The following is a 72,089-nucleotide window of genomic DNA, read 5'->3' as shown; positions in this document are numbered from 1 at the left end:
TTACCTCCATGCCCCCTCTTCCTCGTCCCAGTCCTTTCTTCTCTGAAGTAAGTTAGTCCACACCCTAGTCCTTTTCCACACATTCTCCTAATTACCCCTCCCCCTCTTCACTGAGGAGTATAAAGCAGGCCAATGCTGCAAACACCCCTGTTCCGTTGGATGAATGGCAGCCTTTTCCTGATTGGGGCCTACTGGGCTATGTCTTTGTTAGTGCGTTTCATGGATGGCTCCCCCTTCACTGCCATGCTCAGGGGGTGGTGGAAATTAGCAGCCATGACATACCCGGGTAAGATCGTGCACCGGGGACTTGGGATGGAGGACCAGTTGTTCGGGTATGTTAAGGAGGCCCTGACACCTCTAGCTGGGTGATCCGGTCTAGTGGCATCGCAGAACGACGCAGAGGGAGGATGCAGGGGTGGAACCTCTTCCCTTAGCACATTGAGGCTGATTCTTCTGACACTGTGGGTGTTTACAGATGCCTCCCAGTCGGTGTAAAGTTTCTTAAGCGAGGTAAGGAGTGGGGGGTGATTTTACCGGTGCTTTCATTAAGTGATTACTGATTTAGAAGATTGCCTCTGTGAAGGCATCAGGAAGTAGACACAGACAACAGAGTAAAGTTTGGGCTATAAACTTTTATAAAAATCACAATGAGGTGTGGATAAGGCCTACCTTGCCCTATGCTAAGGTGGAATTTCACTACCTAAATAAAACTAAGGATACTCTGTGTCAGGAAGTCCAAAGTAAATGTCTGTCTGTGTCCAAAACCTATACTTGCCCTCGCATCTATTTGTTCAAACTGTGTAGGGATGTCAGCTTCAAATTAATACGTGTTAAAACAAAAGTTCAGAGCTTCTTCCAGCTCTTGGTGGAAAAAGGGGCTCGCCCTTCCCCAGGATTCCAAATAGTTTAATATTAATCAAAAGGGGATCCCTGCCCCAAGCGTTCAAGTCTCACTGTTTTCACAACAACCCAATTCCTGGTGGATTCTTCCCAGCTTTCAGGCTCTTGGCTCTTTCATCAAAATCCTATAAAGATCAACTCTTACAGGCTTTTCTGTATATACAAACAACAACTTATACATGTTTCCAGTGGCTTCTCCTGAGTAGGGTGTATTTGGTCCAGGTGCAGTTGTCGGACCACACAGTTCACACATTAAAGGTCATGCAACCGACACACCTGATTGGCTTCTTTTCCACAGTTTCACCACCACTACTTCAGTTCAACCATGGTATCAGACTTAAATGCTAGCAGTCTGTTCCAACACCTGTCTTGCCACTATTCACTTGTTGAAGCATTGTAACCTTTTCATAGTTTTCTACAACTTGCACAATTCCTCTTTTCTTTATGGCTTTAGCCAATGCTTGCTTTTCCCCAACTTCAACAGTTCACAGTTCATTACATTCATTTACAAATGCTTGCTTTCTTCAGTTCATCTGATTCACAGATACCTTGTATCAGGGAAAGTTTTCCTTTGCTTTACATGCATGTGGCATTCACTCATTATTACTTTCCTTTGGTTCTGTATTCAAAATGCTTTTCATTCATATTCAAAACAAAGTAATGGCAAATTCCCAGTTCACTCTCCTGCTGGGAATGTGCCCACTGCTCAAGGGTTTCACTTTCAACTTTTTTGGCTGTTCCGCTGCCTTTTCAATTACTTTACAGTTCAGTATTCTTAAACTGCTCTTTTCATAAAGTTCATCCACCTTCACAACATCGTATGCATCCAGCATCTGCGTTTTCACATTTCCTCCACTTCAGCTGGTTCAATCATGAGTGTTCTGACCTTCCTTCAGCACCCGGCTCGCACCGCAGTGTCCCTGAGTCACTCAGCCTCACTTGACTGATTGGGTACGGTGTCTTCATGTGCCCTTTTCTGCTCTGGTTGGTTCTTTGTGGCTCCTGCTCCCGGCTCGGCAGGCCCCTCTTCTCAGGTCTCCGACACCTCAGGCTGTTGGAGAGGGAGTGCTCTTGACTCCTGGAGGTCGGCAGCTTGCCCCTGCCACCAGAGACCTTAGGTCAATGCCAGCCACAGTCTGCTTCTACTGCAAAGACTCTGCAGCTCCATGGCACCTCGGACACGCACCTCTCTGCTTCTTTCTCTGGCCTCTCCGTCTCGAAGCATTCCACCATAGTTCCCATTCTCTCTAATAGCCTCACATGAGCGGGCCATTTATACCGCCTCTTTGGCTTCAGGTGCAGGTCATTCATGTTGATTGCATAAGGGTCTTGGTACTCAGTATCCCTTCTCCTCGTCCCAGCACTAGAGTTGTGTTTGTGTGTGTTCGAACTAATAAAGAATGAAGGTCTGTTCCTGTGTGGTCTCTTCCTCGTCTTAGTACTATAATGGTGCATATTGGGAGATAGTTTTATAGCACAAAAGGGAAGGGATTGGAAATACCCTATAAAAGCCTGTTGGATACATCTTATTCCTTATGAAAGGTAAATGGGGGATACTGTGTCTCACCCAAGGGTGCATTACCCCCACTCGCTATGTCTCCTCCTCCTAGGTGATCCTCCCTCGCATATCCACCCCTAGGGTCAGGACACAAAAGTGATGGCCTTTCCCTGGCCACATGGGGGAGGATATTTGGGGAAAGAAGTGAGGACTCCCTCAGATTCCTCACAGCTCCCATAAGAAAACAAAAAGAAAGTCCAGGGACGCCTCGTCATCTAGTGACTCCTCCTCTCCTCATAGAAGGAAACAGTGCCAAATGGCAACATTGAAAACACTAAACAGGGAGAGGCTGCAGGAGAAGTAGAGGGGCCCTCCAAAGAAGGTGCTGTGCAAAAAGCCCACCAGACCCCTGAAATCTTCATCCAGTTGGATTCTGGATTCTGTATTCTGATTCTGCTTCTGGGTCTCTGCCCTCTGGGGAAGAATAAAAGGACCCACAGCGAAAGTACCTTGACCAGGATGCTGTGGGTAAAGTTTTTGAGTACGTTTTCTGCAGAATGCACTTCACTGAGGAGGACTCTACATCCTAAGTCCAAGGTCTATGGTATGCCAATTTAAGAAAACATTAGGGACAACGTGTACGGGAATGGAAAGACGCGTGCCGACAGTGTCTTACGTCTTGGTCTGCCAACTGCAACCAGACGAGCACCGACACTTGAATCTGTAGCATCTCCATGAGTGGAGACCTTGCCTATGTGGGAAAACTGGGACTATGCACGGATATCCCTCTATTTGGGTAACCAGACGGTACCCACACAGATCTTGCAGGCCTCAGACCACTTCCCAGTTTGATCTCCCAGATGGACTCCCACCGCTGGGGGATCGTCACGCCTGTGGCGTACTTGAATCATTGAACCCACATGCTTAAGCATTAAGGCACGGACAGCCATCTTGAGACCAGACATCAATTCCCTGTCCTGATGAAGGCCTACTAACTTGTAGCCCACAGAATAGGCTCTAGACCGAATCGCAGTTGTGTTGACTTTTAAACTGCACAGTACCCATTATAGAGAGTGGGCATTGACTGTTTTAGTGTAAAAACCTGTATGAATTGTCTTTCCCTCACTAACTTCTCGGGGTAGATTCATTATTTTATCAGAAACTCTTTTATGTACTATGTGTCACTTTCACTATTATGTACAGTGTATGTTAAAAGTTGTGTCGGTACCTACCAATCTGTGGACCTCATTGAATTGTCTAAATTACGTAATGTTTTGTCATTGTAAAAATCCTCATTAAATTACTGCTTACTTGGTTTTTTTTTAACGGGAAGGGAAGGAGCCAGATCGCATTTCTGTACCCAGATTCATCTGGAAATTGTATTTTTTAAGAGGAGAATGGCGACTTTGCAGGTAGCCTTGAAGACTCACTCATTGTTGTCCAGTTTGACTAGACGCATGTAGATGGCACTGAGGGAAGTTACAAATCACAAACCAATGGACAAAAAAGTGGCCTTGGCTGCGAGGGGGGGGTTATGCAGCAGCCTGTCTGGCCTTCTTTTTTTAATTTTATTTTTTTATTGAATTTAGTTGAATTTAATCAACTTTTTTCAATTTTTCAACAACAGATTTATCAAAAGTTTACATATAAAATGCAATGATATAAAACATAAGACCATAAAAGAAAGCATTTTTCTTCAATTTCACATATCCATGAGATCGCCCTTGAATTATCATCACATGTAACAGTAAAAAAAAGGAAACTGAAGAGCTACACTAACCAAGTCAATTAAAAAATGAAGAGCTTTTCTAAACACAGAGAATTGAAAAAGAAATATAAAAACGAAGATTTCACATATTCACATATCAGAATTGATGTTTGGCATTTGTATCGGAGACATTTTATACATGGGAAGAGGAATGTTAGTTAAACATCACACACAATTGTGAAACCCTATAGATCATATCATATAGCAAAACAACAATGCTGCCAATACTGATGCTAATAGATGCATTTGGATATCACAATTATCAATCAGATAAAGAAGCAATGAGTGAGTATAACAATCACAGGTCTAAGGAGCATTCATCATTAGGAAACAATCTATTTTAGCAAATTTAAGGCTCGCAAGAAGTTAATTGTTGCCAGCCTTATACTCATGCAGTTGTTGGTGGAAATGGCAAGCCATCTATATTCATACCTCAACTGGCTAAAGTAGGGCAGATGTTTACTAAAGTGACTTTGTCTTACGTGCATGAGTTCAGGACAGTCTACAATGACATGCTCCAAAGTTTCAACAGTGGTTGCATTTTTACAAAAACGACACCCTGAGAAATCCTGCAGAATTTCTTTCCTATGGGCTTGAATTTCACGGGTAGGACATAAGTTAAGACGTATGCGCAACAATGCATTCCTGATGGTAGGAGAAGGAGATTTACGTAAGTAGAAGGCCATATCTCTATAACGTTTTGCCGAAAAAACAGATGGATCAAAGTCTTTATACTTCAAACATAAGTCTCTAGTGTCAATCCAATCCATCATATAGAGTTTTTTCTTGGCTCTAACTGGATCGGTAACAAGGGTTTCAATGGAAATGTTTGCATGTAATAATATGGTAAAGATGTTTTTAGACCATGTTTTCGGAAACTGATGGGGGGATGACATCAGATAGTTCGCAACTGTAGCTAAGGTTGAGTTATCAAGAACAGATAATAAACATTTTCTGAACAAGCTACATAAGCACCAATTATACATTGCCAGGAGCGAAGTCAAACCTACTTCATATCGAATGATCGGGCCAGGAGTGCATTGTGGGAGGCTTAGGATTGCACGCCAAAATTTAGCTTCTAAAGCATTCAATAGCGCTGTTTCAATCACACTGTATGTTTCCAAACCATATAAAATGGTAGGAATGACATTCTGTATCCAGAAGATCAAGGCAGGTTCAATGGAAAATTTCCCAAATTTGTGCATAATGAGTCGGGTCTGATGTATTGCTGCGTGAATTTTAACTTCGATTTTCATTAACTGGGATTGAGCGGTCGCAGGACCGTCGAATAAGATACCCAGATATGTATAATTTGGAACCACCTCGAGACTTATATGCTCTATTTTCCAGATCATTCGCTTACTACGCTTGCCTTTCGGAGTGTAGACAACGATTTGGGTTTTCTTGTCATTTACCACCAGTTCATTAACTCGAAAATATTGATATAGTGCTGTTAGGAGATTTTGAAGGCCAATGGGAGTTTTCGAAATCAGTACTAAATCATCTGCATACCATAGCGCTTTCACCTCGATGCCGTTCAATTTTGGTGCGTCTGCACACAACTCATCAAGTACACTTCTGACATAGTTAATAAAAAAATTGAACAGCGCCGAGGCGAGTATGCACCCTTGCTTGAGACCCTGATGAGTCAAGACAGCGATGATAGAAGCCCCTCAAAATTCAGTCTTACCCTTATAGAGGTATTCGAGTGAAGTGCAAAAATGATGTCACTTAGGGTTGATGGGCACCCAGCCTTTAACAATTTATCCATCAGCCGAGGTCTAGAGACTGAATCAAAGGCCGAATGTAGGTCAACGATTGCGAAGTACATGGGCTGTTTGATGGACTGTGCTTGATGTTTAATGGCGTGAAGTGTGGTTAAGTTTACCGCAGACCTAAGACCTGCAACGAAGCCTGTCTGGGCAGGATCACGCTGCTTTGCGTTGGCGGTCCATTGAAGGCCTGTCTGGCCTTCAGAGCATCCACCTATGCATCTTACACTGCACAGACATTACTGGATGACTTTCAAGTACTTAAGTTAAGGATTGAGGAGAGTCAGGTATGCCCGACCATGTAGGATACTATGCACCACCAAGTTCAGCTTATTTCAGACCCGGCTAATGATGGTGTCCAGAAGCATCCATTGCCATGGATACAGCAGTGACAGATAAAAAGCACATTAATGTGAAGGACTGACAGACGGACAACTCACAACAAAATATGGTCCTTGGACTTTCTTTTCAGGGGGCCAACGTGTTTGGGGGTGAATTGGAGAAAATGGAGCACAGAGTACACAAACAGTATAATAACTTTGACACCCTTAGAAAAAATCAGATGTCTCACAGATCAAAACATAATCCCTCTATGCCAGGGCAGTCCAGCTTCCCTTGGTCTACGGGTCGAAGCTGTGCAGGCTTCAGAAACAGGAAGCATGTCCCTGCTCAAAAGGTCAGGACAAATTCTCACTCCCGACTGGAAGGGCCCCCCTTGGGGGGAAGGTTGAATCTCTTCAAAGATACCTGGCCCTCCTTCATCAACGATCTCTGGGATTTGGGCATCATACAGGAAAGGTATTGCATAAAATGTTCTTCAAGGCCCCAGACACCAGCATAGCCGGGGTGGCATACCCCCAGCATTCACAAAAGAAAATGTGCTTATAGAAGGGAATTATTATCTTCTACAGAAGCAAGCAATAATCCCAGTCCAGTTGGCTTCTAGAGGGAGCTGATGCTACTATACGGTATTTCTGGTGCTGAAATGGTTAGGGGGTTCGGATTGGTTCTGAAACTGAAGGAAGCCATCTTTTTTCAGAACAAAACGTTCAAGATGGAGACCCTACAAAAGATTTTTTTCCTAATCTCAGCAGGGCACTGGCTAGTATACTTGGAACTCAGTGATGCATACCTCTATATTCCAATCCTTTTAAACCGTTACCAGTTCTTGTGATTGCCAGTCACAGCCTAGGTCTTCATTTTCAATTTGTAGTGCTCCCATTATGGCTTCGATCAGCATCCAGAGTGTTCACCAGTGGGTCATCGGGATACTACGATAGGAAGGTCTGCAGGTTTATTCATATTTTCTTTATTTATTGTTACAGGGGTCCTCGGCTCAGGAGGTGGGAGCGGAACTTGCCAGAGCCTCCTCGGTACTAACGAGGCCTGGATTCCTAATTCATCATCAGAAAATCTTATCTCAGTCCAACTCAGGATCTGATCTTCATAGGGGCCCATTTTCAAACAAAGTTGGGACCGGTAAAATATCCAAAAGACAGAGCGACCAGGATTGTGCAGGAAATTTTAGATCTGTATCAGCTGAAGGTAGCCTCCGCTAGTTGTGCGCTAAAGGTGCAGCGAGTCATGGTAGCAACAGTCTTTGTAACTCAATGGACACTGATGTATCTATGCCCGCTCCTGTGGCACTTGCACGCCCATTGAAACCCAATATCCGAGGATTTTGGGAAACTGTTTCCTGTATCTCCCACGATGTTGCAAGACCTGCACCGGAATATTAATCAAGGCAACTTCTCAAAGGTGTCCGCCTTGATCCTCCGCTACACACTGTGATCACCACCAACTGCAGTGAATTGGAAGTGGTATGGTGGGCCCTAGTAGGCTTCTCCAGAAACATTGCAGACCAGAATTTTTGGATACTTTGGACAGCACAACTTCGGTGTTTTACCTGAACCACCAGGGGGGATGGGTTCGGCCTCCTTTGCCAAGATTGCACACAGGTTGAGTTCCTGTGTGGAGAGGAACTTCTTACCCTTGGAAGCAGCTCACATGGGGGGATCCACAACACCCTGGCAGACTTCATTAGCAGGAACTTTCCATCATTTCAGGAGATATCGATCAGTTCTGAGGCCTTCAACCTGATGGTTTACTGGTTTTTCCTGGATGCATGTCTATTGCTTGATTATTTTTGCTCATATTTGTTTTGCTCAAATGTCTTACCATAGAAAGTGGTGGCGACCCCAAGCACTGCCTCCACTGCCCTTGCCCATCCTCAACCCCATTCCCACTAATATTGGCTAACCCCAACTCACTATGTACGTTTTTTGGGGAAACTTAGAGAATAATAATTCGAGCTAAAACAATTCAACCTGTTGTTCCCCGAGCAATAGACCCAACACTGTCTGTCCTACCAGTGATTGAAATGTTTGCATCCCGCCTCAATCACATGCTCCCAAATATTTGCTCTATGAGGGTGGAGAGAGCACGGGTGGTGGATTCTTTGTCAATCCCCTGCGCTGCAGAGCTACTATAGATGTTACTCCTGATCCAACCGTTTGCACAGGGTCTTAAGGAGGATCAGGCCTTGGTTTCCCCTGTTAATTCAGCTATCAGAGGCCGTGCATTGTTTCTCCCAGAAGCCCTCCCTCGAATTTAACAGCAGATGAAACGACTCATAGCAGTTATGATTGGGCAGTTTGGTACTTGAAAGGGGAGGAGTTAAGGCTTCAGGGGTTGTCGTCCCCGATGTCCTTATTAGTCCAATGGTGTAAAAAGCCTTCTATCCCTCAGGCTTACAATCGGCACTGTGGGGCCTTTTCAGACTAGTGTGATAGGAATGATTAGCTTCCCTTGGAGAGTGGTGTCACTGTCGTTGCCAGGTTTCTGCAGGATGGGTTTCATCTATGCCTCACTGTCTCCACTCTAAGGGCTCAATGGGCTGCAATCCAGAGGCTCGGGGGTCCTTGGACAGTTACACCTCAATCAGAACTAGTAATCTCCAGGTGTCTGTGAAATTTCTCCAGATCTAGGCTGAGAGAGGCATCTCTGTCACCTCCTTGGAACTTACCACTGGCATTGTGCGGTTTGCATGCTCCTCTGTTTCAGCCTTTAGAGTCAGCGGAGGTCAAATATCTCACCATGAAAACTGTTTTCCACAAAAGCTATTGTGTCGGCCTGTAGAATGGGGGAGTTGAGGGCTCTGCTATGTTCTCCTGCTTTTACTCTGTCTCCCCAGAAGTGGTCATTCTGCACTGTGACCCCATTTTCTGTCTGAAAGTTGTGTCAATTTTCCATCTTTGCCAGGAAATCGTGATTCCAGTCCAACCAAATGTTGTGCCGCTAGAGTAAGGGCGCAGACACGCAGTTGGTGTCTTTGGATGTCAATGAGGTGCTTTTGATATGTTTGAACCACTTCTGTCAGATGATCTGACAGTTTATTTGTCACCTTTGGGTGGCCTACAAGGGTTGTAAGGCGTATTCTCTTATCATTATGATTATCTTGGCCTACAATGTGGGGCAGATGTCGCTGCTTGGTGGGGTGGTGGGCCGTTCAACTAGCCACTTGGGCATCTTGTAATCCTTTTGTGCATCATTATCGTTTGACTGTCTCAGGAGGAGCTGATCAGGGGTTTGCATCGGCGGTCATGTGGTCTTTCATTCCTTGATCTTGTTGGTATCAGTTTAATTTCTTATTTAAAGGTCACTGGGTTTGCAGAACCCCTGGCTCTGCTGCCTTTTTTTTCTGGGTGGATTGATCTTGAGGAATCTTCAGAAAAGTAAGGACTGTGACGAGTAAGAAGAATGTGGGGGTAATTGTGTGATTACTTACAGTGATTATCATTGCATCTAGTTCTTTTCTTCTACCTTATAGAACGGACGTTCCACCTGTTAAGCCCCGGAGGGAGCAAGGTCAGGAGTGTTTGGGCGTGTTGGCGTGTTCTATACTCCTCAGGAAGGGGAGGGGTAAGTAGGAGCATTAAAGTTAAAGCATGGGTGGGAAAGGACAGGGTGTGGAGTACTTGAAAGGAGTAAGGGCTGGGAGGAGGAAGAGAAAGACTAGGTGTAATGAAGATTACAGGTAAGTAAACAGATCATTCCTGCCGTTAACGGCCTGCCAGACCCATTTAGTCTTTGGGCCTCATTACACGGATGGCGGTGAACCATGGCGCTATTAGCGCCATGGTTCATGCCGGTAAAATACCGGCACCGCCTTGGTGGAAAGGGGAATTACCGCCCTATTCCAAGGTTGGTGGGGCGGTAATTCCCCCTTCCACCATTGCCCTTCCCCATTCCCATTTTTGCCCCATAGGGCTCTATGGGAATGGGGAAGGCGCTAATTACGGTACCGCAAATTGCGGTACCGTAATTAGCTTCCTGGTCCCTTTGCGGGTTGGTTTTTACCGCCTGCAAAAAGCAGGCGTTAAATTCCCCAACCCACAAAGGGACCTCGTAGTAAGGCGGTAAGGATGTACCGGTACCGGTAAAATACCGGTACCGGTAAACCCTTACCGCCATCCGTGTAATGAGGCCCTTTCTCTTTTCCTGAAGAAAATGACGTGCTGTCCTGCCCAGCCTGCCCACTGCTGTAAAAACAAAGAAACCAGGATAACCTGCCTGCATATCCCCTGAAGCTAAGCACCAGCGGCCTTCCCATGTTTCCATTTACTGAAGAAGAAAAGGATTTCCAGGCATTTCTGGTAAATTTCCCAAAAAGAGCCGCCGAAGTCCCTATAATATGAAAATGCAACAGATTTACAATTTCTGCATCTTATTTCTTTGAGAGTTTAGAATATTAAAGTGTGCCACAAAGATTCATGAAGGTTGGTTAGCTGTTTGTATTACTTTATAACATGAAATGCATGTTTTTGGTTTTCAAGACGCATTGTCAATTTGAATAAAGTTACTTCTGATTTAAACTTGAGATTTCTCTTTTGTTTTGTCGTTGGTAAAATGTGATAACTGTAGCCCATAGTGACATATAAGAGTACTGAATAAAATGGTGGCTCGATAGTGACCTACTGTTCCTGTTACCTTTTGGCCAACTTGCCTCCTCCTCGCACACGTTATATATTCCGAAGAATTCAGAACGCGCAGTGTTTGTTCCTTCGCTTTTAGGTTCCCTCACCTCTGTTACACTTCTCCTGCCAGCTGCTTTGACTATCTTAGCTTCCAGTGATCCTGCAGCGGCGATTAAATGCAAGGACAGCCTTCTGTCAATACCCGCGCCCAGATGCCGGAGCACAGCTGCCAGGTGCCTGGATGGGCGGCACAACTTGACAAGCAACATTACAGCCACCTTGCTAGCCACAAAGGTAAAATAGACCTCCTACTGCAGCTTTACTTCACCTCTGCCTTCATTCTCTCCCACCCGCTCCCACTCCATTTGCTGTCAAACCTCCTAAATTCGTTCACTTTATGGAAATAAAATATGTGTCCCTCAATAGATATTGGCCCTCATTACGACCCTGGCGGAAATTGAAAAACGATGGCGGAAATGCAATACCGCCATCGAATAGCGCTCGGTGCGATTATGACCCGTCACCGTAAAGTACGATGCCATTAGCGACACCGTAGTGAACGCCAACGCTAACTGCACCAAGTACGCGCACGCGCGCCATGCCAAACCGTAATTACCACCATGGCGCAACGGTACGCGAATTCTGACCCTAGCGGACATGTACCTAACGCCATCAAGCATGGCGGAAAGTACCATTCCGCCATGGTGAGAAGTACGGCATCGCGAACCAACCGTAAACGGCCCTACTGAGTGCCTGTACACCACTCCCTGGCCACATTGCACAACTCCTCGTAGGTGCAATGAAGTCACACAATGCAACCAGTGAAATGTACAAGTCACCCATGCATGCCAACGAACAAATGAATCTAGGGGCTCCAAGTGCCTTGTGAGTGGCCATCCATATTTGCCATGGCACCATTGCCGCACTGATGCAGCACAGGCATGTGAAGGGTCAAGTCCAGCAACATGAACAGAAAAATGAGACAAACAAAAACAGGCCCCCCCATCGACTGACACCAGTGTAAGGCAACATTCAAAGCAGTATCCTGAGTGAGACTGCACCAGCCCTGTACTCCTGCCAGTAAACAAACCAACCATCAGCATAAGCATGTACCACACAAGTTGGCAGAGTGACTGAGCAGCCAGGCTCATCTCAAGAGGGGCCAATGGGAGCTGCAGGGCACAGATGGCACGAATACAGAAGCTATTCCAATGGACATGACCTCAGTCTCCCTCCAAGAAACGCACGCAAACACAGGCACCTGTGACCAGCCATATTCTGATAATCACATCATTCCACCAATCCACCTGGCTGACCGGCATCTGTTACACAAAAGCTAATCCCCCGCCCCTGAGCATGACATCATTAAAACAGTCATAATGGCAGCCCCTATCCCTGACCTCACTGGGCTTCGTAGGAAAATGCGCCCAGTACAGTACCACGCAACTATACTCAGAAGCCGGAACCCAATGCAGATCTTCTCACAATACATCGCTCCACAAATAGGAATATGCTACATTACTTGCAAAGAAGAACGCTACACGGTTAATATCAGAATAGAAATTTAATGCACAACAAAATCACCAAGCCCATACAGCTATTAGGTCATGAACTCCAAAATATATGTCATTATTGTGGGCTGCATCCGCAATAAATGACCACCTTCTTCTTGTGTTACGCCCTGTTCCTTCATGGTACACAGGGGCTACATTCACGTTCAAAAAGGCAACATGGAAGCGCCTAGAACCGCAGGGCCATCCCATTAGGTAGGCACTACTCCAGCTGAAAGGTCGATATGTTGCTCCTAGCCACTAGTACTGCGTAAGGGCATGTGGCCCATTGGCGATCGTCCCATAAGATCGTAATGGTGCTCCACTGATTAACACGAAGCAGCAGGTGTCGGGAGTAAAAGCCATCTGCAGGAGTGGCATACAGATGGCAGCGGCAAAAGGGGAGGAGATACCTGTCACCCAAATGAAATGAAAAAGAATAGTATGGGCATCAGAACTTCATTTGTATTACTCACTTCAATGATCACACTAAATCTACAGCCATATGCATGCTAGCCCACTCCAAAGGATTATTCCCACCCAAAAACCACTTGCGAATCATAACTATATAAATCGAGGTGAAAACACTATTACAAACGAGTGTTTGTGTGCATGCGTCTGTTAAAACAGAATCCATTTGATGGGATTAGTAATGTGCATAGACACAAGTGTTTGAAGGCGCGTCGAGACAGGGAGGGTTCAACAAGGGCAGATAGACGATGGTCCCACTATGGCAGCTCTGCATCACATAGCGCAGGGGAGGTGGATAGATTCCAAAAAGCCATGTACATGGCAAACTCTCTATTAAATCATCTGTCCATGCATCCATACATCATTCCCTCATCCCGGTATGAAAACGCCTGATTTTATACTCACATAACATGTGAAATTTCCATTGAGTCTGTGCGTTATGCAGTCTGCAAAATCCACTGTGCTCCAGCCCGTAATTCCAGTGTTGTGAAGTAACATGTATTTGGGAACGTCCGGCCTCATCGTCCACTACGCTATTGCGCATCCCATACTATTCGTATCAATCATTGCATTCTCGCCATGGCCCCTGTCCCAAGGACATTGAACAATAGAACGTTATATTTGCAGTCAGACCTGTGGGCATCTCCTCGCCGCTAGCTGAAAACCGAAAGCGCCGTCCTTCGAATTCCTCATTTGCAACATCACGTCGAAAAGGCATCTGTGACCGCTTGAAATCACAAATTCATCCATGTAGTGCGGCAGTGTGTGAAAATGGCAACTGGCTTCACTCACAAATGGGACGCCCCGCCCGTCGGTGATCCTCGGTACAGTGCTGCATGAGGGTCCACCGTTAATCGAGTACTACATTCCACTGACCCTTCACAAGTTTGTTCGCGACTGCAAAGATAGTATGTGAAACAATGGGACCATAGCAGAATGAACATATGAACCAATATTTCACTGCCATCGGGAACAAATACATGATTGTAATAGCAAGATGCCATCCGTCGAATTGCAGCGTTGTGTGCGGGACATGCTCGCCCAAAGGGGATTGCAGCTTGCACAGGTGGAATGAATCACCACAGGTGGAGGCTATACAGCCTGAAAACACATAAATTGCACACCCAACCCCCTCCCACAACCACACCCACCCCAAAATGCTACCGGCAGGACTAGCGATGTTGGCCCTGGGGGACCTGATAGCACTGCAAGTACTCCAACTTCAAGAAGAAGACGAACACCAACTACTACAACAACCGGCCGCACAGAGGAGACGCAGGAGGAGGAGGAGGGCAAGACAGGGCCAGCAAGGGCCGCCAGCACAGCCACTACCACCATGCAGGCAGTCCGCAATCCCACGCCTCCGAGCACATCCGTTCAACCTCACTGCTGAGCAGATCCACACCCTCTACCGTTTGGACCGGGACACCATAACCGCCATTGTGGACATGACACAGGCTGACCTTGTCAGCATGATAGATAGCCCAACCGCCATCCCACCCCTACTGAAGGTGGTGTCTGTACTCCACTTCCTGGCCACAGGCACCTACCAGCACACAGTCGGACAGTTGCATGGCATTTCACAGCCAGTGTTCTCACGGACACTATTGCAAGTGCTCGATGCCCTCCTGAAGCACGCAGACGACTACATCTCTCTACCACGCTCGGAGGAGGAAATTACGAACACAAAAGTGGGACTCCATGCACTTGGCGGCATACCGGGTTGCATTGGTGCCATCGACTGCACCCATGTGGAATTGGTCGTCCCACATGCCATGGAGGCCCAGTACCGCAACCGAAAACAATTTCATTCTCTTAATGTACAAATGGTGTGTGACTCCAACAGGATCATTACACATTGTTGTGCCCGATTTCCTGGATCAACCCATGATTCTATGGTCTTGAGGAACTCTACAATACCACGCTACATGGAGCGACACGCAGGGAACAGATCCTGGCTACTCGGTGAGTCTCATTTCATGCATGATAATGTGGGGTATGTGATGCGGCAATGACCTGGCAGGAAGGGGGGGGTGCGTACGTAGCAATTTCATTCCACAAACATCCTTTATTGTCCACATACAGGTGATGCCGGGTATCCACTGAAGAGATGGCTCCTTACACCACTCCGGAACCCACAGAACCAGCATGAGGAGGACTACAACCATGCCCACTCACGTACCCGTGTAGTCATAGAACAGGCATTCGGCCTACTGAAGACTCGTTTCCGCTGCCTCAGCAGGTCTGGCGGGGCACTCCTGTACCGCCATGAGAAGGTTGCAAAGATGGTCATGGCATGTGTCATGCTACACAACATGTGCGTACGTAGAAATGTGCCCATGCCCCCTGACGCAGAACTGCAAGCACCTGAAGATGGTCATGATGAGGGTGGGGATGTGGCAGCACCTCAAGGAGGCCGCGAGGCACAGGAGGGCCGTGACATTCGTCAGATTCTCATAGATTCATGCTTCTAGCACTCACGCCTGGTGGCTGATACATGGACATGGGACTTGTGGCACTGTGTGTGTCTGGAACATGCACAATATGGACTGTACGCCTATAAAGGCCTCGTACACAAAGATCAATGTCCACACATCTCATTGGATGATTGTGAAATGTTTATAGCATATGTGAAATTATGTTACACACCCCATCAACCCGCCACCCAAGTAAGCCCAACACACCCCCTCCACCCTCCTACCTCCCCCCCGAACACCAGTGTCCAAAGATGCTCATTGTCAGTGGGCAGACGCTATTGCAAGCCCCCTCTCCGGGTATCAGGGGCACCCCTGCCTGTGGAGCGCAGGTTCCTCCCAGATCTACGTTGGGGGCTGCCCTGGACGGAACTTGCAACGGATGATGTCTCTGCCTGCTCACGTCCATGCATGTCCCTAAGGGTTTGTGAGAGCTCAGTGAGCACACGGCGCACAGCGGCAAGTTCAGCACATACGTCTTTGGACGTCGCATGCAGTTCCCCCCTCAGGCTCTCGGTGCTTCTCTCCATTTGTGCCCATAGTGTCTCTGTACTTCTCTCCATTTCTGCCCTAAGTGTCTCAGTTGATGTTTCTATGGCTGCCTTAGTACCCCCACATTCATCAGCATGGTCCTTGAGGAGCGTGGCCAGTTGCTGCTGTTGCACGATCACCTGGTCGAGGGACTGTTGCCTCTGCTGTGCCATGGCCATTTGCGGTGGTGTCACAGAGGGGCTGGTCACCTCATGTTACCTTGCCACAGGGCTTGTGGGGGATGGCCAGTCGTCGTTTTGTGGGTGCCCCTGCGTGGTATCCTCATGGTGTACGGGATGGAACAAACAGGGGGATTGAGACAGGTCATGGATGGATCTTACTTCGACATCCCCGTTTTCTGTGTCGGAGCATGCTGCCATTAATGCAGTGTCACCTATGGTGCTGCTGCCACCAGAAGCAGTGCCTTCTGTGGCATCCATTGGGGGGACCTGTGGTGGTGCTGTTGTGGGCATGCTGGCTGCTGGGGTGCCTGTTGAAGTTCCCTCCTGTGTGCTGCCACTTGATTTGTGCTGCTGCCGTGTCTTGATCCGTGCAGCTGAGGTGGAGGGTCTTTGGCCGTTGGTCTTGGCCCTCTTTGCAGGTGTGCTGGTAGGGGTGTCCTGGAGCTCGTCGTTTGAATCGGACCCTGTGGTGGAGTAAAGGAGGGCGAGCGTTATTAATGGGTCTGTGGAAATTGGAATGGCAATGTATCACATGCATTGGGGTGGTACCTGAGGGTGATTTGGGTAGGGGCCTTGGAGGTGGTTTCATTTTTGTGTGGATTGAGGATGCAGTTGTTTTGCAGCCTGCAGTTAGGGTGTGCCTGCTGCACGTGTAGATGGTGTTTTTAGGATTTTTAATTATTTATTTGTATTTAATGTGACTTTTAAAGTGCGCTATCAGGCCAATGTATGTGGACGTTCTCCTGGACATGTGTTTCTGTTGCACTATGTGGACACATGGTACTTCACATGATTGGACATTGTGGATTTAGCATTGTTTTATTTGGCCCACCTACCTGATTCTTCGGATGTCTGCACTCCTTTCTCCATCCCTCCGACTCCCTCTATACTCTCCATTCCAATGGTGAAGGCACAGATTTATTCCCAGGGGGTCAACTTGATGGGTGATTCCGATCCTCCCCCGGTAGCTGTGGCAATGTTACGGTTGGCGGATAGTATGCTCCGTACGCGTATCCGCAAGTCGTCCCATCGCTTTCTGCATTGCTGTGGGTTGCGGGGTGCGGTCCCCACCGCACTTACCCGCTGTGCCACCAGGGCCCATATGGCCTTCTTGTCCGCAAGTGCCGTCCTGGTCATTTGCGTCGAGAAGACGACGGCAGCATTCTCCTGGAGGGTCTCTGTGAGCACGGTGAGTTCCTCACGGGAGAAGTGGACCTGCCGCTTGCAGTCGCACGCTTTTTTCGCTACTTTTCCCATTTTTATTGCTTTCGCTAGGGTGGATGACGGGTTGGGATGAGTCTCAGGGTAGTATTTTTAATGGTTGTGTGGAAATTGTGATTTTATAGGTGTACGGCGTGCTGTTTCCCGTTCCGGGACCATGTTTTTACTTCCGTTTCCGTATATTTACGGTCACCGTACTTTCCGATTGCCGCTCATTGCGGTGACCGCTAAGATGGGTGGCGGAATTGCACCTAGGGTGCCGTACGACGGCGGTGAGGGCCGTTTTGGGGACATTTCCGCCATCGCGGACTTTGCACTTCCGCCATGGCGTAGTGCTCGTGCCCGATGGGTCGGAATTAGACGCACTTTGCTCCGTCGTGCAATGGCGGAAACGCTATTTACGCTATGGCGGTCAGGTCAGTCACTTTCCGCCAGGGTCGTAATGAGGGCCATTGAGTGCATATACAGGGGTGGGTGGACTAGGGACCAAAAGTGGCCCTGGAAATGTTTTTCACAGTAGCCCAATATGACAGTGTGCCAAGTTTTGAGGTGTTCTCCCACAAGAGAAAGTGGGGAAAATGGGTCCGAACTGAAAACTGTAAAGCATATTTTTGATATACAGTGTTAAAAAAGAAGTTCAACACAATAAAGGGATGTGGGGTGGATGGGGAGATGTAGAAGGAAAGGGGTAGGGTGCATGGGAGAGAGAGTAAGAGAACCAGAAAACCAGGGTATACACACAAAAGAGGCCCATGGCACAGAGGCCCAATGGGAAATCTCCAGAGCTTCCTGGGGGCCACTCCACCACTGTGTATATAAGTACCCCAGACCCAACCACACTCTGCAGATCCCAGCAGATCAAGCCAACCAGGCCCATCCATTCTGCCCATTTTGGGACAGATACATCTCTAGTCCAAGTCATTGTGTCTCTTACTTACAACCGAAAGAACATTAAGATCTATCCTGTCTGCCAATAAGTTTCTCTGCAGAGGGCCACCGGACCCATTACCTCCATGCCCCCTCTTCCTCGTCCCAGTCCTTTCTTCCCTGAAGGAAGTTAGTCCACACCCTAGTCCTTTTCCACACATTCTCCTAATTACCCCTCCCCATCTTCACTCAGGAGTATAAAGCAGGCCAATGCTGCAAACACTCCTGTTTCGATGGCTGCATGGCAGCCTTTTCCTGATGGGGCCGTTCTGGGCTATATCTTCATTATTGAGTGTCATGGATGGCTCCCGCCTTCTCTGCCATGCTTAGGGGCGGTGGAACATAGCAGCCATGACATACCTGGGTAAGATCGTGCAGGAGGGACTTTGAGCTGGGATGGAGGACCAGGTGTTTAGGTATGTATGGTAAGGTGGCCCTGGCACCTCTAGCTGGGTGATCCGGTCTAGCGGCATCGCAGAACGGCATAGAGAGGAGGCACCTCTTCCATCGGCACATTGAGGTTCATTTTTCTGGCACAGTGAGTTTTAAAATATGCCTCCCGGTCGGTGTAACGCTTCTTAAGCAAGGTTAGGAGTTGGGGGAGGTTTTACCGGTGCTTTCATTAAGTGGTGGCTGATTTAGGAGATTCAATCTGTGAAGGCATCAGGTAGTAGACACAGACAACAGTGCACATTTTGGGCGATAAACATTTATTAAAATCACAATGAGGTTTGCATAAGGCCTACCTTGCCCTATGCTAAGGTGGAATTTCACTACCTAAATAAAACTAAGGATAGTCTGTGTCAGGAAGTCCAAAGTAAATGTTTGTCTGTGTCCAAAATCTATTCTTGCCCTCTTACCTATTTGTTCAAACTGTGTAGGGAGGTCAGCTTGAAATGTAGGGAGGTCAGCTTCAAATGTAGGGAGGTCAGCTTGAAATGAATAAGTGTTCAAACTAAATTTCAGAGCTTCTTCCAGCTCTCGGCCGAAAAGGGGCTCGCCCTTCCCCAGGATTCCAAATAGTTTAATATTAATCAAAAGGGATTCCCGTCTCCAAGATTTCAAGTCTCTCACTGTTTTCACAACACAATTCCTTGGGATTCTTCCCAGCTTTCAGGCTCTTGGTGGACCACACAGACCACACGGTCCACACATTACAGGTCATGCAACCGACACACCTGATTGGCTTCTTTTCCACAGTTGCACCACACTACTTCAGGTCAACCATGGTATCAGACTTATATCCTGGTAGTCTGTTCCAACAACTGTCTTACTACTATTCACTTGTTGATGTATTGCAACCTTTTCATAGTTCTCCACAACTTGTACAATTCCTCTTTTCTTTATGGCTTTTTCTTCTTTATGGCTTTTTCAACTTCAACACTTCACAGTTCATTACATTCATTTACAAATGCTTGCTTTCTGCTGTTCATCCGATTCACAGTTCCTTTGTATCAGGGAACAGATTCCTTTGCTTTCCATGCATGTGGCATTCGCTCATTATTACTTTCCTTTGGTTCTGTATTCAAAACGCTTGCATTCATATTCAAAACAAAGTAATGGCAAATTCCCTGTTCACTCTCCTGCTGGGAATTTGCCCACTGCTCAAGGGTTTCTCTTTCACTTTCAACTTTACTGCTTTTCTGATCGTTACGCTGACTTTTCAATTACTTTGCAGTTTGGTATTCTTAAACTGCTCTTTTCATAAGTTGGGATCCAAAAGCAATGGCCTTAACCTGGCCACCTGAGGAGAGGATATTTTGGGGAAAGAAGTGAGGACACCCTCAGATACCTCACAGCTCCCATAAGAAATCAAAAATTACGTGAAGGGATGCCTCATCGTCTAGTGACTCGTCCTCTCCTCATAGAAGGAAACAGTGCCCAATGGCAACATTGAAAACACTAAATAGAGAGACCCTGCAGGGGGGGTAGCGGGCCCTCCAAAGAAGGTGCTGTGCAGATAGACCACCAGATCCCTGTACTCTCCATCCAGTTCTTCTGACTGTGCTTCTGGGTCTGTGCTGTCTGTGGAAGAATAAAGGGACCCAAAGGGAACATACCTTGACCAGGAGGCTGTGGGCACGTTTTTGAGTATGTTTTCTGCAGAATGCACTTCGCTGAGGAGGACCCTTCATCCCCAAGTCCAAGGCCTATGGTATGCCAATTTAGGAAAACGGCCAAGTAGGGTCTCCCTTTCATTAAGGACATTAAGGACAAAGTGTACAGGAATGGAAGACTTCCTTCAGATCGTCTGACAGTTTATGTGTCACCTTTGCAAGGCCTACAAGGGGTATAATTGGTATCCTCTTACCATTCTGATTATCTTGGCCTACAATGTGGGGCAGATGTCGCTGCTAGGTAGGGTGGTGGGCCGTTCAACTAGCTATCGTAATACTTTTGTGCATCATTATCGTTTGACTATCTCAGAAAGAGCTGATCAGGGGCAGGGGTGAACTGGGAACCAAAAGAAGACCTGGAAATAATTGTCAAAGTGGCCCCAAACTACACATTTTCAGCAAGCCCACCCCTTTTCCTATGGGAAAATGTTGAAATACCACACAAAGGAGGCCCAGAGTGCAGAGGCCTACCAGGTAATCTCCAGAGTTCCCTATAGGCCAGTCCACCCCCGATCAGGGGTTTGCATCAGTGGTCATGTGGTCTTTCATTCCTTGACTCTTGTTGGTCTCAATTTGATTGCTTATTTAAAGGTCAATGGGTTTGCAGATCTCCTGGCTCTGCCTTTTTCTTTCTGGAAGGACTGATCTTGAGGAATCTTCAGAAAAGTAAAGACTGTGACCAGGAAGAAAGATCTTGGGGTATTGTCTGGTTACTGCGACTAGCATTACACCTAGTCCTTCTCTCCCACCTTATATACCAGACGTCCCACCTCTTAAGCCCCGGAGGGACCAAGGTCAGGGGGGTTTGGGGGTTTTGACCTGCTTTGCACTCCTCAGGAATGGGAGGGGTAAGTAGGAGCATTAAAGTTAAAGCATGGGTGGGAAAGGACAGCGGTGTTGAGTACTTGAATGGAGTAAGGGCTGGGACGAGGAAGAGAAAGCCTAGGTGTAATGAAGATTACAGGTAAGTAAACAGATAATTCCTGCCGCTAACGGCCTGCCAGACCCATTTAGTCTTTCAATTTTCCTGAAGAAAATGACCTGCAGTCCTGCCCAGCCTGCCCACTGCCGTAAAAATAAAGAAATCAGGACTACCCTGCCTGCATATCCCCTGAACCTAAGCACCAGCGGCCTTCCAATGTTTACATTTGCTGAAGAAAAAGATTTCCAAGCATTTCTGGTAAATGTCACAAAAAGGGCCGCGGAGGTCCACGTCGTCTAAAAATGTCACACAGATCCATTTGGTATGACCATTACCCACCAAATAACACCAGCTGTCGCAGCTCCTCTGCCCAGTTCCCTATAATGAAGCACTGCAGAGGCCCGTTTCCCTGCTGATAAGGACTGCCCGGGCCTCCTGGATTGCCTATTTCCCTGTTGCCAGGGCACCCTCCTGGGGCGGAATGGCTAGCATGCATTGTAGCATTTTTCAGTGTAATTATGGACCTCACTGTAAGTGACCTGTTGGACGGGATGCCTCCTTCCTTTGTAAGGCTACTGTCAGGAATGCCTGGTTATTGCACCTTCCCTCCTGGGGGTTGTGCGTGTCTCGGGTGAGAATGTTTGTGCATACGGGTGCATGCAGATGTGTGTGTGTACTTGTGTGCAGCTATGTGCAAGTGTGGGAAGTGTGTGTGTGTACTTGTGTGCAGCTATGTGCACGTGTGTGAAGTCTGTGCAGGTTTTTAGTTCTGGGTTCATGTGATTCCAGGTGCTTGAGGCATGTGCTGAAGTATACAGGTGTTTTCCATTTTGTGCAGGTGTTTGAATGTGTCCACAGGGGCGTGTGTGATTTGTAGGTGAGTGTGTGCCTACATCTGGGCAAGGCACGTGCAGGTTTAAGCAGATGTCTGACGGTGTGTGAGGCCTCGGGGGTAAGAGTGTGCAGGTGTCTGCCAGCTGGTGTGGGCATATATATATATATATATATATATATATATATATATATATATATATATATATATATATATATATATATATATATATATATATAAAAACGTTGCTAAAGGGACGTCATGGTTACAGGTAAAACCGAAAAACCACAGAAATTCGCCAGTTATGGTAAGGTACACAACAGTAACTTGCGCTACCACTGTACACTGCAAGGACTAACACCCATGACCTCAAAGATGACATTACAAATGTCATTGATGACATCAAGGATGACATCACATATCTGGCCCAGAATATTAAAATTAAAAAGGTACTGTATGTAGACGTTAACCTTGTCATATGTTCTTAAAGTACTTTCCTTGGGTTTGGTCTCAGATAATGGTGCACATACATGGGGCAATAGGCAGGCCTCAAACACACAATTCATTTGTATACATTAAGATAAACTTTCATTGCTATTGACATTTTCAGATGATGTTTCTTTCTTCCTTACTTTAGTTTCCCTGTATGTGCCTCTGATGTGTATGCATTGTGGGTCTTCATATGTATTGTTTGCACTAGCAGAAGCGTGTAGTAAGTCTTGAATTGTTAGCTAGTTAATACATATTTAACATTACACAATCACACCTGACATCTTGTTACCCACATTATAAACACAACCCCTTATAGGGACTTTTCATCAAAATTAATTTCACATGTGATGTCATCAGTGATGTCATCAATGACATTTGTGATGTCATCTTTGAGGTCATGGGTGTTAGTACTTGCAGTGCACAGTGGTAGCGTGAGTTATGGTTGCGTACCTTACTATAACTAGCGAATTTCTGGGGTTTTCCGGTTTTACCTGTAACCATAACATCCCTGTTGGTTTTTTAGTAGCATAACTTAACCATAACATCCCTTTAACAAAGTTTTTCCAGTGATATTGATAGGTGTTTAGTAGGGCACTGTGAGCAGAACCTTCCTGTAGTATAGTTTTTTCAGTAAAGGGGGTACGTTTTTAGTAGCGCAACTTAACCATAACGTCCCTTTAACAATGTGTTTTGTTAGTGAATTTCATAGGTTTTTAACAGGGCAATGTAGCAGGAACGTTGCTTTAGCATAGTGTTTGCAGTAAAGGTGATATGTTTGCAGTACCCCACCTTCACCATGACGTCCCAGTAGCAATATTTCTTTTAGTTATTTGCTTATGTGTTTTTAGTAGGACATTGTAACTGGAACGTTGCTTAAGCATACTTTTCTCTGTAAAGGTAATGGGCCTCATTACGAATCAGGCGTTAAGGGGTTAACGGCGCCGTAAACGGCGCCGACCCTTAACGCCTGATTACAAGGTCCCTTAGCGCCATGGTGATTTTAACGCCTGCTTTTTGCAGGCGTTAAAATCCATGGCGCTAAGGGACCATGGTGCTAATTACGCCACCGTAATTTACGGTGGCGTAATTAGCGCCTTCCCCACTCCCATTATGCCCTATGGGGCAAAAATGGGAATGGGGAAGGGTAAAATGGGAAATGGGGATTTACCGCCCCACTCACCTTGGAATGGGGCGGTAAATCCGGCATTAACCATGGTGTAAACATAGTTTACACCATGGTGGTAAAGGTACGACCGAGGCGGTAACTTACCGCCTGGGTCGTAATGAGGCCCAATATGTATTTGGTACCGCAATTAAACCATAACGTCCCATTAAGAACGTTTTGTCACTGATAGCTTGGCTGCCCTCATCACAAACATTTGGAAAGGCCAAATTGCCCTGTGTATCTATCCATTTGTGCTACCCCTTCCCTTTGCCTAATAGTGTCGGAGTATCTTACAAATGAAAGGTGTGCATTTTAAGTGTTGGTGACACTGAGAGTGGTGTTTCTTTTTGTGTTAACATAGCATGGTGAATCTGTGCCGCACATTACTAGCCGAGATAGCTGCAGGTAAGTAATGTGGATGTTTCCTATGATCACTGCACCTGGCCGGTTTATGTGCAATCACAATGCAGGTATCAGTAGGACTGCGGTACTAGCCACATGGCCGCATGTTGTAAAGCTCTTTTAAGTACTTGTGGGAGCGCACGTCTATCCATTTTAGAACTATGTCCATGCTTAGGGCATCTTCTGAGTGCTGGTAAGAGCCCCACTGGATATGGTAGGCTACCGAATTTCAACTACTGGTCACGATTACGTGGGTTGCTCTGCAAACCTACCAATTTGTCGCTGCACCATGCCTGCCTGTATGAGGCCCACTGGAAACCAAGGAACAGCAACCTCAAGTGTACAGTGGGTGTGCTAAATCTGACAATAGTTTGATGAATATGCTGCTGACCTTATCATGGCCCGTAAAACAGACACACTGTTGCTGCACTGAGAACTGTGCCGGAAAATGTCAAGGGTTCCCCTGCGGGTCATTGAGTTGGAGATAACATTTTATAGTAGGTGTGACATTTTGTAGTGAGTCTGTGAAATGGCAAAGCTGGTGCGGCTTTGTCACTAACATAGTAATGCATGTTAAGAAAAGTAAGCAAACAGCAGAATCTTTGGAGAGCAAAGAATAGCAGTGTGGTTAGAACAGTACTGTGGCAGCAATGGTCGCGCTTAATAAATATCTTCCTCCTGCAAGTACTGAAGCTGTGTTTCTCCTTGTTGTAAGCATTGTTGTATTTCACAATTCATTAATCTCTGTGCATGCTAGTCCTACGGCTAATGGCGTACCATGAACTGTCCATACCACATGTGACAAGAACAGCAATGCAAGCATATGGGACCTATTGACAGGGTACTACTATGCCAAAAATGCAGCAGGGTAATTTCATGTACAGCATTCTTCACATAGACTGCGGCCTACAACAGGGGCACTCCTGTACGACACCCGAGCGTTAAAAGACCCTTGTACACCATATGCTACGCTAATGACCCTTACCTGCCAAAGGGCATTGTAGTGCGCATGTACTGCAACCCGGTACTGTACATAGGGAAGCTACTTTGAAGTGCTTGGGAAGAGTCTGTCCGGGAGCATGACAATGAGTGGTGGCTATTTAAGTGAGGGCCACCCAACATTACCCTATTTGTGCATGCCCCCTACGATATCCCTGTAGGTGGTGGCCCTTCCGTACCGGCCGTTGTCTTTCGTTCCTTTGGTGGCGTTTGTTACAAGACCAAAAGAAATAGTAATGAAGTAATGAACTGGAAAAGGAAAAAAGGTAAGTAAAGAAAGCTCCTTTCAGAGTGCAACAATGTAAGTGGCAATGAAGGGAGGTAGGACGCCGCTCATCGTACACCCTTCACAAATTGTGTGCTAAATAGAAGGAACCGTGGTACTGTGGAAAACACTGCAGTCAAAACGGGTAGAAATGGGTGGCTGTTGAAATATATGGTTTTACATGTTGCAGTGCGTATTCAAGAGCGCAAGTGAGCAACACCTAGCACAAACATTATTCTTATACTTCCAAAAAGGGCAGCAAAGCAATTTCTGTAGGCCGTGCAGAAAACGGAAATGCAGTAATATTAAGGGGAACACTATTTGTGGAGAAAACTCTTCGTGCTGTGAAACATCCGATTCCCATTTGTAAAGTACGACATTGGCACAAATCGTAAAAAGGAACAAATACAATTCTTCACAATGTACCACGCTTTCTCCATTTCCCGACCAAATTAAAAATAACATGCCGACACGGGTGTCTGCTTAATGGGATAAAACATTATGCAGGAGATCGGAAACAGATGCATGACATGGCCAAGTGCCCCCTTCAAAGCAAACTGCAGTGAAAATTGTGTTACATGTTGTGCAATTTTCCCTCCACAATGAACAACAATAATATTGTCGTGATTGGGGGTCACCAAAGTCTCACACAGACAAACCAAAATAAATCACTTCATTGTAGGTACTCCATATGCGTACAAATCTACATGACACAATCCACAATGAGCTCCCACAAGACACTGTTTTTCCATTCACTGTGAAGCAATGTATGTAGAACTCCCCCACAAAGCTGTGGCTCGTGCTTCACACAGCCATAAGCGCACCCTCTGCATTTTGCTTGACAAATATATTGTGTACCTGAGTCTGTGTGTGCACTCCACACCCAGAAACCTTATTGATCAATCCTGTGTCCTCCACAGGCCCAAATGTATTCCAGCCATGTGCAAAAGGGGCATATGTCACACGTGCAACCCTGCAACTGTCGCAATTTCTGCACACTTTTCCAAGTGTGGGCACGTGGTAGTAGGGGAATAAACGTGAACTCGGGTAGGCGATGTTGTTTGAGGTGGTGGCTCTCAAAAGAGCTGTTTTGTATTTTTTTTAAAGGTGCTTCCATAGAAAATATTTTTTTCTGTTTTTTATAAGTGTTTTTGTTTGCTGTACTTCACCTCACATTCTTACAATAGCGTCTTCAGTGCAGCCTGTACATTAGAAAACAAAATGTCATTGCCACTGGGCGACAATGAAATGCCATTTCCATTGAGAAGGTGCACATATCGATAACCAATGTTGTCATTCTCACAGGAGTACATTCCAGCAGCACGCAAGAAGTTACACATGCTTCTGTTGATAAGACGCCTTCCAACCTCTGGCTGCCGACAACATTCATTGGAATAGTTATATACTGGACTTGGTGGTATACATGAGAAAAGCACCTTTGCAGTGGGAAAAATGCGCTTCATTGCTTTCATCATCTTTTTGAGATGACGGTACACACTTGAACATGCTATGGAACCCAAAAGCAATGCTCCATAGTGTATGACCACGTGTACAGTAGCGAAAGTGGCCACTAATCGACATTCTGCAAGCAAATGGGCTACAGTACGGACAGCGACACCGCACCTCAAAGCCTCCACTTCCTCCAAATTCAAATTGCCAATAAAGCCTCTTTCCACGTCATACTGGAGCAGATCTAGCACAAAGGCATCACTCACCATGAAAACTGTGTATCTCGCCATCTCTGCCAGCCTCACTACACAGAGTAATGAAACAAAATATGGCCGCCTTTTACTGTGACGCACACTCTGACCACCTGCTTGGACAATTTCCACAGTCTCATTTCCATTGGCCAGTATGTGAGAAACGCAGATTGTGGAACATGCGCTCTCCATGTAACACTAGCAGTTCTGTATAACAGTACCCTGCGTACACCCCACCCCCAGAAATGTTGTTGCGCAATCCCTCAACCTTCACAGTCCCATTTCCATGGACACTGGCCTGAAAATCATCCCCGGAGGAGGCTTTCGTGCTGCGTGCATGCGTGGAGGAAGACATGTCAACCAGGGTAAGGGCTTTCGTTTGTAGGGGTGGCTCTGAAAAGAGCCGCTGTAGGGTTTTTATTTTTATTTTTTTATTTTCTGCTTCCATACAAAGAGCTCATTTTCGGTTTCATACAGTTGTGTGTTTTCTTTTCGTCCTCAGAATCTGACAGGAATCTTTTGAGTGCATCTTGGAGATGAGCGCACAAAACAGCATTACCAATGGACGACAACTAAATGCCATTTAATTGGAAGAACTCTACATTTGCAGAACTAATGATGTCATTGTTAGAGAAAAACATGTCACGAGCTGACATAAAATCAGACATGCTTCTATTAATCAGACACCTTCCAGTTTCTGGCTGGGTACAACAGCCAACATGAGTGGTCCTACTGTTATTGCTGGTATGGCACACAAAACCACCTGGCCAGTGGGAAAAGGCCTCTTCACTGCATTCATCAGCCTCTTGAGTCCACGGAGCAAATGTAAACAAGACACGTAACTCAATTGCAACCTGCCACTGTGCATGACGACAACATGCACAGTAGTGGAACTGGCCAGGTCTCTGCAAAGTGCATGCACATCGGCTAAACTGAGGTCATCGATGGCGCACCATAATGCGTCCAGTGCTTCCAAACCAAAATTGCCATAAAAGTTTCTTTCCTGGGCATACTTGTGCAGATCGATCACAAAGGCATCACCCAAAGTCAACACAATGCGTTTCTCCATGTCAGCCAGCCTCACTACGCAGAGTAATGAATACCAGTATTATCGCCCATTCCTGTGACCCACACCCTCAGTACCTGATTGGATAATCCCCACAGTGCCATTTCCATTGGCCAGCATAGTGAGAAGCGCAGAATGTGGCATGTGCCCTTCCCAAAGTATTGTGAGGGCTGCACCCCAGTAAAGCACGAACACTCCTTCTTCCCACCACGCCCTTATTGGGTATTGTTAAGTAGTCACACACGCATCCACCAATGCCATCCAAGACGTCAGCATCTAACACTGTCAGTTCTCCACAAGACGTCATATGTACCGTTGCAAAATCAGCCTGGAAGTGTGCTGGAAAGCACGTCCAGTGGAAAGTTCAGTCAAACATTGCACAATTTGTGCATGCACATTCATCCACATGAGCACCCATCACCACAAAAGAAAGCTATGAAAAATATTTTGGCAGTATGTTTACAACTCTGTTATAAGTGCCCCTGCACACAATATCTGGCCCTCAGCGTCCATTACGTGTTTGAAAAGCATACTGGTTTTCCTCCCATCCCCTACCATGAAGTGGCAATTTAATGGTATTTGCTTGCAATGTTTTCATTTACCCATATCATACAGTGTATTAGCAAAATAGGAACTCTCTTCTTTCCTTCCGACAATGCTACAAAATGTGTTCCCCACTAACCCACCTCCTACATAAATCATAAAAATCGTGCATCCTGGGCAGATGCAAACGCAACCACAAAAACAAACCTCTGAACAAGCTCAAAGACTTGATCTACATAACTGCGAAGAGGCGCATAGCCATGGGATGGAAGAGCCCTAGGGCCCCGCATGAGGCATTGTGGTGGGGGGACCTGACTAAATGGATAACGGCGGAGACTGGCGCGTGGGAAACGGCAATCCTTGAACAAAGGCTAGACTCCAGCGGAGAACTACAACGCTGGGTGGCCTTGACTGAGCCACTTCTCCATCCTAATAACTCTGACGATGCCTCGGATGGATCGGACTTCCCTAGCCATCAATCTGGCCTATCGTAATGGGACAATAATGTTTACTTGGTCTTGAGTTGGGGGGGTGGGGGAGGGAGGGTTACGTTACTTTCTGATTATTCGTCTGATACTCAAGCGATGTATACTTGTTTTTGTTAATCTGTTAAAACCAATAAATACATTTAAAAAAAAAAAAAAAAATAAATCATAAAAATCGGGCACCAAAGCCACCACTGAATGTATCTTATCAACCTAAAGTCAGTTCCCAAAAGGTCAGTGTGTGCACGGCTGTGGTTCTTTGTATGCTGCACTATTGCCATAGCCTCTTTTTAAATCTATCAGCTTCCACTCTGCGCCCTCAGCAACTCACCCATAAGAGGACTGTGCAACTTGTCCTTGGCCTGAACGCCAGGGATCATATCTCTGCTGGACTTAAATGTTTACAATAGCTCCCTTTGGCTGTGAAGAATAAAATGAAAGCCCTGTGCATTATGCAGAAGTCCTTCTGGTCCCTGGACCTTGCACTCTCACTTCCTAAATATCTGCTTGCTCCAGCTCTTCCCTCACCCGCTTCTTATGCCCTCAGGGTCAGTTGCTTCTGCATGCAACCAGTTGGTGGTAGATGTATTTCTTCTGCTGGGGCCTCCCTCTGCAACAGGCTCTCTGCCTCCCTGGAACTTGAGGAGAACGTCTTAGGGTCTCAAAACCTTTCCATGTGCTTCTTTTTCCCCTCCTCTCCCCTGCTCAATGCCTGCCTAAAAATGATTGTGCACTGGTTTCCTACCCACCCTGTAATCTGTGCTCCAGGCCACCTCCCTCCCGACAGTTCCACCCCTGCACTGGCTTTCTGCCAACTCCCGCACTTGGGGACTGTTTTCTACAACCTTAACAGTCCAGCCACCACTTGATGTCTACACTTATCCTTCCACTTGCCAGCACCGGCTGTAGTTGCATGTATTACTATTTTGTGTTGTTCCCATGTACTCCACTTTGCCTTCTCCCTTCCCATTCACTTGTGCATTGTCAGTGTCACCTGGCCTAGTGGGATCAATGTCTCTGTGTGGCCTCTGTTCCGCCTCCCTTTCCTCGTCGCACCTTAACACACTTGTTTGAAGGCGCCGTACAAATGCCACAGAATACCATATCACATCATATCACATGATACACACACTGCATTCATCACAACAGGATGCCTGCCACCTACCTTGGTCTTTCCACTGTAATGCATATACTACAAATGTCGGAAAAGTGATCCCACAAAAGCAGCACAGAATGTATGTTAGCAACGTTAAGCAAGTGTGTGCAGTGCATGCATACAAACAGGATGCCTGCCCCTTACCTTGCACACTTTCACCATAGCCGCCTACATTTCTCTGTACAAACAGACCTTCTGCCGCAGTGTTTGAGTACACACCACAACCAGCAACCACATTGCACAATGGCTTAGCCTCCACAGTGCCAATGCCATAGCTGCCATCCTGAAAAGAGCTGGATGTGGCACGTCTAATCCTCAAAGTACAGCGGAATCTGCAGAATTACCGTGCTAGGAGGGGGAGGAGGTCGGGGGGGTGTTTGGGGTGAATGTAAAACAGGGTAGGGGATTGTGTCTTTAGTACTGTCTCTAAAAACACTTATTTCTTTTTGTTTTTTTGTTTTGGCCTTGTTTTTGTTAAGTAGGTGCGTGTATACATTTTTTTGTGTTTTCTCTTTTGCTGACTATCTCTTTGCTTCTCCTCCTGACATTTCTCTCGACTGAAGATGAACGTTTCTCTTACATTTCTACAGGATTCTCTGCAAAGCTTCGTGCATAGTGGCAAGCAAAACACCATTGCCAAGGGAGGTAAAAAAATACAATTTCCTTGTAACCACTGGAAATCTTGCCAATTATTAATGATTTAATAGTCTGTGCAGAACATCCCAGCACTGCACGTAAAGTCACACATGCCTCTGTTTATTTAACATCTCCCAACCTCTGGCTGTGGACAAATTACACCAGCATGGTCCCATGCTCTTCTTGGTGTTATCAATGAGAAAATCACCTTGGCAGTGGGAAACATCTGCATCACTGCTGTCATCAACTTCTTTAGGTGCGCGAGCAAACGTGAGCACGACATGTACCCTAAATGTAGCGCTTCAAAATGCACGACCACCACATCAACAGTACCGACAGAGGCCACACATGTGCAAAGGAAATCCATGCACCCGAAACCCCACTAATACACTGTGCCCCAAAAAGCCTGCACTCCTTCCCACTGAAAGTCAGTATAAAACCCTCTTTCCATGGCATTCCTGCTCAGATTGTGCACAAAGGTATCCCCCACTATCAGCACTCGGCGTCTGTCCATCTCTGCCAACCTCACTGCATCGAAGTGTGGGTAAATATGTCACCGCCCCTTCCTGTGAACCACACCCTTGACACCTCATTGGAGAATCCCCACAGTTCCATTTGCGAAGGCTCCATGATCAGAAGGGCAGGATGTGGCACGTGCGCTTTCCCAGCTACAGCGAGGCCCACGCCCCAGTAAAGCAGACACAATACTTCTTCACTTTGCACTGGCATTTTTCCAACACTCCCTCATTGACTGCTGTGAAATTTTCAAACACGAATGCACCAATCACATGCTGAACCTATGCATTGCACACTATCATTTCTGTACACCACTCCATATTTACTGTTAAACACTCTCAGTGCATGGTCCCTTTGCTTCCAAAGCGCCTTCACCAGAAACGTCTGCTAAAGGATGCACTATTACAGCATCCACAAAGATCCTGAGGCACACCCAGCACACCTTTGGATCCATGCATGTGTCCATGTGGGCAGCTAACATTATGCACAAACGTAACATACGTAGGTAGCGGCACTTCACCCCAACTCCCACACCACAAAACACCCATTCACGAAAACAGGTCACAATTAGCAGAATCCACAAACATACCATCGCCTCCACCACCCCTACCTACAGCCAGTCACAAAGTATTGTGTCACTGCCAACCTAACCACAACATTTTCACAACATTGGGCCTGCTTCAACAAATCTGCACAGCATAGTAACCAAGCATGTATAAGCTGCACTTCAACCATACCCTCTTCCATACTGACAGTATGCAAACACTGCAGCCAGTGCCCACAATGCATGGCTTTTCACTGCACCATCTCCAGCCACACATCAAAAACTTTACTATGTTGTAACAGTACCTCACCTGCGAAACCGAACATACACACATGGCAGCTCACTTCTGCTGCTCTATGGCGTCTGAAATGTGCTCCACAACTATTCCTTACAGGTCACCACCCTCTGATGCAAAGTAAAAAATGCATTACTGCCGTGGGTGTCCTCAAGCCCTAGGCTCTTGAGTACATGACCTACGGCCTACGGCCTTCGGCCATGCACCCAATAGTCTAGGCCTTGAACACACCCACTGCAACGTAATGCCACCATGCATGAAAACCATGTCACCAACTACGACAATGCACATACACACCACTGCTACCAGCACTCCTACCCAACCTGCGCACCGTCATGGAGCTATGCAGCAACAAATTGCAACAGTTACCATAATGTAGAAAGAAAACACTCTCTCCAGCACCCCTGTGCACTTTCATTCACATACTATGAGCATACCCACTTCCATTCACAAAGCATTGTGTCACTGCCAACCTACCCACATTCTGTTCGCAACACTGGCCCTACTCCAACCAATCTGCACACACCACACGATGCAAGCACCACCCTCTACCGTATGCAGAGTCAGACATACATTGCTGCGGTGGGTATAATGAAGCCCTACGCTCTTGAGTGCATGCCTTACGGCCTTCGGCCATGCACCAATAGTCTAATCCTTCCACAGACCCACCGCTACCTCATTCACCCATGCATTTCACTATGTGCCCAACTACCGCATTCCATCCGCAGAGCACAACCACCCATGCTCCCACCCAACCTATGTCATGTGCAATTCACTCCCCTTCTGAAATTCACCTGCCACCACTCACCACGAGAAAGAGGTTGCTGCAAACAGGTCGCGGGAGAAGCTATCGGGCCGTTACAACAGCTGCCTCCAATCACCACACAAAGTACTCACTGTCAAGGTACCCGCGAATTGGCGCAATACCCACAAATACTGCAGGCACTCCTCTGTCTTCTTCCGCCTATGTACATATGTCACATGAACCACTGCTCACTCCCCCATCTGTTCCCTCCCTTCTTGCCACCAACACATGGCGTACGGTACATTTTCCAGACCCTTACGCCGATACACCATGGCAGCGTTTCCCAAAAAATGTTGATGCACAGCACGCTTTCCTCCAGCCAACCACCGACCACGTCCAAAGTTCCCCAACAGCACGCCGTACACTCGTACAGCAAGCCAATGAGACTTCTGTCCATGGAGCGAACAGGGAAATTGGTCCGCAGAGCGGACCCAGATATCACTAATTTTTTGGGACGTACATTTCAGTTCTTTGCAACAAAAGTACTGGTCGGATTTCCACCAAACACACAAAAGCACGCTTTCTGACCCAAGCCCCTGCCACAAATTTGTTGAAAATCCATCCAACCGTTCGGCATGTAGCCATTTCCGTCTATTGAAAAAAAAATGTGGGTCCCATCCTATAACTTTGCCCCCCCTGCACGAAACCTCACCCAACATGACCAAAAATTCAGAGCCCGCCATATACTTTTTTTGCAACGCTTGGTGATGATTCCTTCAGGGGAGCGAAGTAATAAGCCGCCGAAAAAGTGGTCTTCCTATGAGTTTAGCAACTTAACTATAACTACACGGACGCTATCGTGGGCCGTGCAATATATATATATAGCTAGAGGTGTTTGAAGGTATGTATGGCTACACACAGGTTTGTGACTATGATGTCTATGTGGTCATACAAATATATTGAGTGCATATACAGGGGTGGACTGGGAACCAACAGTTCTTCTAAGTACCCTATTTGACAGTGTGCAAAGTTTTGAGGTGTTTTCCCACAAGAGAAATTGGGAAAATGGGTCCGAACTAAGAACCATAAAGCATATTTTTGATATATAGTGTTAAAAAAGTAGTTAAACACAACAAAGGGATGTGGGGGATGAGGATAAGTTGAAGGAAAGGGGCAGAGTGCATGCGGGAGAGGGTAAGAGAACCAGAAAACCAGGGTACACACACAAAGGAGGTCTATGGTACAGAGGCACACTGGGAAATCTCCAGAGCTCCCTGTAGGCCACTCCAACAGTGTGCATATACGTACCCTAGACCCAAACAGACTCTGCAGATCCCTGCAGATCAAGCCAACCAGGCCCATCCATTGTGCCCATTTTGGGACAAATACATCTTTAGTCCAATTTACTGAGTCTCTTACAACCGAAAGAACATGAAGATCTATCCTGTCTGCCAATAAGTTTCTCTGCAGAGGGCCACTAGGCCCATTACCTCCATGTCCCCTCTTCCTCTTCCTCATCACAGTCCTTTCTTCTCTGAAGGAAGTAAGTCCACACCCTAGTCCTTTTCCACACATTCTCCTAATTACCTCCCCTGATTGAGGAGTATAAAGCAGGCCAATGCCTGCAAACACTCCTGTTTTGTTGGCTGCATGGCAGCCTTTTCCTGATGGGGCCCTTCTGGGCTATATCTTCATTATTGAGTGTCATGGATGGCTCCCACCTTCTCTGCCATGCTCAGGAGGCGGTGGAACATAGCAGCCATGATGTACCCGGGTAAGATCGTGCACGAGGGACTTTGAGCTGGGATGGAGGACCAGGTGTTAAGGGATGGTAAGGTGGCTGGGCATTCCGGTCTAGTGGCATCGCAGAACGACATAGAGGGAGGATGCAGGGGTGAAACCTCTTACCTCAGCACATTGAGGTTCCTTCTTCTGACGTGGTGAATTTTTACATATGCCTCTCGGTCGGTGTAAAACTTCTTAAGCGAGGTAAGGAGTTGGGGGGAGGTTTAACCGGTGCTTTCATTAAGTGGTGGCTGATTTAGGAGATTGGCTCTGTGAAGGCATCAGGAAGTAGACACAGACAGCAGAGTTACGTGTGGGCTATAAACATTTAGTAAAATCACAATGAGGTGTGGATAAGACCTACCTTGCTCTATGCTAAGCTGGGATTTCACTACCTAAATAAAACTAAGGATAGTCTGTTTCAAGAAGTCCAAAGTAAATGTCTGTCTGTGGCCAAAACCTATACTTTCCCTCACATCTATTTGTTCAAACTGTGTAGGGATGTCAGCTTCAAATGAATAAGTGTTCAAACTAAATTTCAGAGCTTCTTCCAGCTCTCGGTCGAAAAGGGGCTCTCCCTTCCCAAGGATTCCAAATAGTTCAATATTAATCAAAAGGGATTCCCGTCTCCAAGATTTCAAGTCTCTCACTGTTTTCACAACACAATTCCTTGGGGATTCTTCCCAGCTTTCAGGCTCTTGGCTCTTTCGTCAAAATCATATAAAGTTCAACTGCTTAAGTTCACAATGCACAGGCCTCTCTTTAAATTCAACTATCAACTTATACATGTTTCCAGTGGCTTCTCCTGAGTGGGGTGCATTCGTGCTAGGCGCTGATGCCGGACCACACGAGCCACCCATTACAGGTCACGCAACCGACACACCCAAATGGCTTCTTTTCCACAGTTGCACCACCACTGCTTCAGTTCAACCATGGTATCAGACTTATATCCTGGCAGTCTTTTCCAACACTTGTTGAAGTATTACAACCTTTTCATAGTTTGCCACAACTTGTACAATTCCTCTTTTCCTTATGGCTTTAGCCAATGCTTGCTTTTTCCCAACTTCAACACTTCACAGTTAATTGCATTCATTTACACTGCTTAGTTTCTTTAGTTTATCTGATTCACAGTTCCTTTGTATCAGGGAACAGATTCCTTTGCTTTCCAGACATGTGGCATACTCTCATTTTTACTTTCCTTTGGTTTTGTATTCAAAATGCCTGCAATTCATATTCAAAACAAAGTAATGGCAAATTCCCAGTTCACTCTCCTACTGGGAATTTGCCGACTGCTCAAGGGTTTCTCTTTCACTTTCAACTTTACTGCTTTTCTGGCTGTTGTGCTGCCTTTTCAATTGCTTTACAGTTCGGTACTCCTAAACCGCTCATTTCATAAAGTTCATCCACCTTCACAACATTGTATGCATCCAGCATCTGTGTTTTACCTTTGCGAAGCAGCAATCAGATTGCCTTCGCTTCCACTTGTTGAGTGTTATGACATTCCTACAGCACGTGACTCGCACCACAGCATTCCAGAGTCACTCATCCTCACTTGACTCACATGGTATGCTGTCTTCGTGTACCCTCCTCCGCTCTGGTCGGTTCTTCGTGGCTGCTGCTCCCGGCTAGGCAGGCTCCTCTTCTCGGGTCTCCGACACCTCGGGCTGTTGGACAGGGAGTCCCCTTGACTCCTGGAGGTCGGCAGCCTGCCCCTGCCACCAGAGAGCTTCCAACAATGCCAGCCACAGTCTGCTTCTGCTGCAAAGACTCTGCAGCGTTTCGGACACATGTCTCCTTGCTTCTTCCTCCAGCCTCTCAGTCTGCAAGCATTCTACCAGAGTTCCCGTTCTCTCCATTAGCCTCATTTGAGCAGGCCATTTATACCACCCCCTTTGGCTTCAGGTGCAGGTCATTCATGTTGATTGCATAATGGTCTTGGTACTCAGCATCCCTTCTCCTCGTCCCCATACCAGAGTGGTGTTTGTGAGTGTTCGAACTAATAAGAATGGAGGTCTGTTCCTGTGTGGAACGTACCTTGACCAGGAGGCTGGGGGTAACGTTTTTGAGTATGTTTTCTGCCGAATGCACTTCGCTGAGGAGGAACCTACATCCCAAACTCCAAGGCCTATGGTATGCCAATTTAAGAAAACGGTCAGGTAGGGGCTCCCTTTTATTAAAATCATTAGGGACAACGTTTACAGGAATGGAAGGAGCCAATCCCATTTCTGTATCACGATTCATCTGGAAAATGTATTATTTAAGAGGAGAATGGTAGACATTGCAGGTAGCCTTGAAGACTGATTCATGTCTGTCCAGTTTGAGTGGACGCCTGTAGATGGCACTGAGGGAAGCTGCAAATCACAAACCAATGGACAAAAAATTGGCCTCGGCTCATAGGGGGGAGTTATGCAGCAGCCTGTCTGGCCTTCAGAGCACAAGCCTATGCTTCTTACACTGCACAGACATTACTGGATGACTTTCAAGAACTTTAGTCAAGGATTGAGGAGGGTCAGGTATGCTCGGCCCTGTGGGATACTATGCACCACCAAGTTTAGCTAATTTCAGACCCGGCTAATGATGGTGTCCAGAAGCATTTATTGCCATGGATACAGCAGTGACAGATAAAAGGCACATTCATGTGAAGGACTGACAGATAGACAACTTACAACAAACAAAAAATTTACTTTGGGCCCAACACCTTCCTTTCCCAAAAGGAATGCAGGCCCAGACAGACAGCAAGTTCAAACTGTGGTTTATTACATCCAAAACCAACAGGGATCAGTACACGGATAACAAGAAACCAGGATCAACTCAGCATCTCTTGGCTCACAGCCCAGTTTTGTACCCAAATGACGCCAGAGTGACGCTGCAACCTGCGCCCTTCTCCAGAAAATCTATCGTTAGTAGGGATTGGATGTTGAGTGGTAGTCCACTTATAGTGGACGTAATATGTGTTAGTTTACTGGCTCTACCCTGTCAGGTGTCTGGCCTGGCCCGTCCCTGATGACCCAATACTCTACAGTGTTGCAGTGTGAGGAGCTTACCATTGGTTCTTGCCCTTTTCTACCCACCCCTTGGGTCCTAAACTGTGATTGGCTAGCGCTGACGTTCCTCCAGCCTGGGATTCAAAAAGTTATCAGCTTGTGGTGTACCTTCTTAAGACTATGAGAACAACTATGTGTCTGCATTGTAACATGTGTGCACCACCAAAGACTATGAGAGTGCTCGTTCTCATCATGCAACACTCATCTCCCGATATAACTTCTTTCTTGAAAGCCTTTGTCTGGCTCCGTGAGACTGATTCTCGTTTCCAGCTGCTAGTTTTGCTTCATCATCTACTCGGCCGGGTCACGTGCTCAGAGACTGTGTTTTCGAGCTCTGCAGCTATGAATTAGTCTGATGTTATGGAGAATTATTTCCATTTACTGCGCTGTAGTTACTGTAGTTCAGGGAATGGAATGTCACTCGTATTTTGGTGGCCTTGGCAGTCAGCCCTGTCCCACAGTGTTTGCTCTTCTGTGCAGATTGGATTTGTTCAGCTCAGCTCCTGTCAAGTGTCTGCGATGTGTTGTTCCTTTCCTAGACCATGATATGGCTTCTCCATGTACGTGTTATTCTATAATTCTCCATATGTTAGTGGTACATTTGTTCTGTCAGGTCGCATAGGTGCTCCTGCAGTTCCATGAGAGTTAATGCCATATAGGCGTCTGTAGGAATTCATTCAGGATCTCTTGCTTCTTGTGGTTTCTGCAGTACTGCAGTTAAGCTAATGACAAAATAATAACGAAAAGGCGGCATGTATGTGTGTCTGTCCTCTAATTTACAGAACAGTACGCTCGTGTTCTTCATGTATTTGGGTGTGTGATTGTGTCCTGATGTGCGGATGGCACGTGTGCTTCATTTCTAATGCTACTATGTTGTGATGTCTCTAGCAACATCAGTAAGGTATCTTCATGGGGCTCTAATCAACACTGTCAATTCAAGTATCCCTAGTGACATCTTTTGGCTCCTCATCCACCCACAGTAACATGTGCACTTCTCCTGGGCTGTAGGGTTGGTGAAGTGGGTACCTTTCATCATACTTGTCTGGCATAGGAGCACTAGGAATCGGTTCGAAGTGGTATGGGTGATTGCAGAAATTGCAGTTCTTCTTCCTGGCCACGTATCGTGTGGGAGGGGGATCAGGGTTAGGACTCAGCCATCCCTCTTCAAGGGAATTATGTATCTTCTTCAGAAGAAAGCAATATGCCCTGTTCATTTGGCCTCTCGAGGGAGCAGATGCTATGCCACAGTATTTCTGGTCTTGAAATGGATAGAGGGTTGAAGATTGGTTCTGAAACTGAAGGAAGCCATTTTGTTCAGAACAAAACATTCAAGATGGAGACCCTACAAAATATTATTTTCCTGGTCTCAGCAGGGCACTGGTTAGCATGGATGGAACTCAGCGATGCATACCTCTATATTCCAATCCTTTTAAACCGTTACCAGTTCTTGTGATTGCCAGTCGCAGGTCTTCATTTTCAATTTGTAGTGCTCCCACTATGGCTTCGATCAGCATCCAGAGTGTTCACCAGGGTGTCATGGGGATACTATGCTAAGAAGGTCTGCAGGTTTATCCATATTTAATTTATTTATTGTTCCAGGGGTCCTTGGCTCAGGAGGTGGAAGCGGAACTTGCCAGAGCCTCCTCAGCACTAACGAGGCATGGATTCCTAATTTATCATCAGAAAATCTTATCTCGGTCCAATTCGGGATCTGATCTTCATAGGGGCCCACTTTCAGAAGTTGGGGCTGATAAAATATCCAAAAGACAGAGCGACCAGGATTTTGCAGAACATTTTGGCTCTGTGTCAGCTGAAGGTAGCCTCCGCTAGTTGTTTGTTAAAGGTGCAACGAGTCAAGGCAGCAACCGTCTTTGTAACTCAATGGACAAGGCTGTATCTATGCCCGTTCCTGGGGCACTTGCACTCCCATTGACACCGGATATGCCAGGACTTCGCGAAACTGATTCCTGTATATCCCAGGGTGTTGCAAGTCCTGCACTGGAATATTAATCAAGGCAACCTTCTCAAAGGTGTCTGCCTTGATCCTCTGCTACATGCTGTGATCACCACCAACTGGAGAGAATTGGACGCAGTGTGATGGGCCCTAATGGGCACTCCAGACAAATTACAGACCAGCATTTTCAGATACTTTGGACAACACAACTTCAGTGTCTTACCTGAACCACCAAGGGGGATGGTTGCCGGCCTCCTTTGCCAGGATTGCACACAGGTTGAGTTCTTGTGTGGTGTTGAACTTCTTACCCTTGGAAGCAGCCCACATTGGTGGATCCACAACACCCTGGCAGACTTCATTAGCAGGAACTTTGCCTCATTTCAGGAGATATCGATCAGTTCTGAGGCCTTCAACCTGATGGTTTACTGGTTTTTCCTGGATGCATGTCTATTGCTTGATTATTTTTGCTCATATTTGTTTTGCTCAGATTGTTTTGCTGAAATGTCTTACCATAGAAAGTGGTGGCAACCCCAACCACTGCCTCCACTGCCCTTGCCCAGACTCTAAACCCTCCCCACTAATATTGGCTAACCCCAACTCACTCTGTACATTTTTTGGGGAAACTTAGAGCATAATAATTCGAGATAAAACAATTCGACCTGTTGTTCCCCAAGCAATAGACCCAACACTGTCTGTCCTGCCAGTGATTTAAATGTTTGCATCCCGACTCAATCACAGGCTCTGAAAGTTTATCTCTATGAGGGTGGAGGGAGCATGGGTGGTGGATTCTTTGTCAATCCCCTGCGCTGCAGAGCTACTATAGATGTTACCCCTGCTCCAACCGTTGCACAGGGTCTTATGGAGGACCAGGCCTTGTTTTTCCCTGTTAATTCAGCTAGCAGTGGCCCCTGCTTTGTTTCTCCCAGAATCCCTCCATCGATTTTAACAGCAGACCAAACGACTCATAGCAGTTATGGTTGGGCAGTTTGGTACTTGAAAGTGGAGGAGTTAAAGCTTCAGGGGTTGTCGTCCCCAATGTTCTTGGTAGTCCAAAGGTGTACAAATCCTTCTACCCCTCCGGCTTACAATTGGCACTGGGGGACCTTTTCAGACTTGTGTGATAGGAGTGATTGGCTTCCTTTGGACTGTGGTGTCACTGATGTTGCCAGGTTTCTGCAGGGTGGGTTTCATCTATGCCTCACTGTCTCCTCTCTAGGGGCTCAATGGGCTGCAATCCAGAGGGTCAGGGGTCCCTTCATGGTTGCACTTCAATCAGAACTAGTCATCTTCAGGTTGCTGTGAAATTCCTCCAGATCTAGAGTGAGAGAGGCATCTCTGTCACCTCCTTGGGACTTATCACTGGCATTGTGGGGTTTGGAGGGTCCTCTGTTGCAATTTATTTTATTTTTATTTTTTTGTATTTGTATAGTGCACTAACAGCCTGAATGCATCGAGGCACTGTTGCAGGAAGGTTGCTTAGTTATAGTACAATTCTTTGATCAAGGTTACAGCGAGCATGCAGCATGGGTGTTACAAGTTACATTGACAGGTGATTATCAGTTACATTAGTAGAAAGTTAAGTCAAGGTTCAGAAAGTAGATACCGACAGTATAGGCTAGTTAACCAAACAGTAAAGTTTTTAGCACTTTCCTGAAGGCTGTGTGTGAGTCTATGTTTCCGAGATGGGATGGGAGAGAGTTCCAGTGGGTAGCTGCCATGACTGGAAAACTGGAGCCTCCTGCTTGAATCCTTAGTGTCTTGGGGATGGTGAGGCGATTGGAGTATGCTCTCCTGGTGGGCCTGTCACACTGGGTTTGCATATTCTCTGAGATATGTATACAGGGGCAGTGTTGTGAACACACTTGTGCATGAGAGCAAGGATCTTAAAGGGGATACACTCTTTAATGGGAAGCCATTGAACTTGTTTCCTAGTTTCAGAGATGTGTTCCCTCCTGAAGATGCCAGTGGCGGCACGAAGGACATTATTTTAAACTGTCTGTAGTTTACTGATGTTCAGAGGTGCCAGCTAGGAGGGCATTACAATAATCTAGCCGGGACCCGATTATTGCTCTCACAATGGCGAGGCAGTTCTGCTCTGAGAGGAAGGATCTTGCTGAGTTGAGCAATTTGGAATGGTAAACTGCAGCCGAAGCAATAGCGTTTACCGCCTGACCATAGAGAGGTTGGAATTCAAGTAGACACCCAGGCTTTTGACCACTTGGGAGACATGCCTTTTCGAGCCATCTACCACGAAAGATCTGTACTGTTTGTCGAGCTTTATTAGTGTAGCCGGTGATCCGATTTGCAGCAGTTTGGTTTTTTCACCGTTGAAGCACAACCAATTTTCAGCCATCCACGTTTGAATATTGGAGTAAATAGAGTTCAGGGTTTCCATGTCTGCGTCGTAATCACCAGAGAGGGGGATGAGAACTTGTGTGTCATCGGCATAATTCGTGTAGGTAATGCCTAGCGCGTCCAAGATGTTGAAAAGAGGCCTTGTGAACAGGTTATACAGGGTAGGAGAGATACAAGAGCACTGTAGGACTCCGCATTTGATGATGCTCGGGTGAATGCAGGGTTCGCTGGAGAAGACCTTCATGACTCTTTCCTGAAGAAAGGAGGTAATCCAGGTTATGGCTGAGGGGGAGAAGTTGGCCGCATAGGAGAGATGATGGCAAAGGGTGTTATGGTCCACCAAATTAAAAGCTGCAGATAGGTCAAGGAGTAGAAAGAGTGCTGTTTTCCTGAGTCCCTGAAATCATCCATTTGATTTTTAAGGTCTAATAATGCGGTCTCTGTGCCTTGGCCTGAGCAGAAGCCAGATTGCCGGAGACCCAACAGATTATTAGGCTCATGGAATATTTGGACTTGCAGGTAGGCTGCTTTGTACAGGATTTTCAACAGAGAGGGGCAGCGGTAATCGGTCTCTAGTTACCTGGATTTGTGGGGTCTAGTGTGGGTTTCTTAAGGAGAGGGCAACCCCATGCTTCCTTTAGGCAGGAGGGGACTTGGCCCTCAGTAAAAGAGGTATTGATAAAAGCTGTCAGGAAAGGGTTGAGGGTGGGGGCACAATCTTTGATAAGTTTTGCAGGGCATGCATCTTCTTTACAACTGGATGGTTTAATTGATTTAAGGAGAGCGATAACTTCTAGCTCGTTAATTTCTTTGAAGAAGAAAGGTGGGGAGTCACTGGATGTGCTGCTGTGTAGAAAAGTTATTTGGTGGCTGAGGGCCTTTTGGTGAGCAAGTATTTTTTCTTGAAGGGTGTTGAGTTTGTGAAGCATGGCATCTTGCACGCTGTTACACCAATCCTTGTCTTTAGTGAGAGTCTGAGGGGTAGGAGTTGGTGATTCCAGCTCCGTGAAGATGACGAAAACGTCTTTAGTGTCCGATTTGACGTTTGCTATCCTGGTGTTGAAGGAAGTTGCCTTGGCTTTGGTTATGGCCCTTTTGTATTCTTTAGAGATATCCTGGAAGGATAGTTTGGTGGAGTCAGTGGGATTGGCCTTCCATGCGGAGTGTGCTGCCCTTTTCCTGGTGCACAACTAGAGGCGCTCCTATGAGAAACATGCATTGGAATGCTTGGAGCGTTTGGCTTTTATCATAGTGAGTGGGGCAATGGCTTCCACCGCTTGGGTGATGATGGAATTGAAGGAACTAGCTAGGGTATCAGGGTCCCTAGAGAAGGGGGGAAAAAGGGCAGGAACAAGGAGGAAAGGGGCAAGCCTTCCCTTGGTGAGAAGGCGGGAGCTCCTGGTGAGTGTGGCGGGGAGGGGGATTTCTTGCTTGAGGGGCCCCTTAGTGATGTTAAGATCAAAGAGGATGGTGTGGTGGTCAAACCATGGAATGGGAGAGATGGCCTTGTCTGTAGGTGGGCAGTTATGGTGATCCACCCAGTCGAGGGTGTGTCCTTTAATATGAGTAGGCTGAGAGACGGCCAGTTTGAAACCCAGGGTAGATAGTGCTTTGTAAAGTGGAGCAGCTTGCGAGTCGTTGGGGTCGTTGAGCCCCAAGTTAAGGTCACCTAGGAGAATGGCTTTTGTAGTCTTTTTCAGGTTGTTTCAGAGGTAGTGAAGGAGGGTTTCTTGGAAGTCAGTGGCAGGGCCTGGTGGTCGGTAGATAGTATGAAGGGCTATGGTGCAGTTCGTCGAGTTCAACCTTTACAGTCAGCAGAGTTCAAATACCTCCCCTTGAAAACTGTTTTGGACGACAGCTATTGTGTCGGCCTGTAGAATGGGGGGAGTTGGGGGCCCTACTATGTTCTGCTCCTTTTTTCTCTGTCTCCCCAGAAGTGGTCATTCTACGCTGTGACCGCAGTTTCTGTCTGAAATTTGTGTTAAATTTCCATCTTTCCCAGGAAATCGTGATTCCAGCCAATCTGAATGTTGTACCGCTAGTAGTTAGGGCGAATTTGGTGTCTTTGGATGTGAATGAGGTGCTTTTGTTATATTTGGAACCACTTCTGACAGATCATCTGATTGTTTATTTGTCACCTTTGGGTGCCCTACAAGGGGTATAAGGTGTTATTCTCTAACCATTATGATTATCTTGGCCTACAATGTGGGGCAGATGTCTCTGCTAGATAGGGTGGTGGGCAGTTCAACTTGCCACTTGGGCCTCTCGTAATACTTTTGTGCATCATTATCGTTTGACGACAGTCAAAGAGGAGCTGATCAGGGGGAGCTCAGGAGGCGCTGATCATGTGGAGCTCAGAAGGAGCTGATCAGGGGTTTGCATCGGCGGTCATGTTGTCTTTCATTCCTTGAATCTTGTTGGTATCAGTTTAATTGCTTTTTTGAAGGTCACTGGGTTTGCAGAACTCATGGCTCTGCTGCTTTTTGCTTTCTGGATGGATTGATCTTGAGGAATCTTCAGAGAAGTAAGGACTGTGATGAAGAAGAAGGATGTGGGGGTAATTGTCTGATTACTTACCAGTGATTATTATTACACCTAGTCCTTCTCTTCTACCTTATAGACCAGACGTTCCACCTTTTAAGCCCCGTAGGGACCAAGGTCAGGAGTGTTTAGGAGTGTTGGCGTGTTCTATACTCCTCAGGAAGGGGAGGGGTAAGTAGGAGCATTAATGTTAAAGCATGGGTGGGAAAGGACAGGGTGTGGAGTACTTGAAAGGAGTAAGGGCTGAGACGAGGAAGAGAAAGACTAGGTGTAATGAACATTACTGGTAAGTAAACAGATCATTCCTGCCGTTAACGGCCTGCCAGACCCCTTTAGTCTTTCTCTTTTCCTGAAGAAAATGACGTGCCGTCCTGCCCAGCCTGCCCACTGCCGTAAAAACAAAGAAGCCAGGACTACCCCACCTGCATATCCCCTGAAGCTAAGCACCAAAGGCCTTCCCATTTTTACATTTGCTGAAGAAAAAGATTTCCAAGCATGCCTGCTAAATGTCACAAAGAGGTCCGCGGAGGTCCATGTAGTCTGAAAATGTCACACAGATCCATTTGGTATGACCATTACCCACCAAATAACACCTGCTGTCGCAGCTCCTCTGCCCAGTTCCCTATAATGAAGCACTGCAGAGGCCCGTTTCCCTGCTGATAAGGACTGCCCGGGCCTCCCGGATTGCCTATTTCCCTGTTGCCAGGGCACCCTCCTGGGGCGGAATAGCTAACATGCATTGTAGCATTTTTCAGTGTAATTATGGACCTCGCTGTAAGTGACCTGTTGGACGGGATGCCTCCTTCCTTTTTAAGACAAAAGTTAGGGATGCCTGGTTATTGCAACCTCCCTCCTGGGGGTTGTGCGCGTTTGGGGTGAGAATGTTTGTGTATACGGGTGCATGCAGATGTGTGTGTGTGTGTACTTATGTGCAGCTATGTGCAAGTGTGGGAAGTCTGTGTGTGTACTTGTGTGCAGCTATGTGCAAGTGTGTGAAGTCTGTTCAGGTTTTTAGTTCTGGGTTCATGCGATTTCAGGTGTTTGAGGCACATGCTGAAGTATGCACGTGTTTTCCATTGTGTGCAGGTGTTTGAATGTGTCCACAGGGGCATGTGTGATTTGTTGGTGAGTGTGTCCCTGTTTGTGTACATCTGTGCAAGGCACATGCAGGTTTAAGCAGATGTGTGACGCTGTGTGAGGCCTCGGGGGTAAGAGTGTGCAGGTGTCTATATATATATATATATATATGCCCACACTAACACAAAGCCTTGTTAAAGGGACGTTATGGTTAAGTTGCACTAGCAGAAACCTATGAAATTCAATGGAAAAACGTTGTTACAGAGACATTATGGTTACAGGTAAAACCAAAAAAACCCAAATTCGACAGTTATGGTAAGCTAAGCAACCACAACTTGTGCCACCATTGTGCACTGCAAGGACTAACACCCATGACATCAAAGATGCCGTCACAAATCTCATTCATGACATCACTGATGACATCACATGTGTGGCGGCTCCCTCTGTGTTGTTCACTACCATGAGTAGGGCAGGTGCTCTTCTTCACTAACAGTCAGGGACAAACATTCTTGTATTCCACAATGTATGTATATCCGCAAATGGTACAGCTAACAATAATGGCGTAGCATGAAGTGTTTGTACTGCATGTGACGACAACTCAAACTGAAGGACAAAGAAGCAGTGGGCCGGCTATCACCTTTCAAAGAATGACGTTGGGTACTTTCATGTACAGCATTTGCCACATCAGCTACAGGCAACAAGAGGGGCACTCTTGTTCGGCAGCAGTGCTGTAAAACAACCTTTCCAAAGCAAATGCTGTGCTACAGACCCTTACCTGGCAAATGGAATTGTATTGTACATTTAGTGCAATGCGCTACTGTGCACAGGGAAGATACTTGGAAGTGCATTGCAACGGTCGTTACAGGAGCATTACAATGAGTACCGCCTAGGTAGGTGATGGCCACCCAATAATTCTGTCTCCCGACAAGCCCCCTATAATATCTGGGCAGGTGCTGCCCCTTCTGTACCAGACTTTTCCTGACTTTCCTTCTGTGACGTGTATGAGAACACGATAATAAATAAAGATGCACCGGGGAACAAAAAAAGGTAAGCAAAGAAAGCCCCTTTCACAGGGCGGGAGGCGTGGCATTGTGGAGAACACTGTAGTGCAGTCGGTTGGAAAGGAGTGCCCTTTGCAAAGAGGTTTCTTTACGTGGTGCAGAGCGTTTTGAAGACCGTCGCAGCGCAACACTTCTTGCAAGAAAATATCACTACTTGCAAGAAAGGCACCAAGCCACTTTAGATTAGTAAGTTGAACGTTGTAGGTATGGAAAAGTACTCGTGCTGTGAAACGTCATAATGGCATGGGCGATGTATTTATTTAACATTTTTAAAGCGCTCACACAGCCCGTGGGCATCGAGGCGCTGTTACAGATTATTATTTTTTTTAGTTGCGTAATTGTTTTTTTGTGTGTCTTAGTTGCATATTTATAACGCGCTTAAACACCCAGAGGTTTCTACGCATGGACACGGGGATCGAAACTGTACTGCTTCGTGTCGTCTTGTTTCCAAGGGGCGCACGTTGCCACTGAGCTATCCTCCTGGGACAGAATGCCATTGGCACATGACAAAGAAATGCACAAAAACACTTCTTTGCAATGTACTGCGCTGTTTCCATTGACGGACCAAATAGAAAATGACATTGCCACATCGGTAGCTGCATACTGCGATAGAAAGTTATGCAAGAGATCAGAAAGAAACGCATGAACTGGGCAAGTGCCTCCTTCATCGCAAACGGCACTGGAACTCCTGTAACATGCTGTGCAATGTTCCCTGCACAATGAACAACAATTATGTCGCCATGTTTGCGTATCACACACACAAACCAAAATCAGACACTTCATTGTACCTAGCCCATAGCAGTACACATGTACATCATACATTGGTAAATGAGTACCGAGTACACATTGTTTTGCATTCACTTTCACTAAATGTATGTCGGCATACCCTGAAACCTGCACGCTATGCCTCATAAAATACAAACCCATAACGGCACCCTCTGCATTTCTGTGAACAAATACAAAGTGTAGCTCTGTCGGGCCGTACACACCACACCCACAAACTTCATTGCCCAATCCTGTAACCTCTGCATGCCCATTTCTATGGGCGTCATTTGCAAAAGGAGCGTATGTACCACGTGCCACCCTGCAACTATCGCAATATTTGCAGACTTTTCGTACTGCATGTATGCAGGAGTGGGGGAAAAACTTTGTACCAGGGGAGCGCACATCATTGGGTGTGGTGGCTCTTAAAAGAACCTTTGTTTTTTTGTGTTTTGAAAAAAATAAAATTTAAAGGTGCTTCCCTAGAAACACTTTCTTTGCAGTTTTCATACGTGAATGTGTGTTTTGAACTGCAGCGCACAATCTTGCAGTAGGGTCTTCAGTGCATTCTGTAGATTGTGCATGAACATTTACTTGCCACTGGTAACAAAACATGCCATCCATTTCCCTTGAAAAGGTGTATGTATCGGGAAGCAATGTTTTCATTCTCACAGGAGAACATCCCAGCAGCACTCAAGAAGTTACACATGCTTCTGTTGATGAGACCCCTTCCGACCTCCAGCTGCAGACAGGAAGCATTGGAATAATCCAGCCGATTCTTTGCAGTATACATGAGAAAAGCACCTTGGCAGTAGTAAAAATGAGCTGCATTGCTTTCATCAACATCTTCAGTTCACTGAACGCATGAGAACAAGGCATGGAACCCAAAAAGAAGCTTCCAAAATGCACGATCACAACGTGTACAGTTGTCGAAGAGGCCACTCGTCGACATTCTAGAAGCAGTCCACCAACACAGCACGATTCCATACCACTCCACAAAACGTCCACTCCCGCCAAACCTAAATTGCTAGACAAGTCTTCTTGGAGGACATCCCAGCCGCAGTACACAAAGTTCTGGATGCACTTTCCAGTGACGCACACCCAGAGCACCTGATTAACCAAAGGCCATAGTCCCATTTCCATTGGCCAACATGGTGAGAAGGGCAAAATGTGGCACGTGCCTTTCCCAATCACCGCGAGGGAGGCGTCCTGGTGAAGCAGGAGGACTTCTTCACCCTATTGGTGCTCTTTTCTGTAATGTACACCCTGAGCACCTCATTGGCCAAAGGGCATAGTCCCATTTCTTTTGGCCAGCATGCTCACAAATACAGAATGTGGCACGTGCCTTTCTCCAAGTACCGCCAGGTACTTCCCAGTAAAGCCGGAGGAGTCCTTCTTCCTATTGGCGCGCGTTCTTCTGATGCACACCCTGAGCAGCACATGATAGGACAATCACTGCCGTCCCATTTCCATAGTCCAACATGGTGGGGAGCGTTGAATGTGGCACGTGCGAGTCCCCAAGTGCGTCGAGGGCCGGTCCCCAATGCAGCAGGAGTCCCTCTTCCTATTGTTGCACATCCTAAGCGACTCATTGGACAATCCTGACAGTTCCATTTCCGTGGCCACCACCCGCAAAATCCCTGCATGTGACTTTCGTGCTGCGTGCAGCCGTGGGGGAATAACTTGCATTCAGGGCAGGGGGAGTTTGTGGTAAGGGGCGACTCTTAAAAGAGTCTGTTATTTTTTTTTTTTAGATCCTTCTACAAAAACCCCTTTTTTGTTTTGTTTTCAGTAGCTTTTGAGTTTTCTTCTACGCACATTAGTTCAGTAAACCGCATCCTGTAGACTAGCAAATGAAACTGCTTTGCCAATGGAGGACAACAAAATTCTTGGAAACACTCTGCATGTCCACAAGAAATAAGGTCACTGTAGCAGAAGAACATTCCACGAGCGGACAAAAAAGTGTACATGCTTCTGTTGATGTGACACCTTCCTTCGTCTGGCTCGGCACAACATCCATGAGCAGTAGGCCATGCTCTTCACGGTATTGTAGATGAGAGAAGCACCTTGGCAGTGGGAAAAAGCACCCTCACGACACCCAGCAACCTCCTCAGTCTACGGGATAAATGTAAGCAAGGCAGGTAACCCATATGCATGCTGCCGTGAGAAATTACGGTAACATCTACTACTGGAAACGTGGCGAGGTCTTTGCAAAGTGCATGCATATCGACAAAATGGCACTCATAAACACTGTTCCACATTGCGTCCACTCCTTCCAAACCAAAATTGCCATCAATGTTTCTTTGCAGAGAACTGTTGTGCACATCTATTACAAAGGGAGCACCTACAGGCAACACAATACGTTTTGCCATGTCATTCACCCTCAGTGCGCAGAGTATAATGTGCAACCGTTTCACCTCCCCTTCCTGTTAACCACACCCACTCTACTTGATTGGCTAATCCCCACACTGCCATGGCAATTGGGCAAGGTGGTGTAAAGGGAAGTAGCGCATGGGCCGCACCACTGTAGAACTGGTATAGTCCTCCTTCCCTTTGCACTATCTTCTCTGCAGCTGTACTTCATTAGGTTACTGGTAACCAGGCACACATGCATCCACCAATCGCATTAAATGTGCCATCATGGAACACTGTCACTGCTGTGCAACACTTGAAATGTACTGTTACACATTCACAGTACAAATGTTGTGCCATTCCAAAGCAGGGCCACTGCAAAGTTCAATGAAAGTATGCACAATTTCTCCATCCGCATACATCCACATGGCCAACCAGGATGTGGCACGTGCCATCCTGAAAGTACTGCGTAATCCACTACCTTTTCGTGATATTGAAGATGTGGGTGAGGTGGGTGGTAAACAATATGAAACTAGGCAGGGGATTCAGTCTTCCAGCGTATAAGTGTGAACGTTTTTTTTTTTTTTACGTGCATGCAAGCACATTTTTTCTGTATTTTCTCTTTGTATGTGTTTCTGTTTGCCTGTCCTCACATTTTTACAACATTCTGGTCAATGCTTCTTGCACAGTGCGGAGGAAAACGGCACTGCCAATGACGCTCAAATAAATGCTATTTCTACGGAATCACTGCATATTTTGCGACCTCATGATCTCATAGTGGGTGGAGAACATCCCAGCAGTCGGCATAAACCGACGCATAAATCTGTTTATAACACACCTTCCGACCGCTGGCTGGGGACAAATTACACAGTCATGGACCACACATCTCTTGGTGTGATGCATGAGAAAACCACCTTGGCAGTAGGGAAAATATGCATCACTGCGGTCAGCAACCTCATCAGTAGACTGATTAATCGTCCACACGACATGTAACCCAAATGTGCAATTCCATAGTGCACCACGGCACAGTCCACGTTCATGACAGACACCACATATCTTCAAAGGTCGAACCATCCCGCCGAAACTGCAGTCACCCTGAAAGACCCAGAAAGTGTCCCCTCCTTCCAACACAAAATTACCAGCAATGCATCTTTGCATGCAACACCTGTGCAGATGGCGCACAAAGATATCACTGACGATAAGCACGGTCCATCTCTCTATGTCGACCACCCTCATGACACAGTATTGTGACAAAATGATAACACCCCTTCCTATGTACCACGCCCTAAACTCCTAATTGTCTATTTCCAACAATTCCATTTCCATTTCCACCCTGCTCATAATGGGAGGATGGCACGTCCGCTTTCCCATCGACAGTGAGGGCCATGGCCCAATAAAGCTGTAACAATACTTCTTCCCTTTGCACAATCACTTTTTGCAGCACTCCCCAAATTGGGTGCTGTCACATTTCAAAACACACATGCACCAATCACATACAAAACCTCTGCATTGCATACTGTCATTTCTGTAAACCTCTCCTATTGTGTCACTGCCAATCTATGCACACCACCTTCACAACATTGGGCCTACTTCAATAAATTTGCACACAGCTGAGTAACCAACCACATATAAGCTGCCCTTCAACCATACCCACTTCCATAGTCACATTATGTACGCACTGCACCCTGTGGCCACACTACCCAACTTCTCACTGCACCATCTCCTGCTGCACACCAAATACTGTGGCATTTTCCAACTATCACCACAACCATAGAATGCACAATTCACGCTTTGCAACTCACTTGGTCTGCTGTAGCATGTTGACAATGTGCTTCACACATATTTTCCAAACATCACCACCCTGTGCCGCATGCACTGCCAAACCTGCATTGCTCCAATGGGGCTGCTCCTTGCAGACATTCATTCCCCCACCGTAATTTAACAATGCATGTCAGCATATCACCAACTACCACTATGCATATATGCACCACTGGCACAAGCATTGCACCCAGTGCCCACACAGCGTGACTTCTCTCAGCAGCAACTCCAACTACAGAGCACCGCCACGGAGGTATGCAGTAACAAATTACAGCTGTTACCATAATGTACAAACAAGACACTCTCTCCTGCATCCCTGTGCACTTTCAATCACATACTATGGGCATACCAACTACCATTCACCAAGTATTGTACCACTGCCAACCTACCCACAATCTACTTGCAACAGGGGCCTATAACGTCTTAAATGGGCTCCACACCCATTACCTTACATGCCACCACCCTCTTACTTATACACATTGAATAATGCATTACTGGCGTGTGTCCTCAAGGCCTAGGCTCTTGAATGCCTGGCCTACGGCCTACGGCCTTCAGCCATGCATCCAATGGCAACATAATGCTGCCATGCATGTCTCCATGTCAGCTTCTGCGACAATGCACATCGACACCACTGCCACAAACACTTTTACCCAAGCTGTACACTGCCATGGCGCTACGCAGCAGCAAATGCCAACAGTTAACATGATGGCCATGTGGGCAGCTACCATTTTGCACAAACGTACCACAAGTAGGTAGCAGCACTTCACCCCAACTCCCCCACACCATAAAACACGCAATCACAAACATAGTTTGCTCTTAACAGAATGCACAAACATACCACATCCTCCACCATCTCAACCCACAGCCATGCACAAAGTACTGTGTCGCTGCCAACCTATCCACAATCAGTTTGCAGCACTAACGCTACTACAACTAATAGGCACACATTGCACTTTGTAAGCCCGACCCTGTACCGGATGCAGACTGAAACATGCCTTCCTGCGGTGTGTATGATGCCACCCTATGCTCCTCAGTGCATGCCCTACAGGCTACGGCCTTTGACCATGCACCCAATAGTGTAATCCTCCCACAGACCCACCGCACCTTCATTCACACATGCATGCCTCCATGTGCCCAACTACCGCTTTCCATCCGCAGTGCACCACCACCCGCAATCCCACCCAACCTATCTCATGTGCAATTCACTCCTGATCTGCAAATGAGCTGCCACCACTCACCACAAAAGCAGTTCCTCGCAAACACGTCAGGGCAGAAACGAAGGGACCGTTACTACAGCTGCCCTCAATCACCACAGAAAATAGTAGCCTACGTTTGTCACATGAACCACTTCTCACTCCCCCAGCCATTCCTTCTTTTATGGCTGCCGACACAATGCGTTCGGTACATTTTGCAGACCCTGCCAACCCTGCCGCACTGTCCTTCGATACAGCATGGCGGGTTTCCCCCAAAAACTTTGACGCACAGCACGCTTCCCTCCAGCCAACCACCGGCCGCGTCCTAACTTCTCAGACACCACGCCGTGCCGCGATCTAATGACACTTCTGTCCGCGGAGCGAACAGGGAAATGGGTCAGAGGATCGGACCCAGATATCACGAATTTTTTTTTGGGATGCCCTTTTCATATCCATATAACTCATTTCTCCCGTTGGGTTCGCAGCCTGGTAGGCACTCTGCATTTCGCCAGTCATGAGTGGGGCTATATAATGGCACCAGCTTTCGTTAGGCCATTGGGCATTCCTTGCCACCCTTTCAAACTTCACAAAGAAGTGAGCGCTATCCTCTCCAGCAGAGTATTTTTGAAGGTACCTGAGAGTGTCTACGTATGGAGGTAGCCTCTAGTAACTGCGCTTGCTGGATTTGAATGGCCTGTTGGAACGCTTGCCTATCCACTTGAGCTTGCTGGTTTTGTATTTGCAAGGCCTGTTTGAGAAGTTGTTGTCCTTCATAGAGCGTTTTAATGAGTTCTTCCATGGCATTCTCTTTAATATCCCACTTCTGACACCAAATTGTGAGGACTGACCTTGTTAAGATAAGGAATAAGCACACTGAGCTATAAGGTAATTGGTAACTTGTTTCAGAAACAACTTTTATTAACTGTAACTTTGTTTCTTTTCTCTTAGGAAAAAAAGGATACGTTTTCTTCTCTTCAGACTTCTTGGATTAGCTATATTCTTCCTGTCCTATACTTGGCTCACACCCAGGTAAGTCTCTGCAATTTCTCGACAGTTTCTTTATGTTGGCAGAGGGTTGTCTTTATTCTCTCTTTAATTCTTCTCTGAATTCAGTATAAATGTCTCTGAGTGATGTCAGACTCTATGACTCCTTCTGTGAAACTCTTTTATGCACAGTCTTGCCCACTGTTACACATATCCTCAGTTGAACCTCATCTCCCCTCTTCTCTCTTGGCATACCTTTCTAGTTTTCACTTTGTAGCCTCTACATCTCCTTCCACCTTGTCTTTTCTATATTGTTAATTAACTGCTCTTCTTTACCTCACCAGAGTTCTTGTTATATTATTAATAGTCTGTGCCTGGTTTTCTCTATAACATCAGTCTATTTATATTGAGCCAGGCATTAACTTTCACTTTTGTCACTTCAGTATCTATACAGACTCCCTTTCTATGATTTGTGCTGAACAACGTATATTTATTTTTAAAAGTCTATGCACAAACGTATGCCCTCGGTTTTCAACATGCCTTCTTCTTCCTTGCTTTAGGATTAACACGCGATGGGCGTGCAGCGTCTCCCCGATGCGATCGTACAATCAGCTGTTACAGCTCTCGGGCGGACCGTTTGGACTCCACCACGGGGACTTTCGTCAGTGTGGTCACAGCTGACAGGATACACAACAGTCCGACTTACTTTGAAATGCCTTGTCCTCTCGCGTGTTTCTCTCTCTCCAGCGTAACTGCTAGCGCGTCTCCCCCCTCTTCAGAACAATGTCAACAGAAAACGTCTTTTAACCTGGTGAAACAGACGATCACTCTCTCTTCAAACGAACAAAGCCTTATAAAAGCGCAATGGCGCAACTTGGCATTTTTTCTTTTCCAACTCCTTTAATAAGCCCATTCGTAACCGTTATGCCGCTCTCCAGCTCCTCCGTCTCCTAGCAACCACACGTCCAAAAAAAACAAAGAGAAAACAGTTGTCGTCAGAATAACATTGTCAGAGAGACTCTGATTGGACACCACTCTATCAATCATTTCCTGACGGCTGCAAGCTAGAATTAACCCTTTGTATGGCTGTTCAGCCAGGTATTGACAGAGCCACCGCCATTATGCACAATAACTGGATGCATACCAATAGGTTTATCACAGATGTACATTTCAGTGTTTTGTAACATATTTACTTGTCCGATTTCCACCGAACACACAAAAGCATGCTTTCATGGAAAAGCCCCCGCTCCTGGCGCAAATTTGGTGAAAATCCGTCCAGCCGTTCGACCTGCGCGTAAAGTTTTTCCCCATTCAGTCTATGGGAAAAAATAAATGTTGGGACCCTCCCTATAACTTTCCTCCCCCCCTACACGAAACCTTACCAAACTTGGCTAAAAAATTCAGAGACGCCCATATACTTTTTTGGCAAAGTTTGGTGAGGATTCGTCCAGGGGAGCGAAGTTATAAGCTGCCGAAAAAGTGTTCTTCTAGAAAAATGTGCTGACTTTTGCGTGGTCCACGGACATCAGGACACAGCCACTGATTGGATGATGAGAAAACGTGAAATGCGTCGGTTTTCCGGAAGCGCCCGACATCTTGGATTCACAGACTTTTTTGGAGTCTGCGGACAGCGCAGCGAAAGCATAAAAAAGAAAGCAGCATTGCACTTGTCAAACTCAAGAAACAATCTCTGGGATTGTGGGGGGGATGAGGATTGGATTGGATACGGCCATAAGAAGCCAAAAAATGGGTTGTTTCACCCCCCCAAAAGTCCACGAACACTCCGGATGTCATGGGGCAGTCCTGTGATGTTCGCAGACACTTTAGATGTCCTAGGACGTCTGTACCTATTTCTGCATTACAGGGTTGGGGAAAAGCAGTTTTTGGATGGCTTATACATTTTGCACCACTCAATGAAACTGCATGTAATTTTTCAATTCTATTCTAGAACTAATCCTAAATGGTTTTGCACATTTTTTGGGGGTTTTGTCAAGAGGGGGCAAAATTAGAGGGGGGGGTCCAAAATATTGTAAAGGCATATAAATGTGGTGTCATTTGACAAATCTGCACAACATTTGGCAAAACGATTTTGGATCTAGATATAAATGGTATTCTAAAGTTTGGTGGGATCTTCTCAAGAGGGGGCGGAATTAGAGGGGGGGGTCTCAACATTTTTTGATGGCTTATAACTTTGTTGCTATTTGACGAATGTGGACAAATGTTTTGAGAAAGATTATAGACCCAACCTTCAATGTTTGTCTAAAGATTGAATGGGTTTTGTCAAGTGGGGGCTAAGTTATATGACTATTGTATGTTCATACATTTTGACACTTTTAAAAAAATAAAACATGGGCGGATCTTCAGCAAACTCGTGAGGGGCATTGGCAAGGACATTAAGGCATGGTTTTGCAAATGTACCTGTGTTTTATTTTTTGACAAGTGTAATAATTTAGGTACAAAAAATAGTCATATACCTTTGGTGACTGAGGTATAGCCTGTGGCCGTGGGCAGTAACCAGATTGTCTGTGTCATGGCATAAGGTTATCACACAGAAAATCTGGCTACTGGCCATGACCGCTAGGGAGGAAAAATGGTGTTAAAGTGACTATGTCTACCTGGGACCGGCTATGTGATAAAGTTATTCGAAGGTAGGATAGGTTTGAAAGGGAAAAAAGTGCTTGTGGTAATATGTTCATAGGGTTTTGCAGGCTGCCATGGCAAAGGAAGAGTGGCTGTGTACGGAGCCCTGCCTTCTCTTTCCATGTTGGCTGTCTTAGAAAAGGATTTTCCTTCCTACAGCGGGACGCCGCAGGTGCCACGCTGTAGGAAGAATAATCCTTCTTTCTTACAGCGGGACGCCAGAGGCGTCCCGCTATAGGAAGAAAAATCTATGTTTTAGCACCCTGGGTTCCCGCTTTGGGAACCAGGGGTGCTAATTGCCTTTATCCCCCATTTCAGGGGCTGCAATGGACGATAATGTTCAGTAGCCCTCCTTATTTATTTATAACGCACCAATGCCCGCAGACATCAGGATGTGTGGTTACAGTATTTGTTGAGGAATATGAGGTGGAGGAAGACAGAACTACTTGCTGATAAAGGAATAACCTTTCTGAGAGCATTACGGTCATTGGATTGGGTGTGGCGGCGCATGGAGGTAGTCCCGTAGGAGTACTGTCCAGGTAGTCTGCGATTGAGTACAAAATTCCACTCAGTGCATTTCACTTTGGTAGCTTTAGCCTTTGGTACACTCCCGACAGCAGCAAAGAACTGGCACACCCATGATTTGATTTTGGTGCTAAAAGTAGGCACTTCCTGTACCTCATCTTTTTGGTCCTCTTCATTGTCTTTGAAAGTACTGCACTTTTTTTGTTGTGAAGGTCCTCCAGCTGGTGGTGGTGGTGGCTCTTGGGGAGGAGGGATTGCAATAACTGATGCCATTTTTAAGATAAATAGCACTTTTGATAAAATTCTTCCAAGTATGTCCTGTGTACTAGATTTGTAATGGATAAGGAGTACGAAACGGTGTAGGGGGTGTGCAAGGGAAATTTTGAAGTTGAAAGTTCCTAGATCAGTAGAAAATGCAGTTTTGAACTGTCTGCGAAGGATGGATCTTATTGTGAAATGCGGATGGTTCTCGGACACGTCATCATGCTGCGCGCCAGTGTTTGGTCATGTGGCACTGTCCAGAAGGTCCGCAATGAAGCCAGATGTTCGTAGACGTCTACGGATGCAAAACTACATGAAATAGTTGCAAAAAGTGTATAGAATTGTTAAAAAATGATTATAGAAGGTGGGAAATGGCAGAGTTTTAAGGTGACACTTTGTAAATTGGACCCAAACATGCACTGGTAAAAACCCATGAAATTCACAGAAAAAACGTTGTTAAAGGGACGGTATGGTTAAGTTGGACTAATAAAAACCTATGAAATTCAATGAAAGAACTTTGTTAAAGGGACGTTATGGTTAAGTTGCACTAATAAAAACCTATGAAATTCACTACCTAAATAAAACTAAGGATAGTCTGTGTCAGGAAGTCCAAAGTAAATGTTTGTCTGTGTCCAAAACTTATACTTGCCCTCACATCTATTTGGCCAAACTTTGTAGGGATGTCAGCTTCAAATGCATAAGTTTTCAAATAAAGATTCAGAGCTTCTTCGAGCTCTTGGTAGAAAAGAGGCTCTCCCTCCTTCACAAGGATTCCAAATAGTTCAATAGTAATCAAAAGGGGTTCCCGTCCCCAACCTTTCAAGTCTTTCACTGTTTTCACAACACAATTCCTTGGGGATTCTTCCCTGCTTTCAGGCTCTTGGCTCTTTCGTCAAAATCATATAAAGTTCACCTCTTTAAGTTCACATGGCACAGGCATCTCTTTATATTCAACCATCAACTTATACATGTTTCAAGTGGCTTCTCCTGAGTGGGGTGTATTCGTTCTAGGCGCTGATGTCGGACCACACGGGCCACCAATTACAGGTCACGCAACCGACACACCGATTGGCTTCTTTTCCACAGTTGCACCACCACTGCTTCAGCTCAACCATGGTACCAGACTTATATCCTGGCAGTCTTTTCCAACTCTTGTTGAAGTATTACAACATTTTCATAGTTTGCCTCAACACGTACAATTCCTCTTTTCCTTATGGCTTTAGCCAATGCTTGCTTTTTCTCAACTTCAACACTTCACAGTTAATTGCACTAATTTACAATGCTTACTTTCCTCAGTTTATCCGATTCACAGTTCCTTTGTATCAGGGAACAGATTCCTTTGCTTTCAATAAATGTGGCATACTCTCATTATTACTTTCCTTTGGTTCTATATTCAAAACGCTTGTCATTCATATTCAAAACAAAGTAATGGCAAATTCCCAGTTCACTCTCCTGCTGGGAATTTGCCCACTGCTCAAGGGTTTCTCTTTCACTTTCAACTTTACTGCTTTTCTGGCCATTCTGCTGCCTTTTCAATTGATTTACAGTTCGATACTCCTAAACCGCACATTTCATAAAGTTCATCCACCTTCACAATATCATATGCATCCAGCATCTGCGTTTTACCTTTCCGAAGCAGCAATCAGATTGCCTTCGCTTCTGCTTTTTAATTTGCGAGTGTTACGACCTTCCTTCAGCACGCGACTCGCACCACAGCGTTCCGGAGTCACTCAGCCTCACTTGACTCACCGAGTACATGTGCCCTCCTCCGCTCTGGTCAGTTCTTCATAGCTGCTGCTCCCAGCTAGGCAGGCCCCTCTTCTCGGGTCTCTGACACCTCGGGCTGTTGGAGAGGGAGTCCTGTTGACTCCTGGAGGTCGGCAGCCAGCCACCGGAGACCTTCCAACAATGCCAGCCACAGTCTGCTTCTGCTGCAAAGACTCTGCAGCTCTGCGTCAGCTCGAACACACTTCTCCCTGCTTCTTCCTCAAGCCTCTCAGTCTGCAAGAATTCCACCAGAGTTCCCGTTCTCTCCATTAGCCTCACCTGAGCGGGCCATTTATACCGCCCCTTTGGCTTCAGGTGCAGGTCATTCAGGTTGATTGCATAACGGTCTTGGTACTTGGCATCCCTTCTCCTCGTCCCCCTACCAGAGTGTTGTTTGTGTCTGTTCAAACTAATAAAGAATGGAGGTCTGTTCTTGTGTGGAACGTACCTTGACCCAAAGACTGTGGGCAATGTTTTTGGGTATGTTTTCTGCAGAATGCACTTCGCTGAGGAGGACCCTACATCCCTAAATCCAAGGCCTGTGGTATGCCAATTTAAGAAAAAAGTCAAGTAGGGGCTCCCTTTCATTAGGGTCATTAGGGGCAACGTGTACAGGAATGGAAGGAGCCAGATAGCATTTCTGTATCCAGATTCATCTGGAAAATGTATTATTTAAGAGGAGAATGGTAGACGTTGCAGGTAGCCTTGAAGACTGATTCATTTCTGTTCAGTTTGACTGGACGCCTGTAGATGGCACTGACGGAAGCTGCAAATCACAAACCAATGGACAAAAATGTGGCCTCGGCTCATAGGGGGAATTATGCAGCAGCCTGTCTGGCCTTCACAGCACAAGCCTATGCTTCTTACACTGCACAGACATTACTGGATGACTTTCAAGAACTTTAGTCAAGGATTGAGGAGGGTCAGGTATGCTCGGCCCTGTAGGATACTATGCACCACCAAGTTTAGCTCATTTCAGACCTGGCTAATGATGGTGTCCAGAAGCATCCATTGCCATGGATACAGCAGTGACAGATAAAAGGCACATTCATGTGAAGGACTGACAGATGGACAACTTACAATAAAATATCAGCCTTTGACTTTCTTTTCAGGGGGCCAACGTGTTTGGGGATGAATTGGAGAAAAAGGAGCACCGAGTCCACAAACAGGAAAATAACTTTGACACCCTCAGAAAAATCAGATGTCTCAGACATCAAAGCATACTCCCTCTATGTCAGGGTAGTCCAGGTTCCCTTGGTCTATGGGTAGAATCCACCCAGGCTTCAAAAACAAGAAGCAGGTCTCTGCTCAAAATGTCAGGAAAATTTCTCACCACCCAACTGGAAGAGCCCTGCTTGGGGAGAAGGCTGAATCTCTTCAAAGATACCTGTCCCTCCTTCATCAAAGATCTCTGGGATTTGTGCATCATACAGGAAAGGTATTGCATAGAATGTTCCTCAAGGCCGCCAGACACCAGCATAGTGGGGGTGGGATACCCCCAGCATCCAGAAAAGAATGTGTGCTTATAGAAGGGTGTTGGATAGGGAACTCCCAGGTAGGCTCGGGGCTACTAGGAGTTCGTAGACTCAGAACTCATGGAAGACCCAGGCCCAGACAGACAGCAAGTTCAAACTGTGGTTTATTATAGCCAAAACCAACAGGGTTCAGTACACGGATAACAGGAAACCAGGACCAACTCAGCATCTCCTGGCTCGCAGCCCATTTTGTACCCAAATGACATCAGAGTGACGCTGCAACCTGGGCCCTTCTCCAGAAAACCTATCGTTAGTAGGGATTGGGTGTTGAGTGGTAGTCCACCTATAGTGTACATTATATGTGTTAGTTTACTGGCTCTTCCATGTCAGGTGCCTGGCCTGGCCCGTACCTGATTAACTTATACTCTACAGTGTTGCAGTGTGAGGGGCTTACCATTGGTTCTTGCCTGCTGCTACCCACCCTTTGGGTCCTAAACTGCTATTGGCTAGAGCTGACGTTCCTCAGGCCTGGGATTCAAAAAGTTGTCAGCTCGTGGTGTACCTTCACAAGGCTATGAGAACAACTATGTGTCTGCATTGTAACATGTGTGTACCACCAATGACTATGAGAGTGCTCGTTCTCATCATGCAACACTCGTCTCCCAATGTAACTTCTTTCTTGAAAGCCTTTGTATGGCTGCGTGAGACTGAATCTCGTTCCCAGCTGTTGGTTTCGCTGCATCATCTACTCGGCTGGGTCACGTGCTCAGGGACCGTGTTTTCGAGCTCTGCGGCTATGAATTAGTCTGATGTTATGGAGAATTATTTCCCATTTACTGCGCTGTAGTTATTGTAGTTCAGGGAATGGAAAGTCACTCGTATTTTGGTGGCCTTGGCAGTCAGCACTGTCCCACACGTTTGCTCTTCTGTGCAGATTGGATTTGTTCAGCTCAGCTCCTGTCAAGTGTCTGCGATCTGTTGTACCTTTCCTACACCATGATATGGCTTCTACACGTGCGTGTTATTCTATAATTCTCCATATGTTAGTGCTACATTGGTTCTGCCAGGTCTCATAGGTTCTCCTGCAGTTCCTTGAGAGCTAAGCATTCATTCTTTTTTTTTTAAACTCTTTTTATTAGTGGCAACAGAGAGGTCAACAGCACCATTGCACAGTTCATTTCAAAAATAAAACAGGGGTACATTGGTCAATACAGTTTTACAAAACAATATTATGGCGACAAATCGTCATCAGCAATCATATTACATAGGTAAGCTCTAAACAGGCCCCAAATGTCCTTGGGTCTGCACTTCGAGGGTTGAGTCAAAACAAACAGTTCCTCCGAGTCATTGACATGTGTTAGTTCTTGCAGGAATTGGTTCAAGCTGGGTGTCAGGGCGCTTTTCCATTTTAATAAAATACATTTTTCTGCAACCGCACAAGAAATGTTGAATAGTCTTCTGATTTTCTCTGAGTGCTTGCCTATATCCCCAAACAGATATTTTTGGGGGGTCAGATCAGGGGGAATCTGCGTTATGTCCTCCAACATCCCTGCCACTGACCTCCAGAACCCCTTGATCGCCGGGCAGTCCCAATACATATGGAAGGAGCCGGCCTGAGGTGCATTACATTTAGGGCATGCATCCGAGGAGTCTGGTGCGAATTTAGCAATCCTGGCAGGTGTGTAATGTAACCTGTTTAATATTTTGAATTGTATCAACCTCAGGCCGGAGTTAAGCAAAACCTTCTTAGTAAGTGAACAATATCTGGCCCATATCTGGCCCATCTCTTCTCATCAATGGAAAAGTGGAAGTCTGCCTCCCATCGTTCCCTTATCTGATTCAGTGTGGGGGTGTGGGTCAGTGTGGGTCTGAACCTCATTATATAGCCTAGAGATTCCCAGACCACTCTTAGCTGTCACCAATTGTACACATGGATGTGGTGGAGGTTCATCCGGGAAGAGAGGCGACCTTTTCTGAAATGCAAATCGCATACGATAATATTGAAGTGTTTTCAGTGGCCCATCCCCCAGCGCCCTCAACAACAGACCCAGGTCCAAAACCATTGACAAACATATCCCCAAGTTTCATTTCACAATTAGGGTCCCAAGCCTCCTGTATGCTCGTATCGTGCGTGGGGGGGATTCCTGGGAAGTTCCAGAGAGGTATCTCAGGGTTGTGGGGGGCCTCCAATCTAAGCCTTTTGAATATGGCTTCCCATGCCCGGACTGTGCAGCTAACTGGATTGTATTCACAGGTGTCTTTATAGCATGGGTCAAAAATAACTGATTGTATGTTGGTGGGATGTGTAGTGTACTCCTCTATCCAAGCGTGGGGCGTGTTGTTCTCATCATTGTACCAATATTTAGCAAAGTGAGCCTGTGCCACATAGTAGTAAAGCTCGAAATCAGGGGCCGCCATACCGCCCGAAGAATATGGTTCTGTCATTTTTTCCCAGCTAATTCTCTGTGTCCTGCCGTTCCAAAGAAATGTTACCGCCATGGATCTGAGTCTGGTGAAGAAGGCTCTGCCAGGCCATATAGGGATGTTGACAAATAAGTAGAGAAGTTTAGGCAGGATGACCATTTTGAGAATAGCGACTCGTCCAGCCAAGGAAATCGGGAGTCGCCCCCACATTTGGAGATTGGCGGTCAAAGTTTGCAGGGCGCTGTCGTAGTTGTCTGAGTATAATGTAAGCTTATCCCTTGAGACTAGAATTCCCAGGTATCTGATATGATTATCAGACCACTTGAGTCCACCAGTAGCTGCGGGGCACTGGGTGGCAGGTTTAACCGGAAATATCTCTGACTTGGCCCTGTTTATCGTGTAACCGGAGTACTCACCAAAGTCCTGAATCTCTGCCATAATGGGTGGTATATTGAGTTCAGGCTCCTTGACATATAACAAAGTGTCGTCCGCATAGAGCGATATTATTTGGGTGGATCCCTTCATTTTGATCCCTCTATCAGAGTGCCTGAGGCGGACCGCAGCCGCCATTGGCTCGATGGTCAATGCGAACAGCAAGGGGGAAAACGGACATCCCTGTCTGGTTCCCCTCCCCAACTGGAACATCTGGGAAATGGCTTTATTGGTCAGGACACGAGCCCCAGGTTCTGTGTACAATAATTTCACATATCTTATGAAGTTGGGTCCCATCCCAAACGCATCCAGAACTGCAAGGAGATAGACCCACGAGACCGAATCAAACGCTTTTTCGGCGTCGAGGGATATGGCCACCGCACTTCTAGCGGGATCAATCTGCGCCATTATGCCAAAAAGTCTTCGGAGGTTTAGGGCCGTAGATCGTGTGGGGATAAACCCGCTCTGATCGGGATGGACTAGGGCAGGAACCGCTGGCAGAAGCCGATTCGCGAGGACCTTCGCAAATATTTTAGCATCTGTGTTTATGAGTGACAGGGGTCTATAGGACGAAACGTCCTGTGGTGGCCGTCTAGGCTTGTGGAGTACGGTTATGATAGCCTCTGTCATGGTCAGGGGTAGCCTGCCGCACTCAAGTGCTTCCTCCCATACCTGTAATAGTATCGGAATGAGTTCCTCATGAACCTCTTTATAGAATTCAGCACCCAAACCGTCCGACCCCGGTGCCTTGCCAGAAGCTAGTGCTTTGACTGCCTCTAGAATTTCTCCTGCAGTTACCGGTTGATCCAACGCTAAGCGCTATTCAACGGGGAGTTTAGGCAGGGAGAGAGCCTCAAGGTATATCTTAATTTCAGCGAGTGTTTTCTTATCTTTATTAGAATACAAATCTTGGTAGAAATTCCCCATTGATATCTTCATTGCTTAGCAGTATCCTCCCCTGTGTTGTGCGTATACTTGAGATCTGCGTGGGTTGCCTATCGTGTAGAAACCTTCTTGACCTTAGCCTGATTATTTAGCCCCCGAACATTCCATGTCAGAAGTTTAACCTTAAGTCCCTGACCAAGGCCCTGAAATGAAGCATTAGCCATTGTCCAATGACACGAGTGTACAGAAATTGTGCAATATATTCAGTGCCAGCCTCAGTGCAGCCACATTTTTGCTTTTCGACCAACAAAACACTTCAAACCATTTTACCTCTGAACAGGGCTCCGCAGAGTGCCACTAACCCCCAACAAGATGCCACTTTAGGTCTAAACAAGAGCTGAAGACTCCAAGTCCCAAACCCCTTTGCACCCCCCCACCCTCATCATCACCCCCAACTTGACGATGTATTCAACAAAACTTATGGAGTATTCCACGGGTAGCCATGTTGCTCCACATGGCCGCCGATCAGGTCCAACAACTCCACTGACCACATTGCCTGGTGTAGCCTGATCCAATGCTCAGCTTGACCGTAGCCTTAGAAAGAGTGAACAGGCGGGTGTTTCCTAGTCTGCAGGTCTGGGTCTGTTGTTTTGGGCTGGTCTTCGCCCTCTGGGAGGAAGGGGTATTGACGTTTCAATATATTGCGTGGCCTCAGCCAGAGACTCAAAGAAATGGGCCCTTCCTGCATGTTGAATCCTCAATTTTGCCGGAAACATCAAAGCATATGGGATCTGGCGTTCCCTTAAGAGCCTCTTGACTGGCTCATAGGATCTTCTGCTTGCCTGCACTCCCGCGGAGAAGTCCGGATAGATATGGATGCGACTGTCCTCGAATTGTAGGGTGCCTGCCTCTCTCGCCTTACGTAGGATTGTGTCTCTGTCCCTATAGTTGAGGAGCCGTGCGATTATGGTACGCAGTGGTGCACCCTGCTTAGGGGCCAGAGCTAATGTACAGTGAGCACGTTCCACCAAGAAATGTTCAGAGAATGGTTCCGTTCCAAACAGGGTTCTAAGCAGTGTCTCGAGTTGTTTCTCCATTTGGCCTTTGCCGAAAGATTCTGCCACACCCACCACACGGATATTACTTCTCCTGGAGCGCGACTCCAAATCCTTGCATTTGTTTTGCAATTTCGCCATGTTTTCTTTGATTTGGATGATGTCACGGCTGTGATGTGAGATAGTGTCCTCATTAGTGCTTATCCTTGCTTCGGTTTCTGTAATGCGTGAGCTTTCTTTCTCCACTCTTGCTTTTAAGGAGCCGATAGTGGAGACTATGTCATCCAATTTCGTGTTGACTGCACGGAAACCATTCTGCACTATTGCGGTCAGTTTGTCTAAATTCTCACCAGGCTCAACAGTGGGGGATTCGTTAACATCAACGTGGGCTTCAGCCCGCGTGGTCTGGCTGTGACTGCCCGTATAGGCATCCATCGGGCCTTTCTTCTGTTTCCCAGGAGTTTTGGCGCCTTTCCCAGACTTCTGTGGCTCCCCCATTCTAGTGTCGGAGTCACGCTCCGAGGCAGTGCAGAATGCTGTTGGTCAAATTCTAATTCGCTGTTCCCTGTATGCAGTGTCTAGGCTCTGTGGATGGATCCACACAATGGGCTGTAGGAAGTCGAAAAGGTTACATAATAGGCCCCATCAGAGATCAGGTGGTCCGGATGTACTGTGTCCCCCCACGTACAACAATAAACGTTTATTGCATAAGCTGTGTGGAATAGTTCTGTGTTGATCCAGGGGTTCTACAGTTTATTTGTTGAACGGCTTGGTCCGTAGTTACAGCTGCGTATGATGAAGCCTCCGTGCGACCAGCGGCCCGAGAGCCGGAGTAGATGTGCAGGGCGTGAGCCCGCCTCGGCCCAGCAGCTCCAGCCACTGGCGGGAAATCAGGGCTGGTATCGGGGGTCCCAAGGGGGTTGCAATACGTAGCGCGGACCACCTGAGTTCACCGGCCAACGGAACGTAGGATAGAATATGGTGTTCCAAATCTGGTCGTTAGCGGGTCTGCAAGTCTTTACCATCAAGAACTGAAGTGTATCTAGGCCCCTCAATCGACGCCCAGTCGTATCTCCTTACCCGATGTCTTTTCGTTTCCAGGCCGCACGCGGGTCCGCCGATCGCTCCATCGCGCGCCGAAGTGTAGGACCAGCGGAGAGTTTTCCCGGACCTCAGCGGCAACGGCCACAGGCCCCCATATGCCAGGGCCGGACTGGAATGTGAGTCGTATGATGGAGCCCCCGACTCCGCGGCCGACCCAGCGCAGCACCGCAGAGCTCAGGGTCTAGGTCGCAGATCAGGCTCCTCCCCTCCAGGGGCCTCGAAGCATCAGCCGCGCAGCGGCATTCGCGTGGATTTTTCTTGGAGCCCGGCAGCGGATATTGTAAGCCGCGCGTGCCGGCTAATCTTCCCGGGGTTGTATCTCCGGTGTCTTTGGATTCTGAATCCCAGGAGTTCGGCCGGCGGACCACGGTTGGCTGGGCTACCGTCTCAAAGCATGTAGGCCACACAGGCAGTGGTATAGTGGATGTTATAGCGCAGGATGTTGTGGTGGAGTGGGAGCTCTAGAATCAGGCGGCCATTTCTGACGTGCGCAACAGCGCCCCCCCTGCAAGCATTCATTCAGGATCTCTTGCTTCTTGTGGTTTCTGCATTGCTGCAGTTAAGCTAATGACAAAATAATAAAGAAAAGGCGGTATGTATGTGTGTCTGTCCTCTAACTTACACAACAGTACGCTTGTGTTCTTCATGTATTTAGGTGTGTGATTGTGTCCCGATGTGCGGATGTCACGTGTGCTTCATGTCTAACGCTACTATGTTGTGATGCCTCTAGATACGTCAGTAAGGTAGCTTCTTGGCGCTCTAGTCAACACTGTCAATTGAGGTCTCCTTAGTGGCATCTTTAGGCTCCTCATCCACCCTGGGTAAAGTGTGCACTGCTCCTGGGCTGTAGAGTTGGTGAAGTGGGTACCTTTCACCATACTTGTCTGACATAGGAGCACTAGGAATTGGTCCGAAGTGGTATGGGCGATCGCAGAATTTGCAGTTCTTCTTCCTAGCCACGTACCTTGTGGGAGAGGGATCAGGGGTAGGACTCGACCATCCCTCTTCAAGGGAATTATGTATCTTCTACAGAAGAAAGCAATATGCCCGGTCCATTTGGCCTCTCGAGGGAGCAGATGCTACTCCACAGTATTTCTGGTCCTGAAATGGTTAGGGGTTCAGATTGGTTCTGAAAGTGAAGGAAGCCATTTATGTTCAGAACAAAACTTTCAAGATGGAGGCCCTAAAAAAGATTATTTTACTGATCTAAGCAGGGTACTGGTTAGCATGGATGGAACTCAGAGATGCATACCTCTATATTCCAATCCTTTTAAACCACTACCAGTTCTTGTGATTACCAGTCTCAGGTCTGTATTTTCAATTTGTAGTGCTCGCATTATGGCTTTGATCAGCATCCAGAGTGTTCACCAGGGTGTCATGGGGATACTATGCTAAGAAGGTCTGCAGGTTTATCGATATTTAATGTATTTATTGTTCCAGGGGTCCTCGGCTCAGGAGGTGGAAGTGGAACTTGCCAGAGCCCCCTCGACACTAACAGGCATGGATTCCTAATTTATCATCAGAAAATGTTATCTCGGTCCAACTCGGGATCTGATCTTCATAGGGGCCCACTTTCAGACAATGCTGGAGCCGGTAAAATATTCAAAGGCAGAGCGACCAGGATTGTGCAGGAAATTTCGGATCTATGTCAGCTGAAGGTAGCCTCAGCTAGTTGTTCGCTAAAGGTGCAGCGTGCCATGGGAGCAGCGGTCTTTGTAACTCAATGGACAAGGCTGTATCTATGCCTGCTCCTGTAGTACTTGCACTCCCATTGACACCCGATATCTCAGGACTTCACGAAACTGATTCCTGTGTCCGCCTTGATCCTCTGCTACATGCTGTGATCACCACCAACTGGAATTAGAAGCATTGTGGTGGGCCCTAATGGGGCTCTCCAGACAAATTACAGTCTAGCATTTTCAGATACTTTGCACAACACAAAATCAGCATCTTACCTGAACCACCAGGGGGGGGTGTGTGCCGGCCTGTGCAGGTTGAGTTCCTGTGTGGAGAGGAACTTCTTACCCTTGGAAGCAGCCCACATCGGGGGATCCACAACACCTTGGCAGACTTCTTTAGCAGGAACTTTCCCTCATTTCAGGAGATATCGATCAGTCCTGAGACCTTCAACCTGGATGCATGTCTATTGCTTGACTATTTTTGCTCATATTTGTTTTGCTCAAATGTATTGCTCAAATGTCTGTTTGAGTGCGGTGGCGACCCCAAGCACTGCCTCCAATGCCCTTGCCCATTCTCTACCCCCTTCCCACTAATATTGGCTAACCCCAACTCACTATGTACGTTTTTTGGGGAAACTCAGAGAATAATAATTCGAGCTAAAACAATTCGACCTGTTGCTCCCCGATCAATAGACTCAACACAGTCTGTCCTACCAGTGATTGAAATGTTTGCATCCCGCCTCAATCACATGCTCCCAAATGTTTGCTCTATGAGGGTGGAGAGAGCACAGGTGGTGGATTCTTTGTCAATCCCCTGCGCTGCAGAGCTACTATAGATGTTACTTCTGATCCAACCGTTTGCACAGGGTCTTAAGGAGGATCAGGCCTTGGTTCCCCTGTTAATTCAGCTAGCAGAGGCCGTGCATTGTTTCTCCCAGAATCCCTCCCTCGATTTTAACAGCAGACCAAATGACTCACAGCAGTTATGGTTGGGCAGTTTGGTACTTGAAAGGGGAGGAGTTAAAGCTTCAGAGGTTGTCGTCCCCGATGTTCTTAGTAGTCCAAAGGTGTACAAATCCTTCTACCCCTCCGGCTTACAATTGGCACTGGGGACCTTTTCAGACTTGTGTGATAGGAGTGATTGGCTTCCTTTGGACTGTGGTGTCACTGATGTTGCCAGGTTTCTGCAGGATGGGTTTCATCTATGCCTCACTGTCTCCACTCTAAGGGCTCAATGGGCTGCAATCCAGAGGCTCAGGGGTCCTTGGATGGTTGCACCTCTATCAGAACTAGTCATCTACAGGTTGCTGTGACATTCCTCCAGATCTAGGCTGAGAGAGGCATCTCTGCCACCTCCTTGGGACTTACCACCGACATTGTGGGGTTTGCATGCTCCTCTGTTTTAGCCTTTACAGTCAGCAGAGCTCAAATACCTCACTGAGAAAACTGTTTTCCACTAAAGCTATTGTGTCGGCCCGTAGAATGGGGGAGCTGGGGGCTCTACTATGTTCTCTTCCCTTTTCTCTGTCTCCCCAGAAGTGGTCATTCTGCGCTGTGACCCCTTTGTCTGTCTGAAATGTGTGTCATTTTCCATCTTCCCCTGGAAATCGTGATTGCAGTCCAACCAAATGTTGTGCAGCTAGAAGTTAGGGTGCAGTTGGTGTCTTTGGATGTGAATGAGGTGCTTTTGTTATATTTCGAACCACTTCTGTCAGATCATCCGACAGTTTATTTGTCACCTTTGGGAGGCCTACAAGGGTTGTAAGGCGTATTCTCTTATCATTATGATTATCTTGGCCTACAATGTGGGGCAGATGTCGCTGCTTGGTGGGGTGGTGGGCCGTTCAACTAGCTACTGGGGCCTCTCATAATCCTTTTGTGCATCATTATCGTTTGACTGTCTCAGGAGTAGCTGATCAGGGGTTTGCATCGGCGGTCATGTGGTCTTTCATTCCTTGATCTTGTTGGTATCAGTATAATTTCTTATTTAAAGGTCACTGTCTTTGCAGAACTCCAGGCTCTGCTGCTTTTTTCTTTCTGGATGGATTGATCTTGAGGAATCTTCAGAGAAGTAAGGACTGTGACGAGGAAGAAGGATGTGTGTGTATTGTCTGATTACTTGCCAGTGACTATCATTACACCCAGTCCTTCTCTTCCACCTTATCGACTGGACGTCCCACCTCGGAAGGACCAAGGTCTGGAGTGTTTGGTGGTGTTGGCCTGCTTTACACTCTTCAAGAAGGGCGGGGTGGGAGGTAAGTAGTAGGAGCATTATAGTTAAGGGTGGGGGGTAAGTAGGAGCATTAAAGTTAAAGCATGGGTGGGAAAGGACAGGGGTGTGGAGTACTTGAAAGGAGTAAGGGCTGGGACGAGGAAGAGAAAGACTAGGTGTAATGAAGATTACAGGTAAGTAAACAGATCATTCCTGCCGCTAACGGCCTGCCAGACCCATTTAGTCTTTCTCTTTTCCTGAAGAAAATGACGTGCCGTCCTGCCCAGCCTGCCCACTGCCGTAAAAATAAAGAAACCAGGCCTACCCTGCCTGCATATCCCCTGAAGCTAAGCACCAGCGGCCTTCCAATGTTTCCATTTGCTGAAGAAAAGGATTTCCAAGCATTTCTGGTAAATGTCACAAAAAGGGCCGCAGAGGTCCACGTAGTCTGAAAATGTGCCACAGATCCCTTCGGTCTGACCATTCCCCTCCAAATAACACCAGCTGTCGCAGCTCCTCTGCCCAGTTCCCTATAATGAAGCACTGCAGAGGCCCGTTTCCCTGCTGACAAGGACTGCCCGGGCCTCCCGGATTGCCTATTTCCCTGTTGCCAGGGCACCCTCCTGGGGCGGAATGGCTAACATGCATTGTAGCATTTTTCAGTGTAATTATGGACCTCACTGTAAGTGACCTGTTGGACGGGATGCCTCCTTCCTTTGTAAGGCAAAAGTTAGGGATGCCTGGTTATTGCACCTTCCATCCTGGGGGTTGTGCGTGTTTGGGGTCCGAATGTTTGTGTTTACGGGTGCATGCAGATGTGTCAGCAACAGTGAATCTGGGTGTGTGCAGGTAGTTACAAGTACATGTCAATATGGGTATGTCCAGGATGCTGCTGGTGTGTGCATGTGTACTTGCGTGTCGATGGGTGAGTGCAAGAGGTATGTGTGGGTATGCCCTAATGGATGCCAATTGCGATAGTGACTGGGTTCTATTCATTTTGTCATTATCACCTGGCTCCAGTGATTATGCCTAGGCTGGCAGCAGGAGCACAGTGGGGAAGTAAAGTGGTCTATTCTAGGTCTGTCTGGGCGTGTTAGGGGTACTGGGGAGACACTGATGAATTCCAGATAGTATTGAGCATGTGCAAGGTGTGCACAGGTGAGAGGATACTATTGTATCTTCTCAGTGAAGAAGGCTAGAATAAAGAAATAGGCTGCAAACTTCATTGGGGCTAGAATTCATTTTTAGTGCCCTGATTGCAACAGCATTGTGTCACAGCTGTTCCACGTGACAGCTCTAATCTTACCCCTCAAAAGTGTCCCTCCTCCTTCCTGAAAAGGACATAGCTCCACCTAATGCTCTTCTTTGGCTCTCTTTACCTTTAGGTTTCGTCCGAGTCACATCTCTTTAATGTGGCCTGTGGGTCTCCTGGCTAGCCAGGGTGTCTATTCTAATCGAGGATTCAGTTCATTGCCTCAGAAGGGGGTAGCTCTTCTCACCAGTTCCTGGCACTTGTTATCACTACCTTCATCACCACAAGATGCCATTGTCTCA

Source organism: Ambystoma mexicanum, chromosome 1p, assembly GCF_040938575.1.
Source record: "Ambystoma mexicanum isolate Mex_15411 chromosome 1p, UKY_AmexF1_1, whole genome shotgun sequence".
In the NCBI taxonomy this organism is placed as follows: Eukaryota; Metazoa; Chordata; class Amphibia; order Caudata; family Ambystomatidae; genus Ambystoma; species Ambystoma mexicanum.
Note: the sequence above shows the minus strand (reverse complement) of the source record.